The sequence below is a fragment of the Varroa jacobsoni genome, unplaced genomic scaffold (genome assembly GCF_002532875.2).
Source record: "Varroa jacobsoni isolate VJ856 unplaced genomic scaffold, vjacob_1.0 contig01762, whole genome shotgun sequence".
Taxonomy (NCBI): Eukaryota; Metazoa; Arthropoda; class Arachnida; order Mesostigmata; family Varroidae; genus Varroa; species Varroa jacobsoni.
The window spans coordinates 1-72,089 of record NW_019214686.1 but is presented as its reverse complement, the minus strand read 5'-3'; the positions used below and the strand labels follow the sequence as shown (position 1 = coordinate 72,089).

Below are 72,089 nucleotides of genomic sequence, written 5' to 3'. Positions count from 1 at the left end.
TATCTTTGTGTAAAATCTGCAAAAACCCTATTCGCTGTTGTCGTATCTATTGTTTATGTCACTGTGAAGTGAAAATACGTTTTAAGCTTAAGTTTAAGTTCCTTAAACGAATGTGTAATAGATGCCTAAAGTGATTTTCATGTTTCTCAGTGCATTTTCGAGGAGAAATGCCGAAAAATATCTATCATCAGTTTTGGTAATGTTCCAAACGTATATATTTCTCGGTTTAGCTTTGAAGAAAATGCCGAAATGTTAAAAAAAAATGTATGTAAATAGTTATTATTAAATAAATATTTGAACAAAGGGTAAAAAAATCACTAAATTCTAGAAACGTCCCAAAAAGCAAGGCATAGCGAATATTTTGTTTTTATTTACTATATAAAATATGCAACAATTTGAGAAATCTATAAGCCAGGCACTTAACTAATCAAATCCAACATATATCCATCCTCGTTTAGTAGAATACATAACTAATTACTATAAAAAAAAAAAAAAAAAAAACTTTAAGCCCGGTGACATCTTAGGAACAAAATCGATAACCGACCCGGAACCGACTCTATCAATCCCAACACATCTATTAAGAGTCTGCCGCCGCGTGCGTCTCAGAAACAGAGTCAATCAGTTAGCGCTACAAAACCCCGTAATTACATAAACATCGATCGTAGTTGTGCCAACGTACCACTACTGAAGCAAATCTAGAGTCGGCTGACCATTCTGGCGTATATATTAGAAGAGGTTACAAAAACCAACAGGTGGGGGTGAGGCAGAGTAGTTTCAACATAGTAGCTGTTTGTAATGTACGGCTCAGGTTAGATAAATTAATCAACAATAAAATAGGAGCAAATCAGTTTCCTGTTTGATCCAAAATGCCGGACTTAGGCCCATTTTTTTCCGAGTCGCTGAAATTTCTAGATGGGATACGGCAGAGGAAGTTAATTGGATGGATACTTTTTGTCAGGAAGGAGTTCCTTTTTCTTCTAGAGCATAATGCTAATTTGAGCAAATTTATATTTGAGAATTTTTTAAATATTTATATTTGAAAGCTGTTCGTCTTTAAGCTTGCATTTTGTGAAAGGTTTTTGATTTCCGCCATAAAAAGGTGTAATTATAATTTTTGCCCAAACGATTAAGAACTGATGAAGTACGTCAATTTTAAGATTGAGGGTGATATGAGTGAACTTGATTAGCTTATTGATAATAATTTTTCCATACTCTATAGACAGGATTTTGGGGTGCGATGTTGCCTCGCTTCAAAATATTAAAATTATATTATGTAGTTCAATTACATAGCAAACTGTATTGTTAATCATATTGTATTTTGCCTAAGTGGGTCATTTCAACAATTCTTTGTCTAAATGCAGATGTTCTAAACTGCACAGAATGTTCTTAGAACATGTGATATAGAACCCGTATTATACTGCCGATTTGCCCTATATAAAAAAGGGTCAACTTTCGAAACGGTATCCGAAGCCACACGTCGATCGTAAACTGTATGCCGAAGACTCGAACCCTTTATACAGGCGAGTCCCACGAAATAGGAGGTTTCGTAGGTTGTAAAGAGAGTCCAGCGCATAAAGTGCATGGAATTACATCACGATGGGTTATTTTATACAATGCTAAACTTCTGAAGACATTCTATTAGTATTTGAACGTTGAAATATGCTTATCGGTGGAATCGATCAAGTGTATCATAGTATATAGACTTAAAGGAAGTGACATGGCGATATTTAGGATGAACGAAATCAAGCAATACTTTAGCGATCAACAGATAGAGCCATATTGCACAAATGCCAAGTTTCCTGACCCATGAGCGATGCCCGTCGATCGAACAACTTTCCATAGGAAAAACACGTATTTTTTGAGGAAAGCACACGAGCGCAGTTAAAAAACCGTACGTATACGACATTTGTAGGTTTTTGTAACCACGATAAATTTCTTGTAGCTAGATTCTATACTCCGATCAATAGCGAGTGGAATAATAGGACAGAGAACTTAGAAATTCCTCTCAAATCTACTATATGCTACTTTTACTTCATAATATTTATAGATCTATCCGCTTTAACTCTACCTCGCGACACTAAAAAATTGTTTATGTTTACGCAGAAAATTACTGCTCGAATACCATCACGAGAAAACACAGCGGAAGACACTGAAGGAAATTCGAGGTTTAATCATGATCATGTTAACAATGGTAGAAGTTATTAACCCATCATACTTATAGAATGCTTTCAGAAGTGTAATGGCTCGAGAAGTAGGCAGTACTGAATAATTTTAAAGCGTTAACAATACCAAACAGAGAAAACTCTACAAAGATATTTGGCAAGGGCAATGGCTCGATGATCTTCGCCAACTCCAAGAAGAACTTACACTACCAACTTAATCCAAACCAACTTGTAATAGCATCCCTAGGATTCATGGTAACTTTCATGCCCAGAGGTCGAACTGCTCACTAATTTAAAATTTTTATTCTCATCAAGATTGTACGGCATATAACACATGGGCTATGCAAAAACAAAAAGCAAATCTATTTCATATGACAGCAGTTATCGTCTAGGATAAACGCGCCATGATTAAACGAGAACTCTTTGAAGTTACTGACCGAAATTCAGTTTTATATGAAATGAATATGAACCTTTTTCACTTGATACAACTTAACACAATAGCAACCTCCGCCAATTAGTGCCGGTAGTCAAGACGCCTGTATCAAGAAGTATCTATGGAGGCATTCAAATATATAGCTCCACCGTCAATAGGGGATTAAATGCTACTAACTATGAGTAGTCGCAGGTTTTGTTGTACATCAGTAAAAGCTGATTTTTGAAAAATGCAAATGATCAAATTATAGTGCCCGAAAGTATTGTGTTAAAACAAGAATACATTGAAAATCCGATGGAAACTTTCGACAGAAATGTATATTAGTTCTTGCTGAACTATCCTTTGGAAATCTCAGAGAAAGTCACTATTTCAATTAAGTAACGGACGATACCGACGCGATCATTTTTTCCCTAGAATTTTTAAGCATCTCATAACTCAAAAACAAACAAAAATTTATTTAAACCCACCTGAACTCTACAACGGGACAATGATGGTCGTTCATGGCCTATGCAATCACCTCTTTTACTCGAAAATTACTAGCGGTGCATTCAGAACGCCATGCGTTCAAGAAGAATTACTCTCGATCTTTTAGGAGGAAAATAAAATTCCGACCACAGTCACACCTTGCTATGGCAATTCATAAAGCATAAGAACAAGCAATAAAAGATGTTCTCATCTTTCCTGAAGACCTCGTGTTAGTCACGATTAACTATATGTTCCTCTCAGCCGCATGCGAAACTCCCAAAAAAATCAAGAACCTTTCAATAAGAGCTACGAAACAAAAAAATATCATTATTCACAGATTTCTGGAATGAAGTCTACCCGACAAGCCTGAGCAAAAAATTCGTTCATTCATAGATTACAAACACACTTTGAATAGCTTTTCGACATAATTTATAAATAAAATTAGCTCTTTAACTTTGTACCGATAGAAACAAATTTAACGAATATTTATAAAAATATTTAACCAAACAAGGAGAACTTGCGGATTTGTTCAGTCTATATAAATACTACTAAAACTCTCTGCTTGTTTTTTGTTAATTATTATACGAAGCAAATCGATCGCTTCAAGTGGTCGTAATTCTGGCGGTTTGCAAGAATTTCATCCCGGGAAGATCTGCGCGTAAGGTGAAGGCAATTAAATAAAGACTTTTCGTAGATTGGGGCTGTCAGGGGAGGGATTGTTCCATTCCATAAAAAAACTAATTTGTGCACATTGTTCGTTTTTGCCCCCTTTTATGATTTTTTTTTTTGCAAAAATTTCTTATGCGTGCATACTAGTAAGCTTTAGTGAGCTATATATTAACAGGATTTCGTCAAAATTTGTTTTCTAATTTTTGCCAAATTGAGGGTGATTCTTGATACCAATTGAAACCTCTCCCTGAGCAAAATCAGAGTGCGATACATGTTCTTGTTCCCAAAATTTCACATTGCAAAGACCCTCTAAGAATTAAAACTTAACACATGGAGCTTTTTGACGTTTAGATTTCGACGTTTAGACGACACTGTTGAGCCGTAATTTATGTCGTTATATCTAAAATGGACATTTCGCTGTGGAAATGGTCAAAAACCTATTACAAGGTTCATTTCGCGTCACTCTAGTAACGCACGTAACTGTCTAGAGAAGGTGCGTTTGGAGCTGCTTTTAAATATCTTTTGAGCGATTTTCTAATACATACTAATTGGAAAATTGTAGCGGATGATATAGCTAACATTTTCGTTGAATATTTTTTTCCAAAATATTCTTTAAAATATTGTTTGTAAGAAATGTGGAAAACGTTTTTCTACAAAAGATACAATATGCTAATTCACTATATGAATTAACTGATCTTGATGATCTGAGCAAAGGTGCAATACATTTTCCTATGACTAAAGTAGATATTTCGGCATGAAAAGGGTCAACAACTGAGCGTGGTAACTAGAATGTGGCTGAGAAAAAGAGATAAAAAATGCTACATTCGAGGAAGTTATAAATGATTTTTTTGAACAAATTTGTAATATCTGTTAGTTGGAAAATGGAAAGTGTCGATATAGCGAGTGCCTAATGAAGTTTTGCTTAAGATTAATCCTTCCGCGAAAGTAACTTCCGAATGCTGAACAGGAATGCCTTATTATGGTAGATGCTTAGTATCGAATTTGCTAAGTTTCATATGACCTAAAAGGTTAATGCTGATCGCCAAACAGGGGATTACGCGACCAGAAAATATCTCATACAATAAGGCCATTGTTTGGCGTGACGTTTGGTAAATAAAACCGTTCTATTGGAAACACATATCAGATAGGTTCATAGATCTCTTTGAGGCACAAACCGAGCTATCAGGCCTTCACACCGCTTGTTTGTTAGCCCTTCAACGAGAAACGGTGTAATGATGCCTCATATCTAAAATCCGCACCAAATAGTGACATGTTTAAGGTACACTCTTTTCTTATGGAACACACGTGGGTTTTCGTCATTATAAACGTGAAAATGTTATTTGTTTCCGAAGCCATCAGTATGAAATTAGGTCTGAATTATTTTGTTAGAAAGCGCCCTTATTATCTGTTGTTCTTTAACTACGCAACTAACGAACCCTTTTCGTTGTACATGTTCTGGACTCGCGGCCGTGGTCCAATGAGGGGCCGTAATGTTGCAATCTGACCGAACACGCATGGGTTTGTCTAGAAAATGTCAAACGCATTTGCCAATTGTGGCAGTCTAACATTTACAATATTTTAGTATCGAAGAATAAGAATACGTAACCATGTCGGAAGTAAAGTAATTCATTATTAATAATGGTCACATCGACTTGGTCAGAATCAAAGCACAGCTGCAGATATCGTGCCAAATAGAAATTTTCCTGTTTTTTTGGGATACCCTATGTACACTTTTTATCTCGTCTATGGTACGTATGTGAAATTAACACTTGTGTTCAATTTGCACTGAATGTTTAAAATTAGTCTATTTAATGAAGCCTGAGTGGATGGCCAACCAATCTGTTTTTAATTGTGGACATTGTGACACCAAGTGTCAATACAAATATGTTTATAATTAGTGAATCTGTCGCTCTTTCTAAGCCTAGCAAGTGTTTTGAAAACTCGAAATTCTGAGTGAGCAGTTTCCACATTTTTGTCGAACTCCTGTAGTTGTTCTGTTTTACTGTCGTTGGCTTGAGTCAAAAGACAGCCTATAGCTGTAAGCTCTTTTTTCTAAAGGAAACAAAGATTTCCCACTGTCTTTGTCACTACAGAGACAAGATGTTTGAAAGGGTAACTTCAAACGCACGCCTTTTCGTTCGCGGTAGCATCAAACGGTGACGGTACCAATCTGATCTGGCGCCACCTAAGTCAAACGCGTCTCTGGTGTCCCGTAGACATGACGCTTGTGTGGCTTTGTGATCGAACTCAAGGATCGTCGCAGATACATTCTCAGACTGTCGGTGGTACTTTGGCTACGCTTTCATACGTTTTATTAGTAGTCTCGTATACGAATGTATTGCAGATATGAAGTGTAGAGTCAAATAGAAACGGACCTTTTGACTGATGCTTTGGTTGAAAATAGTGTGTTCCTGCAAAATAAGAACTAGTATCGCTAACGCTCTGAGCTTATAAAAAACCTCGAATCATCTCAATCTATTCGAAGAAAAAATTTTTTACACCCTTCTGTAGGATCTATCAAAACGTCCTAAACGTACACTATTTTGTGGTATGTTCTACAGTTGTGGTTAGCCTTTATGATAAGACGTTATTTTTTGACCTTCCTATTCTCAATTCTTACCCGAGACTATATATTTCAGAGTACAATATGTATAAACATATATGAACTAACAACTAGTATACGTACGGTATTAGTATAAGCGTAACTTTGCACGTTTATATATCCTAACAAAAGTACTAGCTTTAGTTGTTATGAATTATGCGTACTTTTATGTACGGCAAATAGCGTAATTTTGACAGCCCAATTTAGGCTTGCGATAGTACCTTAATAAAGTACTTCATCGTTTTATGGTTTCATTTATTTCTATTAGATCAATTTTTAAAAAGTGATAGTAGCAATAGTGCGAGTTATAGTGCATATCGCTAACTGTTAACTTACCTTTTTCTCTAGTTTTAAGTTATGCTTGACCAGTTCCGGCATCTGAAGTATAAATGTGAATTTGGCATTTTCTTTTCGCATAGATATGCAATTCGACTTCATTCTTGTTAATAAAAAAAAATCATTCGAAGCCTATCTGTATGTCACAATAGGAACAAACAAAGGGTTTTCATGCAAAAGTAGCTAATAATATAGGAAATAGATGGGGAAGTTACATTGTGTTCGAAGGCACAAAGAGGACTCGGAACATACAGATTTTAAAAGAGGTTTCGCCCGTATTGCAAGAAAAGTCTAAGCATATTGACAGAAACAGTGATCCGTCCGGACAAACATAATCAAGATTCTTACATATTACCTCATGTGTTTTAAACAACTATACTTACAAGCCGTTACACGGGTACCATTTGGTAAACTCTATGAGGCAATAACCGGCCGCAGTGCTTAGACCGCCACGTATGTCTGAAGAACTTATTTATGAATTATTCACTTGCTATTTTTTTAGCGACATAAATATAAACGGCTTATTTAAAAGAAAGCAAAGGATAGATATTAAGAACCAACTTTTTATACAAGGAAGTAAATAAATCGCAGTTCTCACTAAAATTCCCAGTAGAAGCCCGCAGGATGTATGTTTCGTAATATAAGTTAAAAATGAAAACCAAACCAGTAGCATCGCAAAATTGCTTAGAATCTAGGAGCATGCAGCCGAGCTAGCAGAAAACGAGTCGGAACTGGCGACGACCCAGACCCACTTGAAGAAGCGATTGAAAATAATAGGCAAACGAAAACGGAAGTTAAGGTAAAATGTAAGAATAGCAAGAACAGGCTCCTAAGAAGGAAAGCGATACAAAAAGTATATTCAGCAAAAAGAAGAAGAAATGAAGATACTAAGGTCCTTATGCTTATCTCACCAGCCTTTGGATCGAGCTGAGTTCACAACCCGGACTTTGAGGAAGAGATTCTACTTGTTACGAGGGAAAAGGTATTGCAGTCAAGAGAATGGATCGAAACGGGTAAGGTGCCGGGCCTGGGCGGAATTATAGCCGTAATTACACTCTTCTCATGAACTTCTCTAACATGGTCGGTGTAATTGCCACGCAGATTCTCAAGTCAGGTTGTCTCCACTATAGAGGTGAGGCTGTGCATTACCTAGGTTTCTAGAGACCTATATGTGTACTAAAGACGGTAGTGAAGGGCACAAAAGGCATAATAGAGCAAAGGCTCAATAACTTCACAGAAAAAAAAAAGTTTTCTACCTGAGAGTCAATACAATGTTTGGAAATACAGATCGGTCCTGACGGTAATTGATAAGATTCTCAGGAGGGCCTAGAAAATAAAAGAAAGCTTGAATAAAACAAAAGACCTTGCTCTCAGGATCTTCTTGGACGTCAAAAATCCTTTTAGTAGCCTGCTATGAAGCAGAGTTCTTACATGTTCAGAGGAAAAAATTCTTTGTGTCCTATCTCTTTGATCTCAAACTTCCTGCAAAACAGATCGGTGGTAGATATAGAATCTATGTTTATTCCCATGACAGCAGAGGTTCCACAGGGGTCTATTTTAGGCCCCTCCTGTGGATCCTGGTATACAATGGAGTGCCAAAGTTAAGCAATTTTCATTTGGAAGTGAAAATTATTTTAGATGACCTCGCTGTTACAGTTTAAGCCCGAGCGACAACTCCAGATAAGAGTAAATCGCATTCTGAAAGAGATCTAGATGAAAGAACGCGTGCTATAATTGACTGCTGCGAGGTCAAAGCTGTTCCACCTATCGACAGGCACGAATGTCAGCCTCTCACACTAACCCTGGATAAGAGAAGAATAAATCTCGTAAAAACAGCGAAATGTTTGTTCAAGTCCATCACGCATTGAGGGGTATGCACCAAATAAAACGGGTCATCACAATAACGACTAAAGCTCACATGGGAATTGTCAAAATACTGCAAAGCATCTACTGACTCCAAAAAAGGAAGAGGATGCATTTCACGGCAGTAGCAGAGCCGATTTCCCTCTTCGAGCCATATGTCACATTACCGGAAGCGATGGCCGTCACAATCAAGAAGCTGCTTAAACGTGCGCAGCGGATTCTTGCGCTTAGACCATTCAAGTTTGCTGCACAGTTAGCACAAACACAGCCTGAGAAATGAGGGTCAAAGAAAGGCGTATTTTCTAACATGATTCGACGGATATTGCGAAAGGCAAACTTTTGAGAATGTGACTAGGAGGGTGGAAAATAATATCTAGTTTTGCTCCAGAAGAGAGTAATATTCATCATCTTTAGTATAGAGGTTTGAATCGCACGTCCAGGTAGCGGGCTTCCTTACTACCTCACGTAGATCTTCACGGGTCACGGAGTTCCCAAAAAAGCTATATTCACAAAATTGGTAAAGCCCCATTGAACATCTGTGTCCTTCGTATTGCGGGCCTGGAGGATACGGCACACCATATGCTGGCGACCTGTACGGCGCCTATCCACACTGGAGAAAAACACATGACAAAAGAAATGAGATTGTCCTTAGGAAACAGCATGAAGGGTTTATATCCTTTATCATCCGATTAGAAGAGTGCCTGGCAAGAGAGACCTTAAGGAAAAAGAAAGGCTTGCCATGTTGCCGCTGAGCCATATGACAAAGGATGCTTCATATGATTTAGAATGAGTCCCGTGAAGGGAGCCAGCTTGTTTAGAGAGGTGGAGAGCCTTTCCGATCCTGGCATTAAGATCCGATGGCTATAGCCATGCCCTCCTATCAACCTGCACTACTGTTAAATGTAGATCTGAACTTATTCAAAGTGGACCTTGAGGAAAAAGTTGAGAATTAGTGAGTAGTGGTACTGACCGGAATAAGACCAACCGAGGGGCTGAATTTTACACTTTCATATAGGATAGACTACATTATACTGTGGTGGTGCTCGCCGTGTGTAAACGATATTACTAAAACTCTCTAATAAAAAAAAGTTTTTAAAAATTCAAAAATTGATAAGTCTCGCGAATCTGACACGAAAGTATGCTGCTACTGTGATAAGTGCTGGTACTTCGAAAACATCTGATGCTGCAGTTTCAAATGCGACCTTTAACACAGCCGAGGCACTGAAGTCAAGAGCAGAGCGGCGTAATAAGATCAGAGGGAAAACGACAGACGGATTTCGCTAACAGCGAGACTAACCACCTATATACCGACCGCACAGGAATTGCTCAAGGAAGTCGAGCCACAGTGGTTACTTAGAGGACATGTAGTTCACTAGACGAGTAAACCGTCAATAAATGGATTAAGGGAGGACTGAATTAACATTAAAACAATGAATTCCGGTTAATTCAAGGTAAATGACAGGCTTGAATTCGTGTTTTCCCTATTTATACTGAAGTTAGAAAAGTTCACGGGTCGTTCATGTGGCATGATTCGCGTTGAAGTTTGAGAAAACCTAGTTACCGAATTTGAAATAAATAAAGTTAGTACAGACTTCGCTAATACACAAATAAAATCAACGTCCTCGGAAACGGGTTTCCCATATTGATCTCGAATCACAATAAGTGATCAGGCAAGTTAAGCAAGGATGCAGAGATGTGGTAAATAAATCGAAGAAACAAATACCTAGAAGATTTATTTACACTGGCTAATAGGAGATTAAATTGAAACAGGTGGAGAATTCGTGGGACTTAAGTCTTTCTAAAGTCACTAACAAGGAATGCCTTATTGTCTAATATACAATCACAAGGTTGCCAATTGTAGGAGTAGAAATAAAATTCTGAAGACGCTGCCCGATTGAAAGCTATTTGACACCAAATACTTGGGTTACAGTTAGTCTCGACCGTCTGTCAGTTAAGCCCGCCCCATTCTTCAGACAGCTTTAAATTCTCAGTTAGTAACGCACGCTCAAACGGTTAAAGCAGTGCACCGAGACGATGAAGACCAACTACCAATATTTACGCAAAAGCGTGAAAAATGTACAGTAGAGGCCGACTGCGATAAGAGTATTCTTCAACAACAACTAGCCAAGGTACTCTCAGACCGATAGAAGCAGACTATGTACAAGGTGTCTCTCAAAACGCAACGAGCATGTTTAATTGCTGCTATTACAAGAAAGAAGTCCGCCAGTAATTAATGATTTTTTCGAATACCTCTAAGCTTCTGGAATTCGATATTAACAAGGTTAGTCTTAAGGTCGAATTCCGTAAAAGGCTACTTGTTTGTATAGATAAACAATGTGTAGTATTTGCTTGTAACGATGACGGTAGCCGCAGATGCTGTACCGGCCCAGCTTAGCCAAAGGACAATAAGCAGTTTCTGTACGTCGGGAATTGCCTGGAATAGGAGCTTATGTCTATTAAGATGGTAAACGTGGGTATAAAGAAACTACTAAATGAATTCACGTTCCTCAAGTTATTGGTAAATGCAAGTGATCTGAATGCCAAACAACCAGATACGCTTCAACTCACAATCAGATAGTAGTACTTCCAGATTTACGTAAAAAGATTTCCCGTAATTTCGCAGAGCCTCACTTGAACATGGTAATGGTGAGCAATTAAATTATAAGCAAGTCGAACCGTTGAAATTACCATTACATACTTTGACCATGCTATCTGCACCTGTGATCTTGGGTTTTATCGCGTGTTGCCAAGACTTCGCACAGAAATCAAAATACAGAGATAATGCTTTTTAGTGGCATAGTACATGTCTTACTCTTAACGAGTGACATATCAACTTCTAGACAATTTTGTTTGACACAAGGTGGGTTTCATGTCTCGCAAGTGATATTGACAAGGCTAAGACAAAACAGGCATCGAATTATTAAGGTCAGCTGTAATGAAACGCGGGATCTTTAAAAAGATAATTCGTGTTTACGTGACCGGAAATTGCATCTGCAGTGTGCTGTAGTGCGGAGTCAGATTAACAAAAAGCTGAGATTAAATGAGAATTCCTTGGAAAGAGGTGTTTTTTTCGATGCTGATCATCATTTTATTGCCGATGTGACTAAAAGACCTTTAGAATGTTTAGCTTTGCAAAATAATTTGATAATGGAGCACTGTGAGTATAATTGGTTAGAAAAACAACCCAAGCGCCGCTTTATAAATGGAAAAGGTGGTGACGTTCATGAATGGAGATTAGTGAAGTAAGGCTTGAAAGTAGAACCCTGCAAAACAAAATGATTAATAGCAACAGAGGTCAGAAAGCCATCACAAAGCCCTATTGATCCGCTTTGTTCTGGAGGATACACGGCCTTGCGATTTAAAGGCATATTGTACGAGAACGTCCTAGATGGGTCAAGAAAAATGCACGGGAAGCTACACTAACAGCGAAGCAGTTAAATGATCCGCTATCTACTCGGGCGAGCTTGATGGCGAAGTATCGGATGTCGTACCAGATACCAAGAAATGGCTCGGTGGATCTGGCGACGAAATCGACTACTTCCTAACACAAAACCAAAGGCCTCAAGGACTTCCAGGCACACTAAAAAGACTAGCAAGGTTATGGATCCGAAGGTGACGCCGCACAGGTTCTGCTGATCTGCGCGAATTTATACGGCGCAGGTCTCTGATCCCTGGTGTGATAGTAGCGCATTTGCCTTAAATTTAGGAACATGTGAAGTGAATAGGTCTGAAAACCGGACGTAGACACAGGTCGTCTTTTTGGTAAAAGCCAGTCGTCTGAAACAATAGTGAGCGTGAACGCCGGACATAAAACTCGGAACATTTATTTCAGAAAAGCTCAACAGAGAGGTGATGAAAAAAGTTAGAAGCAGGAAAAGATCTGTTCGTATTATCTTACTAAAAGAGTTCGTCGACATTATTTGCAGCGCAACACGCGGATAGCAGATCGGCGTCCCAAAAGCTACTGAAGCCTTAAAGAAAAGAAGGATATTGGGAACTGGGCGTTCGATGATGCGGGAAACCTGGAAAGTGAGCCCAAACGATCTAGTGGTCACATCAGATATCCATAAAGGTCCGGACCGACAGAGAGCGAAAATTATCACTACTTTACGAGGTGTGAGGTTTACAGTATCAGTTCTACCTGGTCTGCGTAAGCCCTTTCGTAATTTTAACTTCGTTATAGAGTAATCCCTCATCAGGTATACTGTGTGACTAATTAAATAAAAGTAATTAATTTAATATTTTGTCGAAAAACTGAACTGAACAGCAGCTGTACGAATTGCTAGCAGTAAGCGAAGTGTCACAAGTTTATGGTCTATCCTTGGTGAACTTCGATGGTAAAGGCGATGCTACTCATAATCGCGTCAAAAAAGGACCTAAACTCTCACAGGTAACGTAGAGTGTACCATATCACAGGTGTAGAAAAATTTGCCATATGCAAAGTTCTGCAAATGGGAGTAAGCCAACGAGCTGTTATTATTGTGTGTGACTCACATGAGGCTCTGAACCCGCTGTTAGCTGCTGATCTTTCAGAATAGAATGCAAATATGACATAGGCAATAGTCTGCAATTAGCGCCTCATTAAGCGCCCTATACTACCGCAGTAGTAATCAGCTCGCATGAAAATCTCCGGAAATGGACAAACCGGTAGCTCTTTTAAAATGATTAATGGCTAAAGCTCTGAAAGATAAATCTTTTATTAATACCGTAACATGGTTCACGTCTAATATCATTTAGAAGTCAAAAATATAACCTTACTTTATTGACGTATATAGATATATAGAGGCGTTGGCAAGCCCGATGAGCTTTTTATGTACAAATACTATCCACTAGTTTGTGATTATCTATTAGCTAAAACCTTGCAAGGTAAAGCATAAAAAAATAAAACGTATTAATCGTATGAAAACAGTACGAAAGTATAACCTTCCTTCTTATACGATTGCGAACGTAAGTCAGAAATATTAAAAGTTTATTTTTTAAAATTAATGAATTTAAGAAAACATCATATTAATGGTAATGTTTTTGCAAATCAAAACTTTTAAGTTTAATGCATGTATGTCACAAGGTAAATTTTAAAACTGCGAAGGACAATAAGGTTTAATTTAAATACTAGCTAAATCTATGTCTGATACCCTGTCGCGGTAAGGAACTCTTAACCAATTGACATTGCAGCGACTGACGTGTGAGCGCGTTTTGTACTTTGATGTCTGACGTTATAATATATTCTTCTCACACACGATTTCCACACCACACCTCGGGAGGGAAGTTGTACAACTTACCTTCCAAGGAATACAGTTTTCAAGTTCCTGAACATGATGTTATTCCACAATGTGCGTTCGTACACCTGCGAAGTTCTACTTTCAGAGATACCGATGAACGTGAGACAAAGCTAAGCCTATATTTATTAATAGTAAGAATATAGTTAAGAACCATCAAATACTACAATAAAGTATCCAGCTAAATAAGACTTCGGCTCTGTTTGTTGATTCCATGTTCCATGATTGTCCGGTCATTTGGTCAAAAAAAGGAGACGATTTCTAGTGTAATCGTACAAAATTCACAGTTGTAGCAAAATACAGCATTGGGAGTTATTAGCTCAAGTTGCACACAAGCGACCATATTACGGTGCACGGATTAACGTAATTCATCTGCGGCTACTGCATTTATCGGAGTCGGCAAAAGTTATCAGTTTTAGAGGATACTTCTTAGCGCTTGAAGATGATCAAGCTTACATTTTTTGTAATTAAGTAGTTAAGCTCGCTCTAACTCCTATGCCTTGAGCTAAAGCCGGGAAGCACGTGGCATACAGACTAACTTAGGCTGTATAACTCGAACACAGTAAAAGCAACAAACAGCCGTGGACAGAGATCGACCGTGAAAAATCGAAATCTCACAGCAATCAAACAATAGACCTCTCATATTAACGGCTGTTCTTGTTTTCTCACACCTTACTACAGTTATTATAACGAAAATTCATATTTTAGTAGTTTGGCTTTTTTTTTTTTACTCACCTATTTTCCTTGATCTTGTCATTCTTTTGTCAAACGCCGCTACAGATAATGGGACATTAATATGGGAACGGCTACTTGATTGGGGGCAAATCAACATGGCGCCAGCAAAAATCAATCCAATATATTTACATGCATACATTGCTGCTTATTACATACTTCATACACTTAAAATTTTCCTTGAGTACAGCAACGATAAGGTGCACTCCCTTACCGTTGTTTATGACAGTTTTACCCTATTTTAACCATTTTTTCGTAGATCTGGCTCCATTTCTGTGTCCCCACCTGCTAATATAAGGAACACATTGCAATTTAGGTTCGAACCCGAGGAAAAACGCACTTTATTTCGTGCTGGGAGCCAGCCAGCCAGCCGCCTAGCGGTATGCCTAATGGCGGTGCCAGACTCGCAACACGAAGGCTCTATCTCTAAAATAACGGTTCGAATATCCTTTGCTTGTCTGCCGTTTGTAAAATATCGTAATAAACCTTGCTTTTAAAATTTCCAATAAAAAAATTTGAGATTTGGGGGCGGGGGCGCTCGTTCAAAGTCAGCGTGCCTGCATATCAGCTATTCAGCGAAGTTTTTTAGTAACGTAATCAAGTTCGTAGTGAAGAGATGTACCAGTCTGTCAAAACCACATGTTTTGTAAACAAAGATCTGGCGAAGAAGAGATCACTTTCTAGGGAACTAAGCTTATATTTTCATCGAAAAAAAGAAGCCAATAATACCTCTGACCCACAAGTTGCGACGTACGATGTTTGTTTGTAATATAAAAATAAACGTGAATTTTTGGTGAACGACAACCTACGGATAGTGGACTAATTAAAAAAATATCCGTACCGCTGTATTAAAGATGGGATCCGTTAAGGTGGTCTAAAACTCCATTATTAATGTTGTATTTAAATAAAATCTTAAATATATAAAGTTTATAATCAACGAAGTTAAATTAAGATGAAGATTTAATCATAGTCTGGTGTTTATTGTTAACGTGACTCTAAAGTTGCTCTCGATTAAATGGCTGTCTTTGAACTAGACTGGAAAACCCACTGGGCTTGATTAAGAAATTAGTCCTTCTTTAATTCTAGCTTTGCTATTGACAAAAAAATACTAGTAAATGCCTATCATGCAATAACTGTTGTCTGTAATACCCATCAGATTTATCAGCATACATCTAATAAAATTACATTTCACAGTTAAAGAGCACAGTCACAGCAGCATGTAACATTTACAGTACGGTATTTATCGTGATCATCAATATTACACTTGTTAATTAATTAAATAAATTATTGGGGAGTAACGATTATCAGAAGCAAAAAAGTTATAACAGAGGCATTTCGGACTGTAGAAGCGGTCGATTACTGGGGTAGAGTTCCCCATCTGGGGCCCGTGAGCTCGTGGACAAGAAACGACCGGACCAGCTGGTGTCACAGCAGAGCAGCCGCTTAAGCCCCACGACGCTTTAACTCCTTTCCATCCTTGGTCGCGATATGCTTACTCTTTTTCTTCCCCCGTTACTGTGAGCTCCCCTTTTTAGTTGGTCGTTTACAGACACATAGAGGACAGCTCACAAAGTGGCGGACCGTATCACTCATTGCCGGAGCGAAAACTCATTGACGAGTCACTTACTCAACCCCTTAGCATCAGCATTGGGTGGAATATCAAAACGGCGCTAGTTGGACCCTATGTCTCAATACTGACACCCCGATATCTATGACAGATAACCCGCACACTAAATGCCCTAGCTTGTATAGAGTTAAATTCATCCCTACTCCAGGTAGCGATGAAGGGAACGGAGCCAGGTGAGCACAATGACCCCACTGAATTCGTACCTAAGCAATAGAGCACTTGAGATTCTCATAGCTTGAATCAATCGCCGGTTAGGCTCGACCCTCATTTGCTCTTCCATTTATGCACACCAATATAATGGCTACAGAAAAGCTTTCCGTAGTAAAAGCTGTGTAGATAGACTAAGGAACCGTCCAATAAGAAAATATTGTTTAGCTTCTATACTGTCAACGGCTTAAAAAGAGCAAGTGCACCTAGGATATGGTATGTTAATAAAAAATATAAATACAGTAGGGTGTGCATGCGAATAAGCAGTTGTGGACATTGCATGGCTACTGTGACTCAAATCGCACAACGACCGAAGATTAAAGTATTGTGTTGCGTTTGTGAAAGATTGATAGGGGTCCACTTGCACTTAGGAAGTGACAAACAGAGATATTAGAGGCTAATACTAATCCAAACTACAACTCTTGCTCGAAGCCTTCATGCTTGAGACCTATTGTAGCCTTTAGTGCAAAACGGTATGCAAAATAAATAGGGTCAAGGTGTTTTTGGTGCAACATGAACTGTGTGCGAAAAAAGTACGTGTAGATTCTACAAAGATTCGCTAAAATATTATGCTATAATAACACAGAATATCTGCGCATATGCTTAAATATGTTTGCATTTTTTGCTATGGGATCTTGGCCGAAAAGGAAGCTGTTTATGTGGCCAGATTTCTTGAACTTCTGAAAAACGTCATGCGTGTGGCGCTGCAATCGATAGCACACAATATGATTATTCGACGACAATGTACCGACTATATCGTTACGCTTCAGTTACAGTCTAGATAGAAGAAAATAGAATCGAGCGATGGGGTCAGTAGTAATATTCAGTAAACTGAAATTCGTATGATTTCAATAGGTTCGATCTCTTAAAAATGACGATAAGTAATGTAGCTTATACCTATATACTTGACACTCGATTGTTCTTAGCTTATTAGGTAGAGATTACAGTATGGAAACGCAATTACCAGTATACAGCTCCTGGAAACCCAGCTTAATATGTAAACAATCGGAGATGTACCACTAATATATACTAAAAAATCATTGTTTTGCTTGATATAGGTTGAAATGTGAGGTTTTAGACTCTTAAAACAGTTCTGGGCAATTTAATAGTTAGGAACAATAGAGACTGTAGTTACATAAACTTTTCTTGCCATAGACAGGGATCGAAAAAAACGCGTAACAGAAAGATAAAATCCGGTGAAGCTTATTTTGTGTAGGTTACTACTTCATGGTTTTACTTCATCGAATCTTTGAAACTAGAGGTGACGACTTCAAAAAGAGGCAAAGTCCGGCAAAAGAAGTATTTTTCCAATAAGGTCACAAGAAGCTGTGGCATAATTTGACTTGTGCAAAATAACTGAATATTTAAGAATTACTAGGAAAACCTATGATTGGAAAAATTAAGATAGGTAAACTTATAAATTTGCTTGTGAATATCCATTTCAAGTGGATTAACTGGAAATAATAAACATGTCAAATGTCGTGTTAAGTATTACTTTTGAATAGATATTATTTGCTTATTTAGCGTTAGAGCAGAGCAAAAATACTGTGTTTATTAAGTTGACCAGAAATCTGTGCACATCTATAAGCTTAGAATGTGGGTGTTTCATGGTCCAAACGCCAATGAGGCTAATGGAATATACAACCAAACCTTGAAGTATTGCGACACATCTTTTTTGAAAGAGCAGAATTTAGAAATAGATAGTTAACGATTCTCACATAATGACAAAATCTCCTAAATTTCGTGCATTTTACCACTTTTAACGATCTTGGCGGTCAATGAAAATGTATGCATTGGCATTTCCAAGCATTAATGGAAGAAGTATTGCCGAGAGTAAAGTTACACCCATAAAACCAGCATGTGCTCCTAATCTTGGGTAGCTTTATTTATTATAAAATATTAAAAAAAAAATAAGATCAGTCATTCTCGCACCAGCATTCTAAAACTTGTCGCTTGACAAAGATACCTTCTCCTGTCCTAAAATACCTATTTTGTTCGCTAAACGTCAAGAAACAAAATAAATAAGTTGAGTAAAAACAAAGACGAAATATGAGCACGCACCGTCTTCTAACAGTTTATAAATTAAGTTTAATCAACGCTTACCATAAAAAAATGAAAACATCAAGCTATTAAAAATGCTTTTTTCACCATCCTCGTTTTGAGATTTGTAGAATCTGTAAATCGAAATGGCAGCTTGTGTTAAACCAGAACAAACGCTTTATGCCTAACGCTGCTACGGTGCTTATTGTCACGGCCAAAATTAATACCTAGGCGCTAGTTCAGACAAGGCTACAGCTAAGCCCCTTGTTGACATATCAAACTCTGACCAACGGCCCAATCCTTCACAATGATGGTAGCTGCAAAGCTCACGGTCGATCAAATTTGTGGAAGGAACCGAACCACGCAACCCGGAAACTAGTCAGTACGTGTTCATTTATCCACTCGATTTCTGTTCGATCCTGGAAAGCGATGATGGGAGCGCAGAAGCTATCGGTCAGCAAGAAGCAGGCTATCTCAAAGTAACTCTTTAATGTCGTTACCAGTATTCAGTCGTGGTTCACGTAATCACCGGCACGAAGGCGACGAGTAAAAAGGGATATCGATAGAGAAGGATTAGTATTTGCTGGAAGAAACTTAGAGGAACGAGAAAAATCACACAAAGGTTGTATGTGGGCACAGACACTCATATACCGTACAAAGTCGGCACATCCGAACCGTAAGGATTTCGGACAAGAAAGGCACTACGAACATGCTACGACGATGAATTGCAGCACGAGAGAGTAGAGACTATTGGAAAACCAGCGCGCAGCCGTGAGGACGGTGGTTGTCGGAAGGCGTCGCGGGTAGAACGCGAAATAGTTAACAGTAAAGTGCGAAATATGTAGTCGCACTGCAGACAGTGGGTGCTACGTGGAGGCACGATGGCTGATAGCTACAAGGGAGTGTCACGGTGGGGAAAATAAATAATAAACAGCTCTTAGTTTGGAAGCGATTACGGTATAAAACAAAAAGCCCTAGCCGTTTTTTTAAATCACCGAGTTTCTTGTATTTAACATAAAGGGTAATGAGAGCAATTGAATTTGCGATGGCTGGTATTTTTTGGCTATGAGACGAGTAGGTATATATATATATATAGATATTGCAAGGCTCCGATTTTAGCTTTGTTTTAATACAGCAATATTAGCTTTCTTGAGCTCTACGCCACGCCCTAAATACTTATTAAAAAAAATACTTATTGTAATACTAAATATCCATATTAGTCCCATGTTGGCTCCACATGGCCAATGCTACCAAGTGGTCTTTCTTGATACCACTGCCGCGGCTTCACGCCTATGCTGTACTGCGCTTCCGTATAGTTCCTGAAGCAATCTGTTTGAACGTTTGTCGGGTTGACGCCTCGGCATAAATCTGATAAACGGTTTAAGCTATTGTCATAAGCCTTATGCCGAACTGGATGAAACTGACACGTGCCTTTCGGATGGTTTAGACAGCCTCCCGTATTTCAGACACAACCTGGGCAAAGTATCTTTATATATTGGGGCTCACCTGTCGCAGTCGTCGGCGGCTGATTCCACAGTTTTCCACAAGTGAGTGCCGCAATTGCTAAAGTATTCCTGAGCTCAAATTTTTCTTTTTATGCGATACTGCACTTTTAACTTGCGAATAGCCTGAGACGCGCTTAGAAGAGCTTTACGAAAGCTTGAGGACACCAACGTTTCAACCCGCCGTGAAAGCACCGGACACAGCACCTGCGCTTCCAAATGATAAAGCGTGTGCTTCACAAGGATGGACCAATCCACCTTCCAGCCTGCCATGAACGCATACGTTACTGGCGACTTGCAATTCGATGTGTCGTTACCGTAGGAACGAGGGTACTGTTCCTACAAAAATTTCAGGTTTGAGCATACCTACATCTTGTAGCCTGGCTGTGCTGCGACAATGCGAGGCACGAATCCTGGTCAACGTTGGCACACGGAAATCGCTTTCGAGAGCACGTTATAATGACCCGTCCTTGATACCTGCCTTACGTTTTTACCAGGCCCTGTGAGAAACCTCTTTAATGTCTCTCCGGCAGGTACTCTTGAATTAACAAGGCAACTCTGCATACGAATGTACCTAACCTATATACAGAAAATGGGACAAATATTGCCGCGAGTCGTTTATTGTCTAGAGAGATTTTAAGATCGAACTTTAAGTCCAATTTGTAAACCTACGCATCGGTGTTTATCGCCACACAGTCGTACTATTCCAACACCATTCTCCTGAGGCACTTCGTGGCACTCCGCAGTATTTAACCCCAGGCCACTGTTCTTGAGCTATGAATTCCGATGTTCTGTCTTCGGTTCGCTCTTTCGGTTTGCTACCGTGAAACTCGAGGCTCTCCGTACAGCTGGACAGCCTTCATTAAGCTCCGTATGATTTCCTTCATGTCAACAGGTCGAGTAGAGATCCGACTTTGATTAGGCAATACTGACGCTTTCAAGTTCTAGCCTAGGCTTCGGGTACCTAGTCTATTTCAATATATATCGAATGCGGTACCTGAATTAGGACGGACTTTGGTGGCTGTTCGTCGTAGCGTGCAGGCGTTCAATCGGTGTTTTTAGTACGAAAGGAAAACTAGTTTTGTTTTTCAGAACAGGGCAGCAAACTCATCATGACGTAGAAGAGTGCATAATTTCTGCATTTTAAGCGAAGGCCAGCTTTTCGAGTTTTTTTATCCAGTCTTTCCATGCTAAATATACCCTCACCAAGATTCAAGACACTATTTTAAATTCGTAATCGATACTCTACATTATTGCGTTTTTTTGAAGCTTTTGAAAGGTTTGAAGGAGATGTCCATGAAGGAAACCGGAAGATCCTGAAACAAGTCTTGATTTAAGCAGTTCAAAAGGCTCAAAATACTATTTTCGGTGCGTTTGTTTTTTACACAGAAATTAACCACTATTGAAGAGATGTCAATTCCCCAGATCTATTTTGTCATTTTTGAAGTTTGGCTTGAAAACAATTCGTCCTTAGACCGCTGTTGCTTACTTGGGTATATAAACATTGCTCTTTTGAATCTTACGTATGTATCAAAGAACATTCGTTATTTAATTGTTGATTGCTGTCGGGATTATCAAAATGGACTGAAGGTACAAACAACCGCTCGTGTTTAACCGCCTAATGTGGTACAATGGTTCTATTCCATAGCCGCTTTTAAAAGCATGCGATTTAACTTGTTGAACTCAGGCTGGAAATCAAATGCACAGCCTTTACAAGAACGAACGTGGCTTGCTTTTAATGCAAAGGTCCGTCTTTAGCGTGTTTCTGTATAATCGCTATTCAGTTATTATCTCTGGCTTGTATCTGTTGACGTTTTGTTCACGCCGGTGAAATATGTACAGCATCATTTTTTACGATCCCAATACGTTGCACCTTCTCCGCTGAAAATGGGTGACTCCCAATACAAGCTAGCTATGTGATTTACAACTATTTTTACTAAGAGAAAAATATTAACGGTGCTGAGTTTAAAAGCAGCATTTTATATAATAATATTTAATTTATATAAAATAAGTTTGCGTAACGAATTTTCAGGTGGTCTACTGCTGGTGAATTACGGTTCAAGCAGGTGCTTCATTTATTCATCATAGCTATTACTGCAATCGCAGTACCCACCGTAATTGCCACGGTATTTGCGGAAGTTTCCTTTGAATTCCGGGTTCTCTTTTTTGGATTATCTTTGGTTAAAACCGTAAAATTATGGTATTTGCATAGTTGTTCCGAGACACCGTCGATGGTGTTTACTCGTCACATAATTTGTTTCACTTTTAGTTTTTTTACACTTCATTTGGCACGGGTGCTTTCTTTTTCATAATACCTACCTGATGGCCCACTCCAAAAAAATTAACACTAAGTATTGGTTAGATAGAAAGGAATGATGAGGTGTATCATCATTCTTGGGCTGGCGTCATCAGAGTTGGCGTCTCCCGTTATTAGACTAAAACTAAAAGAGGCATACTTGTGTGCCTGCTCCTTACTATCGCTCATGTCTCTTCATCTGTACATGTGCATGTATGCATGCTAATGTTCACACTTTCATAAAACGCATTTTAAGGTGCTTTGTCATAGTCGAAATCGATGACACCTGTAAAAGTAAACGTAGTGGTAGCAAGCACCCCGATTTCGAGATTTCAAATGAGAACAAAAAGTAAAGCTACAAACTAAAGGTGATTAAAAGTAATTTAAAGCATTAAACATATAATCACATTGGACTTTTGAATACAAAGTGCTTGCAGCTAGTCTGCCGAGAGCTAGCCTGGTGCAGAAATAATAGCGTTTCGTTTACGAGGGCTACAAAAAGGAATCCTAGTCTTATCCCTACACATCTAAAGTCGACAACGATTTGAATATACATCTGCGAAGTTAACGAAATAAAGCTATGCATGTTCGATCTCTTGGACAAGTCAGAAGAAACACTACTTTAAATATTTTCACGTTGTCATTGCATGTTCTTAGCTGGGTATAGTCAGCTGCATTCGTAAAATAGTATGTCTAAAAACAAGCAACCGATATGCTACGGAATTAACACGCCTTTCGCTTGCTTTTAAAAACGATCGTTTGCACAAAGCCTTTCTGTTCCCCTACATCTAAATTTGATGTCAATTGAAAAGTAAAGAAAAATTGTTAGTAGCTTACGTGACTAAAAACGTTTTCTTTAATGGTTTCCTTATATATTACACTGGCCAAGGCTCTCGATGCCATCAATGAGATGCTGAGAATGGGAAGATATATATTTTCGATATGTAAGCAAGTACATGGCTTGTGGAATACGACACGATATTACCTCATTGTCGTTCCTTTAGCAGCTGGGCATGACTAGGAAGCGTCTGCTTTGTTTCTGTTTAAGTGTGGCCGTGCAGCGGCCACACTTGAGCAGCGGTGTCACCTGAGCCGACGAAGAACAGACTCGTTTGGGAGACTGTGGGGTTTACCTAATTCAATAATTGGTGCCTGAGGAACAGAAGCTACACCGGGACCGAATGTAACAGACCAAGCAGCATTCAATCCGGTCAGGTACCTGAGAGAGCCAGTCGGTGCCTCTCTTGCACCACTTGGCACGATGAGCACAGCATAGTCCAAAGGAACACTTCAGCTATGACCCGACTGTACACAGCAAAATGCGTTCATGCTGTGGTAGAAGAGAGAATGGGTCCGCTTTTCTTATTTAACAGAGACCAGCGCTAGACGAGTTAACGTTTATAAAAGCCTCTGGTTCTCTGGGAAGTGATTCTCGAAATCTTGAATAATATGATCATACACTTCTTTTACTCGGCATTAATGAATTTTGATGCGTTACCCTGAAGACTAGTGGATGTGAATAACATCGTAAAGGCTCTCTCCTTTCCTCGTGCACGGCCGCTGAGTGTCGCCACCAACGCCGCTGATCTGGTTGAGGCGGGTCGCTGCATCTGCGGAAGGTGACGGAGGTCTGGCCCTGCACTTTGGCTATCTTGATTGCATCAGCCGACTAGCAGATGTATTCTGTAGCATGTGGATTTCTAAGGAAGCAGACGCCCAATGCATATCGCTCACTGTGATCTTGTTGGAATAGCGTATAAATGTAAGGCGACACATCTAGATAAAAAGGGGCATACGTATATTGCCTCACATTTACGAAACAGTCAAGCGGCTATATGACTTGTGAATGTATTAAAAATATACCACCTAAATACCATTTATTAGCTATCTAAAGCAACATTTCTGGTTTCATATTGTGCTCTTCAAATACACGTTAGCACGTAAAGTGTTTCCGCGCTCAAATTTAATTTCCCTTTCTCTCGCTTATTTTTTGAAGCCCGGAAACTCAAGTGCAACTAAGGTTGACTTGGCATTTTAGCCGAAAGATGAATCGTTATCGAAGCTGATATTTGTCCAAAATAGCTTCAAAGGTAAATTTATTTAAAGGAATTCGCATAGAAACTTTGCGCGCGTAATTTTAATGTTATTTTCGGTACACGTGAAACAAGTTGCAGTTATAAAGGAGCACTAGTTTTTGGAGTAGAAAGGTTGTTTTTTTGGTATGTACCTCTTATAAGAGCATCTACCGAAAGCATTCCAAAAGCACTTATTCAACCGGTGCGCGGACCATTATTACATTATTATACTGTGTCTGAATACACCGTAAAACCTCGACGACGCCTAAAACATCCTCGTGGTCACTCGTTTATCCTAATCAATCAACTGTGAAATTGCTGGTATAGCGGTGTCGTCTAAGATTATTTTTATAAACCACGCATAAGCATTTTTGAAAAAATGGTTTCGTAATAAATAGTATATATCCTTACTTAATCGCACTCGAAAGTGCAGAAAAGTGTCTTGCTTGATACAAAAAGCTATAGGGCAGGCTTAGTAGGAAAAGGTAAAAGATGTCAATAGTTCAACGTGGTTCGGAAGTGGTTCAGCTGCGCACGGCCTCATGAACGGAAGTATTAAGGATGGTATCAGATCGATAATTCTCCGCCTGTGACAAAAGTATCCTCGAACAGTGGATGCAAATCGCATTACTTAGCCTGTCGTATCCTATCGAGAATATCATAAAGCATTCCATTATTATTATTTTGTTGAATACTTGGAATACATTTATTGTGGTGAGTAGGTATTCTCATCTGAGCGAAAATGTTATTATAATATATATATATATATATAAAAATAATACAGTGAAAAAATATCAAAAGTAATATTACAAATGACAGAAAACCCCACACAGGCTGCAGTGGGCCACCTAATTATTACAGTTTTCTGTTACCGATTTACGTTTTGAAAAGTGAGATCCTTGATGGCACGATCGTTGGACTTATTTTGAACGGAGGCAGAAGGAAAAACACGAATCTCGGATAAAACATAAAGTTATAGTTCGAAAGAGATAGGTTAACAATTTAAAAAAAAATATAAGCATGCAGTACGATTATGCTACATTTTGCGTAACTGAAAACCCATTTTTTTTTTTGTATACTATGACATTGTATACTATATGAAGCATAAAAAGTAAACTGCACACTGGAGTGCAACTGAAACACAAGCAATCGAGAGTGCATTATCGTGATTTCTGCCGTTTGATAAAATACCTAATGGCGGTACTGGACGTAAAATTCAAAAGATTCAGCACCCTAGTAATCTCTTAAGCCCTTAGAACCTGTCCAGGAATGGTCATAGTGAAGTATAAATTAAAAAGTAAACTGTATCAGTTCTACATTTTGCCACAGTTTACCGGATCGGGGAGTAAAGACAGATGGTTCCTCTACGCTACAATATCTATGCATTAAAGAAGCTTAAGTCACTGGTCTATTTTTATTGAAATAAATTAGACTGATATTTGCACGTTTAGTTTCAGTGGTATCCTAAACAAGTTTTTTCTTTTCTTTTCTTTGAATGGGCTTTGGTTGTCAATGGCAAAGGAACTTTTTAGTTCGTCTATCCGTCTGTCAGTCCGATATACGATGTCCGGCTGTGTGTCTGTTCATTGAGAACAGACGCCATCGAGGTAGCGAAAGAGCCAAGAGCAATAGCAGTAAAAGTGGAACCACCATTGCGAAAAGCCGAGAAAGAAAGGGTCCACCTCCACGGCAAAATTCTGATCTGACTTGCTTGTTCTCCGACTGGCCCCTGATGCTGTAACTGTCGTTGTCGCTATTATTATTATTGCTGTTGTTATTCGTGTGATAGTGGCGGTAGTAGTACTATCCTCACTACCACTAGCAGTCAACAACTGCAGCATACGCCGTACGATTGTTGTCGTCGTTGTTGTTTGTAGTTATTCGCTGGCCGTTGTTCACATGTAGACGACTTCGCGACCACGTTGTTGTCATAGAGCGGTTCGTTGTCGCTGCTTCTATTGGTGCGGCTGCTTCTGCCATGTCCACAGAATAAAACAACGAGCGAAGTCGCATCGGTCTCACGCGTACACGACAATAGCTGCGGCGACGTAGAGGAACGGCGAAATTAATGACAAATGCGTAATCGCCACCATTTATATTACGAAGAAAGAAAGAAAGAAAGGAAGAAAAAGTACTTTACCACGCGCACTGTGATAGAGGAATGGCAAGCGACGAGGGGAAATGAACAAGCGGAACGATATTTTCGATATATTTGACGCAAGACAGAAGTACAACGTTAGCTGGACACTCGAATCGTGGGTAATGACGCAACGCGTCCATCTAGTGATCCACCTCCAAAAGCAGCATTGACAATGACGGCACTGGGTGCGGTACTGACTCGCGCTTCGCGAAGTGCCGATCTGCTGGACGGTCCAGCCCTTTAGACACAGTGAGGTTTCCATCGTCGAGTCAAGCTAACGCCACTCCTCAAAAGCTCACCATCGGCAGAATAAACCAAAACCCTATTGTATCTACATGAACCTACATGTTGGGGGCAAGCAATACAATATACAGCACTAATTCGATTTTTTAATGTACAATTATGTTCTTAGTAAAATGCAAAGAACGAATAGCAACTCTATTCATCTGGCAGATATATGAAAGGAGTCCAGCTCTGGGCGTGCTTTTCCGGGCCATGGTCCTTATATAATAATCATCTCGTAGCCGCTAAAGGTGAACCAGAAGAGCTATCAGTGATCATTTAAACAAATCTCAATTATGGTCACTAGTGGTTAGAGTCCCATTAAAGTAGAGCCAGTAGAAGAGTACGGAGTCAAGTAAACATTCATCACCTACCATCGTTGAAATTACGATAAAGTCAATGTCCATCTATAAAGGTACCTATATATTTAATAGGGCTCGTAGTTTCTAGTAAACAATCCTGGTCTAGAAAATGTGTGAGATATGCAACTTATATGCCTTGATTGCTATTGAAGGATTGGTAGCAATAAAATGCATTTATTTACCGATTACGAGCGAATAATACGCAACTAGCTGGGAAAGATTGAAAGCAAAGTGGGCAGGACACGAAAGTGCTAACTGTTTTTAATATTTTGAAGCTGTCTCTTTGAAAATTTCGCTATTGCAATAACATTTACAATAAGATCTACGTAATATGATTAAAATTTAATCTAGTCACATATTATACCATACAGTAGTCTTTAGAAAATCGTTATTTGTACGATGCATGATAGTTCTCGGGATATTTCAGTATTATGCGGTCTGCATTGTTAGCTTCACCGAGTTTCCCCACGGGGGCTTTTTAGACAAGTGTTTCTTGCCTTACTTATTAATAGTATATCGGGGCTTAGTGATAAGAACCATTAATTTATATATATATATATATATAATAATGACAATCTTAATTTTAAGTATTTGAAGTCGGCGTTTCAGACAAACTTGTTCCTTGGGCGAAACGAGTTTCAAAATGAGTAATTTGAAAACAAGTTTCTTTCAGGCAAGTAAATGTGGGCTGGGTTCTCAGTCACATCGACAGCGCTCTGTCTGATAGATATCTGAGGCAGAGTCATTCTTCTCTACGACAACACCACGTCGCACATCGCAAAGATTGTGAAAGCCTCCCTGCAAGCTTGAGTAAGAGGTCTTTTTGTACCCGTCATATTTTCCAGACATCGCGTATACGAGTTACTACCTTTTCCGATTACTAGGAAATAAGTAACCGAACACCTGAAAGCAAAAAAAGTTTGAAAGTCCAGCTGGACCTGTTCTTCAAGAAGATCCTTGACGAGAAACAACATATTGGTTGCGAGACTGCAGAATGTCGTTGCGAGTGACGAATAGTACATAATTAAGTTCTTGGTGGAATTCGAGTGAAACGCTATAATATTTATTAAGGCAAAAGAAAACTGTTCTTTATGTACCAAAGCGGATATATTAGGCTGTTAGTAGCGAATCCAGTGGACCTCGCAATTGAGTAGCTCGTGAACTACGCGTCGCTAGCAAACGAAATTTGACCGGTAAATATCCCTATAAACTCTACTCCAGGAGAAATTAATTCAAAAGAAGAAAAACATCTAGTTTAGAAGGTCAACGTTCAGTAATTAAATTTTCGTTCCTCGAAAATTAATGCGGTGCCGACATTCATCGAGAGTTGGTCAAAACATTAGGAAAGGGAGCCATAAGAGAAACCACATTACATAACCTGTGCAAGCGTTTCAGAAGTTGGACTGTTGCGTGACATTAGCGAGAAGGTGCTAAAATGTCATGTCAAAGACACACTGCTGCAGATGAAAAGGCTGTTTCAAAAACAAAGCTCGTAGTCAAAAGGCTCTGTCGCCCAACACTAGCATTTCATATATAAGGTGTTACACAACTCTAACCCAAATACCAAAGATTCTGAAGCTAAGTAACAGAAGTGTCTTTTCGTAAATTGACTCCGGGTTAGTTAAAAATGCACGTGATGTATCCCACGTGCAACACGTGTAACTTGTAGCAATAAAAAAACTGTTTGGAGCACACGGTCGTCATGGGCGAGATCTTATTCGATCCGTACCGCCACCAAGATAGGTAACAGACTAGAGAACGGCATCATCCCGAAGAGAACTTGTGTTTGGTAGCAGCGTTGAGTGGGTTCGGACTTATGGTAATGGTAGCACTTTCAGCAGACATCTGCTACTATGAAATACTTGCCGAAAATAAAACAATGAATGCAGCTCGCTGTCGTACTCACAGACCATTGGTACGGAAATGAACGCAACCCGCTTGCTAGATGACAACGCCAGGTCTAATCGCCATGTTTGCAATACCTTTTCAATGAGCAAAGGAATATCCACTGCTGGCTTCAAGCCGTATTTTCATAGACGGAAGCTAAATACGAAACGCGAATGGTGTGTGGCTGTCTAGAAGCTGGCAAAGTGTTGAGAACATTCAATAAAGCTAAAGGAAAATACCTTCAACAGTAATAAATGATAATTCGTCTTTTTACCCGTCACATTAGAGCGGTCACCGCAATCAAGTTTGCAGGATGATATTTGAGTTTATAGATGAACTAACTAATTTGGATTGGACAAATAGTTTAAAAAGGGTATTGGGGAAAATGATCGAATTAATAATATGATCGCCTTGAGAATCGTTGCACAGCTGAAAAAACATGTTGTGATCTGTGGATATTGCTTCTAACACACACATATCAATTAACTTCCTCTGTTGTTGACTTAACTTTGCTTTTAATCTCCCTTTTTCATGCTACATAGATTTACCGATTTTAATTCACTGTTGTAAGCACTTATTGATAATGGTTCTATAGTATTTGTATAATAATAGACGTAGATGATATTAAACACTTTATAATAATCGAATTAGGTTATGTTGGAAACGCATTACATTTCCAGCTGATCTCACAGCTTCATGATGAATGAGAAACGTGTAAAAAAAACTCTCGTCCTTTGCGCTTATACAATTTTGGCATCACATCTAAATCGGAGGCTATTTAGGTTATGACGTAGTACAAGGCTATTTGCTTCATTGACACTGAGGCGTTCATTCAGAAGCTCAGCTTGCCCGATCTCGGTAGCCTGCGCGTATTTAGTTTTAAAGCTATAATTCAGTCGTACAGTTGCCCCACGTCGAAGCCTATTGTGGTATGAATTGTGCTGTCTTTTTACTTCTGAAAATCTTACTTATTTTAAAAAAAATATGGTCAGTAAGTTATGTAAAGTGTCGTCCGTATTTGAAATTCCTGAACTATCGGCAAGCGTATGCTAGTGCAAGTGCCTTACTTTCCATTTTTTTCTGCAGCAGTTAAGCAGAGGCTCGACGCCCTATTTTAGTGAACTTGTTAGTTATTACCATTTATGGAGCAATTTATAGTCCAATATATTTATTGTTTCATTCCAACTTATCTCTAGCATGGCGGTCCTTTTGATTGAACGGTATTGTAAATATCTCTGCAATCTAAGGAGGACGGTTTATTGTCCCCTTATGCTTGTCAAAAGTCGTTGTGGTAGTGGTCCTATACGAAAAATAAAGAGGGAAAAAATATAAGCAAAAAGACCTCTGACAATAGCTAAAGATATGTTATATGAAAGATTGGCGGGTTTCAAATGCGAGGTGTAACAAGAAGTGGTTGAATGAAAAAGCGTCTAACTTGCTTACAATCAGGCTCGTCTTCGCAGCGTGACCTAAAGTGCGCATTAGCAAGTTACTGGCCAAAATCATCCCATAGGTTCAGTGTACGCCAAACTTGGCAGGCGGGAGGACAGCTTATCCATAATCCGCTCCGGACGAGATTCTGGAATCTTTTGTTTGTACAATCTCAATAGTTGGTTTGCCTTCCAGAATAAACTTATAATTCTGTTTTTTTTTTAAATCGATTTCTCTTCATTATATCCTGATGTGTTTCGAGGGCTACCTTGAGCTTTGGGTTTGTTTTTGGCGTAGATTGTTTAAAATTTCGTCGCTAGCTCCCCATAACGTGAAGTAAGACTTCGTTATGGTTCTGGCTTAGACAATCAGTGGATTTTACGCCCTCTGCAATCACTCATTCATCTTCTTCAACCATTCAATTATTTTCAGTTTCCATAAATCGCTCCACGTCTAAACGTCCGGTTGCCACAGGGATCGTGACAAGTCAGCCGCAACCAGCACTTAGGACAGTCGCTGAATACACTCGGGTACTCCGAACCACACCTTGTAGCATTACTGATTATTCAATTCATTAATAATGCAGTTCGCTAAAACTTAGCTTAAAAACAGGCTGTGGAACCAACAAATTATTTCTCAAGCTGTTATAAACAGGCCACAGGGTCATTGCATTTTTTCTAGCAAGACAGCTTTGATTGCATATAGCTGTTTCGAATTTCTCAGGTGCACACGGGCCACGCATCTAGTAGAATTCGCGTGGCTGGTCTTCTTGCCCGATTTCAAATTGTGGGATTATATGGAACAGCTAAGTGTTTTTTCACACTTCATCGAGTCTTTGTTAAACGATAAAATCGAAATCATCAGCTAGTTTTTGCGGTTGCAATAGCACCTGCCCCAAAGCTACATTTCAAGGCCAAACCTCAGGCAGGTTAGCTTTGTGAAAATAATTACATTGAACTATATTATATGATCATTATGGGGGCTATATTGGCCAAGATAAGGAGAAGCGTCATTCTACCGAGAAATTAAAAAAGAACTGCGTGGTCTCAAAATGTTAAATGTGGTTGCTTTCCGGAAAAATGTAGAGATTTCATGGGCATAATGCATTATTCGGAAAAATGATAGTGTCGATATAATTACGAGCATGAATCAAGACTTACCATAGGCAATAATTAAGACCACAATCATGTAGAGGCCCACAAAATTAACGATGCAATTGTTTTCGATTTATATTTTCTCGAAAATGAATTGACTCTAGTATGTCCATTAACGCCATACAGTAGAGGAGTGTTTAACAAATATACGGGAATAATTTTTCTCTCTTTTCTGGTGCAGATCGCTTTCAACGATAGCTTTAAGGCCCGTATGGCCCCGCCCTTTTCCTAGTGAGAATCTAAATTTTAATTTTTAACTAGTTAACATGTGGACGTGAGTGAAATTGTTCAGTGGGTGACTATCAACAAATCCTAAAATAAAACGGTCCACGTTTTTTTTATAGTCCACAATATATCCACAATTTTTTTTCTAATAAAGTTAAGAAACGAATTTTTATCATACTTAGATATTGTCGGCTCGAAATCAAGTTTATGATTTAGTAAAATTCAGCAAATAGAACTTATCGTTCCAAATACAGCCAGTTATACAAATTCTTGCTTTCTCTCGACAAATCTATCCTAATCGGTCTGTAGATACGAGATAGGGCATAAGATTTACATACAGTAAAAAACCAAACGTGTACAATTATTCATCTTCACAATTAACGCGACATGTTATATCCATGCTAATTTTATTCCATCTACGGAGACAGATGATGGAACCTCATTCTCGTATGACATTCTTTAAGTTCTAAGAAATGTAAGTATTATATATTAACTTAATATTATTTCTAAGTAAATTACTTGCAGAGTTCGCTGAATTCAGTGTCCATTTCGTTTCCACTGATCTACAATAAAAATAGATAAATGAGCGACCTAATTAGTGCGAAATAGTTGAAGCAGGACAAATAAGAAGTCATCGGTTCCTGATATATCACCCTGATTCCAATGTCTGCGTCAATAGCAAGCCGCCAATGCAAATAAGACACTTTTCAAAAAAAGGGGCTTTACCATAGAAATTAGTGAGCCGATCGAGCTCATTCTCCAACGACTGTTTATTGGCGTGACCCTTACTATGGCAGCGCGGACTGTGGAAAGAGTGCGTAGCATCTTCCAAGACTTTCGTAGGGAAGCTTTAAGCTCTGCGGGGAAAAAAATCGCTAACCCAATAACTCAGCACATATTGGGTAAAGTAAATCTCTTGCCGTTAGTAACAATAAATCTGTCATATGGTACTATTTGACGTGTGCCGTAAAGCGACTTCGGTGTTCGGTCCTATAAAACCCAGTCAACTAAGAGGGCCAATCCTACAGACTACACAAAACCTCACGGTCACTCAATTTATCTTCACTAACTAAATATTAAATCATGCAGCACGAAACGCGACATACCAAATAACTTTTCGGACTTTTTATGAGCTTTTATTAATATTTAATTAAGATATTTAATGAAGTTGAGATTCCATCTAAAAATCCATCGAAACGCTTCAAAATACTGTATTTTTTATGCAAAAATGAGCGGCTATTTTTGAAAGGCGAGTATCTGTCGCCGATTTAATCATTGAGGTAAACTAAAATAGTCAGTCTTTTTCATTGCAGGTATTAATGTGATCTAAGTATTTTTGCGTTTCTTTGCACCTTCCGGGTTCATTTATTATTTTAAACCTTTTGCTTTTTATCAAACCGAGATGTAATCCCGCTAGATTTTTTTGTATGGAACACATTTAAGCGACTTTTTTTTTTTGTCGACTAAGTCTATATAGTTGCCATTTACTTATTATAGTTGCGTTGGAAATTAAAATTATTTGTTTGTTTTAGGAAATAGTAAACTTAGGCCTCTCAAACTTTTCCGCAAGCACAGTTCATTTGTTTTCAATCATAAGTATCATCCATGACCTTCTGCTGTTTTGATAGTAATCTATTTTTTATTACAGTGCTGTTAAAATCTGGAGTACGAGAGTCTATGAGTTCTTGAAAGGCACCTTGGACACCATTTTGAAATTTGAATAACACCGCGATCCTTGCAGTATGACGTCGAGCGTTTTCATGCAGTGCGAGTAGTTTACCTCTGTTCATGAGTTTTGGCTGCTTTAAGTGAAGCTTTTCATCATCGCCTCTAATTACAGTTTAGTCGTAACCATCAAACCAGTACTCACAAAGCTATACTGATTAGTACCTACATTAGACCACCGTAAGCTTTTAAGGAAGATATTCCACCAGGTCAGTTGCATCCACCCACCAATGCGACGGTCTGAGATTCAGTGCAAAAATGGGTCATTGTTGCAACGTGAGGAGAAGCAAATCTCTCTGTCTTTGAGCTTAGATCATGTGGCACCCATATGTCAAAGTCTTTACCCTACAAACCTAACCGAGATGAAAAAGTATGGCGTATCTACATACACCAAACCTGGATATTAATATTTGTGTACAATGAAATGTGTCAGCTTCCACCACAGCTCTCAGTTTTTCATTAGCCGTCTTTGTACGAGACAAATGTTCGTTTTTTTGTAAACTATATATATTACATTTTTGGAAATTTTTTAACCAACTGCTCACTGGTTTCTTGCAGAATGATCTTCACCAAACACAAGGTTTACATCGCAAGCAATCTTCGCATTACGATTCCAAGGCGAAACGCAAAAACTAAATTTCCTAATTTTCCATAGCTCATCACAACTCGCCTGCTAGAAATCTGAGCAGATGGTCTCTGAACTCCGAACCGAAGTACAGGTGAATTCTGAAGCAAAAAAAAAAGTGTCTCGAAATATGACATTATTTTTTGTCTCATTTCGTACTTAACGACCTAAAATATACGTATCGAGTTGACACTGATAATCTAGAATATTTTAGGAAACAGATATTGTTTGGTTTGAAGTAACTATTGATTGTGCAAAGTAGACAATGAAAATTATGCACTATGTATCAAGCTCTAACGTAACGGTTTGTTCTAGGTTCATCTATGGTTTTCGTACTGAAAAACTCGGAGCTATCAGCGGCTATTTTTTTTTGAAGATTTAATGAGCCCATTCCTACCTTTAGGTGGAGAAATTCAGTGCCGTTTTTAACGAAAAGCGTTCTAGATTTTTAACCGATGTGGCAAGCCGGAACGCTGTGCGTGCTCTCTCCTTTGTGTATGCTCCACGCAATTCCATGTTTGAAGTTAATGTGACTAATTATAGTATGAGAATTTGTTTACATATTTCAAAGTTCGGCCATTAAGGGGAAATCACAGCGAACATCGAATTGGGTTAACCAACCGACATGCGTAAATTTTACAGTTGTGGTCTTTCGTGTCTTAATATCCAGGTCAATATTTATGACGCAGAAGACCAGAATCGGTAATGCGTGTAACAGAAAAATTAGCTACCATTATATAGCACAAGACAGTGCTCGTGCATTCATTGATGAATGCCTGCTTGTTATTTGTTTTGGGAAGTCTGCGATTAGTAACGCGCATAACCATGGGTTATCTTGTCCCTTTGGGCAACAGTGTTCGTCTGGGTAATAGATTGGTCTGCAATAACTCTATGATCTGATATACTGCTATCGTGTTGTACTGTGTTCTTGAAAAGATGAACTCTGTGATACGATAATTTTGCGAGCATTTGAGGTCGCGAATCACAATTAAGGCCATCTTGTAGCCTACAAGTACATTCATTACATTTTTTAAGAGTGCTTTTTAAATTAAATATGTTGATTCAGCCATGGTCCATGCTACTCGCCCAGCAATCCTTTTTGTAAGCAAACTAAGCATTTGGGTAGCATTTAGGAGAGACATTATAAAGGGTATAATAACAGCAGATGATGCGATCTAAATTTTGTATCGAAAACTTTCTTCTTGGCTAAAGCGAATTTCTGTAACTGCTGAACACAGGCGTACGAAAATTCTTACGCCGTGTACAAATAATCACTCTATCAGGTTAAAATAACCGTATGCTGCGCACTCTGGGCAGAAGGTGTCATTATAATGTTTTTTGTTGCTCATTTACAATGTAATGCTATTGCCTGCCAAGCACCCGGGCCTACTAGTACAACCGGACATGTTCCTTAAAATTTTCGGGAAAGCAAAGTCAGTTAAATTAGGCTCTCTATTGTTTGGATGTGCTGGCAATTTCGGCTAATTTATAGAAAACAAAGCAAGCATTATGTGTGTCGCTTTAAGTTTGTCCGAATCTAGTCTCCTGGGCAGTGCAAGAATTAAATTATAAGAGCTGGTATTACCATTCCTAATATGAACTTCATACTGTGTACAATCGAGAAACTGGTAACGTCTCTTGCAGTTCGAAATTAAAACATCGGGAATGGATGACTCTATAATAGAGGTGTCCTGAAGTTACATGTATTAGCACATATATGTCTATCTAGTCTAGCGGAATATTTCTATACTTCATGTGTTGTAGTATGAGACATAATAGTATGCAAAAATGCCACAATGTTTCAAAAACATTGCGGAATTGAGGACACTCGTCTTAGTGATACTATGTTACGCCTAGAATAGAAGTGGAAGGGGGCAAAAGAAATAAGAGCACAGCACCAGCAGAGGGGTGATTGGTGGGTGGGTAAGATTTGAGACGGCTCTGAGATTTCTTTAAGCCAGTAGAAGTAACAGTGGTAAAAAGTCCAAAAAGCAGCACAACCTGGATAGGGAATACTGAGTGGCCCGTCTTATCAGTATTTGGCAGATGCTCGTAACCGTACCAGAGGTGACACCAACAGTGTGCCAAACTTCATTCTCCTTTGGGAACAAAAAAGCGAAACGTGTCCAGGGACATGATGACAAGCTGCCTTCGACTCGGGTCGCATAGAGTGCACAGCAAGTGTCGATATACACGTATGAAATATAATCTATAGTATTTCAGACGAATGTTAGTTGTGATAGCTTGCTTGACATTAAAATAGAGAGAAAACGAGAGCTGTTAGCAGGACCAACGATATACTTTACATTAGTCGCTATTTAACGAACTCGCGAAATTGACGTCATAGAACGGTCAGGAGCCACGGAACAGTGATATATTCAGTTTTTCACTACATTATCCTGTTAACTGTGACTAACTCTACCAGTCGGAAGTTTGTTGGGTTTCAACGTTATATCATAAAGCAGGAAAGTAAGGACTGAATGTTATTTTTGCAAGGAACTTTTCAAGTTTCTAGCTCCTGCAACTTAAACAATACTAAGGAGGTCCACTCTTTGCAGTTACCGGCCTTATTTCAAGTAATGGTACTAGTCGAGAATAAACAATCGGCCCGCATATGTTTTACCTATTTAACAATACGCAGTACAGAGCCGTCTCTTACAAAATGGTAAAAGGTCGCTTTGATCTTCGAAGGCGAGTTACTTCCCAAAAACCACAACTAATTCCAGCACTTGTAGGTATGTTGGTTGGGCACCATATACTTTACCATACTATAAGGCTTATGATCATCGAATACTACCCTAGGCTTACCAGTCTGTGCTCAGAATTTTTGTGCAGATATACTATGCCCAAAGTCCTGTATGTCGGAACTACTGATTGCTGATAAACAACTAATTATTCTCTAAACTAACTGCGTATATGCGCTGAAACACTGGCTTTCTTACTGCTATTTCAAGGCACGAGGACGCTTGATTTATATTTACATGCGTCCACTCACGAACTTTCTAATCTAGTCAACCGACTAAGCGTTGCCAGGGCAAGTTCACTACATTAAAATTACACCGGTTACTAGTCAGCTCTCCTTACAATAACGTGCCAACAATAAACACTACATTTCATTAGCACAATACTGTCACATAGCCTGTAATGTTTTGAGCATTCTTTTGCGCTAAAGATACCCAATAAATGGCCTTAGGACCCCTATGGACTCTTTTTTTTAGCTAGCCATTACTACAAACTACACTCCGCACGTCTACTTAACAGGCTTACATATATCTTGACATATGAATTTCTGGCGAGCAAACCAATCAGATTTCATTAGTCATAAGTACGGTTGAAACCATTGGTTCCAGAATTTATAGATAGGTAAACAACAGTAAATTTGCTTGCTTGCTTGCAGAACCTGCGCGGCAGGCTCCCGTAAATCGTAATAATCAGTGATCGTTTGATACCAGATCGAGTTCTGTTACAGCTACTACTTGTGGGGATAGATAGCTCTCTAGAGTAGGACCAATAAAAATCTTCTTAATTGACTACTAGAAGGAATGTATTGTTTCTTGGTGTGTAGACAGCTTTACATTAACTTCGTACCTTCATCTGTCTTTAATTTTAGGGGTCAGTACACGCTTGAATACTAATGGACCTCGATACCTTCAACGCAGAGCTAGAAGGTTCGATTCAAAATCACCTTTGTTCCGCCAAGAGAAGGTGATTTTTAGTAGGTTCATAGCTTCCCAGCAGTTGATATAATTTCCGAGATTGACCAATCACAGCACCTGGATTTATGCAAAATAAAAGCTTCATGGAATCCATGAAAAAAACTTAGATCATTATTGTATGAACGCTTTATATATTTTGTCCCACTTCGAATAGCACAGATGTGTCAACTGGATGCTCCAGTAGTACAGAAGGTCATTCCACGCACAGGCATATTAACACGTATCTATAGTATTCATGATTAGAACTCGACTCCATCTACAAAATTCTTTCCACTCTAGCGTCAAATTTGGTTTTTGAGTAGCCCAATAGGGTTGCATTGTGCAACTATACATTAATGTTCAATAATTTTCTAAAAAACATGATTAAAGAATACGTATTTATGCGTTATGATTTCTCTTGATCAAACTCAGCAGCTGCTGTAATTTCCGGGGTTGCCTATGAACAGTGCTGCAAGAACTTGCACCTAGAGTAGATTGCCCCAACTTTTGCTTGGGATGGCCTGACAGGCTTGTGTTAGCTTTCTACAGCAGTGTTTGCCTTAGAGTTATGGTTACGCCATGCTTCCATTTTTCACATGCTTTCGAAATTTTTGGCGTCACTGCCATAAGAATTGCCACATGTTGGTTAAGCTCCGTAGGGTACTCTCATGCTGCATATGAAATGCTGAGCACAGAAAAGTTGTATGTTTATAAAGCAACTAAGAACACATATGGTTTTTATCGGCTTAACATATAAAGCACCAGACTGACATTTTGCTGATACTCCTGTCTAGGATCTTTGTAAAGATAGGAGAGATTATTGATATGAGATATAATTTAGTGATTTTTCATAGGAATACGGTGTATATACTGTAAAGTTTGACAGTCTCCACCGCAGTAGTCGAATTTACAAATGCGGCTGAAAGGTATTTTTTACGAAAGCAAGGAGGTAACACCCGGGGGATGCGCCCCAATGTAACCTTATAACTCTGCAACAAAATAGCGTTTTTAAATCAAATAGAAAATCAATCTCCAAGGCTACAAAAGCTGAAATTATATGCTTGAAATGAAAGCAAAACAAAAATATGGTTCCATAAGGTTTTTCTCTTAAAGGTTTTAAAAAGTTATTCAAGACCTTATAATTGTTGTTCCCATCATCCAGATTCCCATCATCCCTGCGATCATTACTACTTTGTGCTTCAGGGCATTATATTAGAGAAACGTGCTGTTTGTTCTTTTTTTTACTATTATTTATTATTAGCTTTTGTATTAATAAAGCGCCTTAGATGACAACCAGTACGGATTTATCAAAACACCGACTAATAGTTACAGAACTATCCACAGTGGCTCAGAATTGCACGATGAATAGTCATGATTAGTCAAGCTGACATCGATCGTAAATGCATATTTTGATTCGGTAAAGCCAAACTCACATTACTTTTTCGCCATATTGGCTCTTCGCCATATCACTGGGTTATCCGATAAGAAAAAGTTCTGCTCTTTAGGTGTTTCAGTATCCTATAGCATGTTTTTCCGATATTATAATTCCCCAAATGTCCTAAAATCTTGGATTTCGAAGCACAGATTTTATGGTAACAGTGTTGAACTATATGACTATATACAGTATAAAAAATACACCAGGTGTAAGATGTTTTTACAGAAATACTTGTTCTGTATCAAGATTACGCGCGGGAAATAAGATCCGTTTCTAAGTACGATTTACATTAATCAATAAATGTTTATATTTCCTGCTAGCTAAATAGAAAACTAACTTTCCTAGCGGAATGTATGCGTGACCTCGAACTTGTTAAAGTTGCGAAGCCATAATTTTACGACTCATCGTAGCGATAATATACAATTAACTAACCAAATACATTGAGTGATGTACTTCTCCGTTATTTCCTAATGAAGCGTTTCGGTCTTTAATATATTAAAAAAAATCTCATTTTAGCCAAATGCTTATGTCGCTAAAAGAAGCTAGCAGTGTATCTAACCATGTAGATGTAACTGAAAACTTTCAAATTATATTTTTACGTGAGGTTGCAGTACGACGTAATATGAATAGAGAATGTTTTAAAGAAAAATCTTATGTCGGTGTATATAAGGAGTGCACGTAGTTCACAAAGGAGGACCTTCTGGCTAATGCGCCGAAGTTCGTAATCACAGCCGTTAGTGATTCTAGTCATAAGCATTGCAACGAGGCTAACGGTGCATCTTCTGTCATGGAGGTAATCAGCATGGTTAACTTCTACAAAGAATTGTTTCGACGAGGATGTTACTTCTGTAGAAGACTAACCGATATGAAAAATGCAATAGAAAAAAAGACTTAGTTTAACAGCAACATCCACCGCAAGTTGGACCTTCGTTCAATTTAAAGCAAAAGCTAACCCAGCTCTTTTAGATAATGGTAACGTATAAAATAGCAGTCCCCAGAGGCTTACGTCCGGATTAATAAACCAGAGTGTGCTATGGTAAATTCAAGGAAACGCTAACGGAGTTCGGATTCAAGATAGTTACCTATCGGGAAATACCCATATTTTAGGTCCGACACGACAGACTTGTCAACAGCTGACATGAACATGTTTACAAGAGAAGCGCAATGTAAAGGCGGAAACCACGGCCGCAGGGAAACTGGATAAATTCATGCCTGCAAGTATGTGTTTTAGAAATTAGAATCAATAAAACTATGCATTTCTTCTACAGCACCGGACCAAGTAGAAGTCGTGCAAATATTCAGATACCATAAACTCGGAAACCAATGCAACGCGAAGAGATCGACCATAGATCACGGTAAGCACGAAAGAAGAGTAGAAGAATGGCGTCAGACCCACAGTTCACGGAGGCGTAAACGGAAAAACCCCGCTCCTACAAAACGCTTAGATAAGTCTAAAATATGTGAGGGCAGAAACAGGAGCGAAAACTAATTGAAGAAGCTATGCACTCCCTGCACGTATAGGAACGTATAGGTCTTATAACTCATTAGAATAAGGTATGATGAAATAATAATAGTAATGAAAGCCCGTTTGGAAAGCATTTCATTCTCAATAGACACTATTCTCCAAGATATTCCACATTACAGCAGCAGGAAGCAAAAGAATATCGTATTGTCATATCGGATAAAATTTTACAAAAGGAGGTACACTTTAGCAAAAATGTATAATGCGCGGATGTGCGTGCCATCTAGAACCTCGCGTAGACCAGAAGGATTAGACAACGATTGTTTAAAACAGACCATGATGTTTGTTCTCCGACGGGTCTTACTTACCAAAGCCTACCAAAGTAAGGTCATATTCCCAGTACTCACAACGAAGACGTTGTGCATCATCGAAATGCTAAAAAACGGAAGATATATGTCTTTTGAAACTACTTTCTAGAGTAGAGCCAACAAAAAAAGAGTTAATATGTGAGGTAGCCCACGAAAAGGAGCTTTATTGCGTTGATAGTCATAGCAGACATTCGCTTATTTACTATTCTAAGGAAACCAGCTTTTCTTCTAAAACAAAGACACAAATTCATCATCGAAAAAGATAGTGCGAAGGTTTTGGCCAAAGTCAGTTATTGTCGAATCTTCTTCAGCTAGGAAGAATTTTCACTAAAATATAAACTTCCTCATTTCCTTGAGTCGACGGCCTACAATATTTTCAGTTGCTGTACGACTTCTAAAAATGTCCAAAAAAGATCATAAGACAATGAAGAAGATTCACAATAGGGTTTAGATTTGAACAGCTAAAAGTCCATTAAGAAGTCGATTTTATTAATCCTGGATTATTGATGCAGAGATTGGCTGTTATTTTCAATTGGATCATCCAGGTAACCGCCAACGGCTAGTTTTTCAGAACTTTTTGCCTTTTTGCACCTCTAGGATTTTTTCGTGAATCCTTCAATTTTTGATCCTTTGGTTTTCTATGAGCTCAAAAATGTAATCCCGCCAAACTTTTTTTGTACGAGGCATATTTAAGCGCCTTTTTAATTCATCTAAATAACATCCCTTCGGAGGAGAAGCACAAATTTAGTAACAGTAGAGTTACAATAATGATTATTTTTTTATGGGTATGTCTGCCTTGTTATTATTAAAATCGTTTACATGCATTGGGTCGCTCTATATGAATTCAAGTATTGTGAACTTCACTCTTTTGAATTATCCTACAAGCAAAGTTTTTTTTATTTTTAATCAAAGAATGCACCAATATCATCTATGGTTTTCCGCCATTTAAATGCTACCTTGTCTGTTCAGCTGTGGCAGATACCTGGGGCGCGAAGGCCAATAAAATTTTAAAAATCAATATTGTCATCATATGAAGATTTTTGTGCATTTTTTGTAATCTTTAAATCTTGAAAGAAATTATTATTTTTGAATGCAATGTATCCACCCACAAAGGTGGCCGTTTGCAGTCATCGTAGAAAATCTATTTTTCTCACAAGTTACCGCTTGATGCAAGAATGGTGTAGCGAAGAGAAACAAGCGTCTCTGTGTCTCCACTTTTGATCCTTACTCAAATCATACAGTATCTACTTGTCAATCTTTTTTATCGAATTAATTTGACCGAAGTAAACAAATATTGGATTATTACATACTAAGCCCAAGTACTTTGAAATGGGCCTGTTTACAGCACAGCACTTTGTTGCTAGACTCTGCATGCGGGTCTCCACGAAACCAATTTTCAAGTTCGAAATTTCCTTTCCGGAAGTTTTCGAAGCAGCGGCTCAAGGTGATTCCATTAGTAAATCTTTCACCAGATACAATTTTTATGCGGCAAACTGTTTCCGCCTTAACAGAATTCGTATCCATAGACCACTCGAGTTTTCTGATTTTGTGGTTCGCAGCAACTAGTCTGTCTGCTTAAAAGCCTGAGTTGAAAATACCCCCGAGGACGATTTCAAATTTCATAAAAACAAAAATACTGTTTCGAAATGTCATGCCATTATAAAATAGCGTCTTCTGAATTATAGGATCAGCGTTCCGCGTACTTTATAATGAATGGCCTAATATTTATATACATTTGACATTTAAACCTGTTACTGCTATTACGATAGAGCAAAACCAGCCTAACCTTTTTTCCCGTTTGGGGTATATAAACAAGCTAATCTTGAAATACTGAATTGGCATAGATAGTCCAACTAACCTGCCAACTTATTCGATATGACGACTGGTAACTTGACAAGTATACGTTCCATCCAATCATCTAAAACTACGAAAATAAATAGTGGGTATTTACATGGAGAGTTGTTGGAAAGCCGTCAAGACAAGGTGCACTCAGGATACTTCAGAACTTAGCACAGAAAACGAAGACGATAGCTTCTATCTCTTGACGGTACGATGGCTTACGTGCACGCAATTACGTGATAATTATGTTTCAATTGAAAACCCTACAAGCGACCTTGCGCTTACTTTCGATGTCCATATAAAACCCTCTGCTGAGTAAAGGTCATCAGTAGTAGCGGGTTCAAGAGTAATAGTTCCCGTAATAGCTTAGTGGGTAATGCATTTGTATACAAGGATATCTTGTACACAAGAGATGAAAATATCAAACACCTATTGGATTTTTTCAACTGCGGCAAAAAATCTAGGCTTTTCATTTGGGGCTATCATAGCAGGCTTGCAACCTTCTTCGACTTATCCACCAGCTCTCGACGTCCAAGTGTGCACTTATTTCAGCATAGGACTGTGCTGGCATAAACTCATGCTGCTTAGAATATTTTAAGCAAAAACGATAAGTAAATCCGGCAAAGCTTTCTTAAAAAAAAACGATAACCTGTACTTTCATTACGAAAAGGTAACGGGTATTTAGGAGATAGCTGCTGTATACCCTTGTCGAAGTGTTGACGGCGATACGATCCTGGCGTAAGTGATATAGATTTTTATAGGCCCACAAATGCTAGTTTAGTTTCATCGACAAAGATAGTAAGTTCAGTAAATCGGACCGGGCTTAACCCCACTATAAGAAGCAACGACGGAATCAATGCTCCGCGAATAATTAGTTGTCATCATATTTTGAACTTGCTAATAACGGTAGACAATGACGTTTCTTACTTAAATATCCTCGAGATTCTGGCGGTACTTTCAACATTGACACTCGCTGGGCTTCCTCCAACCGACCATCCTCCCGAGAAGCTGATCCTATTTCTGGATGTGCAATTCGCGGTTTCGTTAGTAGTCCGGAGTCAAGCTTACTGTTGCGCAAGGAGCCTGTTCCATAAAACTGATAATGTTTGTGCTGGTACACACGACAATTCGGCACCTTTTTATCAGAAAATTTTATCGCATGAGTTCGTTGTACGGCACCCGCATTACAGTTCACAGCACCGTACATGTGTTCGGTGCACATCTACCTTCTCAGTATTTCCGAACCGCTCCATCGCGTATAAACACAATGGAATCGCTAGCATGTCTAAAAATCTATTTTTCGCCCTAGTATATCAAAAGTTGTCTGAAAGCATCTTCGGAAACCTAACTCACTTTATCACAAGTATAAGTCGAAGCAGTAGTTATTACTCAGTCACTTTATATAGAGTCATACGCTTCTGATTTATCAACTTTGTTCAAAAGCTTGCGCTTCACCCAAGTCATGGACAAGTTATTGTTTACAAGATACGGCATTGAATACCGTTATATCATGGATTGGAGTAGCAACATTGAACACATCGACCTTTTCTACAGTGGTTGCTCGAAGGCCCAGTGTCTATGATAGGATTGCGCGGTAGGCATGCTGCGCCGGTTAAGATTCTTTTGCAATGTCTTGTGCAAAGGTTGAAAATCGCTGGCGCTGTATCTGACGGAATGCCTAAACAAAACAAGTTGCCAATGCAATAGCTAAAGGCAATCTATAGAATCTGGGTATCACAATTTCTCGCCGAATAATTGGGCCTGTATTAAAACATTGCCTGGTCTGCGATTCCTACATTATTTTATTAATCCGGTAACATATTATTTGAAACAAAACAGCAAGCGTTGCGGTTTCTAATATGATGTTGAGATTATGCATATTCGACAATCTGGCATCATTAACAACCGTTGGGAGGAATTAATCGGAAATGCATGACTTTCCGTAATTGCCACTCTCGCCAACAAAAATGTCAAGTTTAGCGTTGAAATGAATATGCGCGCCTCACTGCGGGCTTGTTTCCCCTACTGGGTCAATCATCTCTTCTATAGTTGACCGTCAGTTTTAAAATATCCTGAATAACTAACGTGTAATGCGTGTTAGTCATACCTTATGATAATTACACTCTGTCACTTATCTTAAATAGCTGTCGATTTGCACACACTTCCAAGGTGTTTTATATTGCAGCCTCTTTACGAGCTCACATGCTTTATACTTCGCTATTTTCTAGTTTGCAAATACGTGATCGTTGTTTTTGCACCCATATACATAATTATTTTTTGACGTTTAGCAATCATTTTACCAATCATATCAAGCATTCCAAATATATAACCTTATAATGTCATGTCAGCTCAGTCATAACACGAAGACTATGTTAAACAAACATATTTTTATAATACAAACACATTTAATATAATAATCAATATAGGCGCACAAATATATTGCAAGGCCCCTACCTCGGATGCTTCGACATTTGAGTCCTGAAACATTGAACCGTTTATTATACGGATGTACTTGCAATGATTAAAAATAAAGATTACAATTAAGTTTCAAAAGTATCATTTAAGGCACTATGTGCCGTTTACATTTTAAATGCATTTTAAATGGATTGGATCTCCGACCGCTTTAAAATTAAAAATATTGCTTGATAAACATTCAGTTCAAGAGCAAGAACATCTTGATCGTTTAAAAGTGACTTTATAGAGAGTTTCAAATCCTCTGCATGCTATCGAGCACGTCGAGGAGCTAAAACGTGGTACTGCGCCTCACTCTCCTTATTAAGTCGTTAAAAAACACTCTCTGTACTAAATCTTTCCTACAAAAAAATGTAGTACAAATTCTGAACGTAAAATATTAAGTATATCCAGGACAAGCGAGATAATCACGTTATGAAAATTATGCGTCCCTGACTGAAGATGAAGAAGTGCTGCATTGTGTCTGTTCTGAATACCCATGAAACGGACCTAATAATAACTGAGTGGAAAAAATGAGCGGAGAGAACTCTGTTATGAAGAAAAAGTCATTAACAGGTCCAGGAAATCCCAAAGCAATTTTATTTAATCATACTATTTGTCCACAAAAAGGTCTAAAGGTAGAATAAGCCGACTTGGCTTCTTCAGGGTACCACCTATTTACAACGATAAAAAATCGTTGGCCAAAAAACCCTTTTTTGTAATTTTGGAAACTCACAAAATGGGTCTCCGATTATTTGGACACTAAGACTTAAGAGTTCTACCATAAAGGAGTCTTCGCAATGCTTACAAATTTCCAAAAGACTTCAAATCCTAATGGCAATCACTTTGGTGAAAAGGCTTCTAATACTATTGATTGAATGAAAAAATTGAGGTAGATCAATGATCAAAAAGCCGAAAATGCTTTTGTAGACCGAAAACAAATAAGCCTCATAATATCTTTAAAAAACATCACCTGGAGAGGTGATGTTTATAGCTCTAACGTAGTGTCATCTTAACCTGATTTTAATTCGTATATAACGAGTTGGGTGCATTCGGCATCGATGTTCAAGGACGTAGATTTTAGAAATTTATATTATTAAACAGCTTGACTTTGACCTTTAGCCCTTTTTTTATTTTTCCTACAACTATCTAATTGTTCTTATATATGACGATTGTACTAAAAGAAAATACTGATTTCATAAATCGTTTATACATTGGATTCATGAAACGTGTATACCGAGAAGGTAATACTAAATGGGAGCAAATAGAACTAAAACATACATCGAGGATTTACGATGAAACAGATTTCTAAATGCTAGGAAGAATGTTTTGCACCACTGGAGTTTGCAGGAATGAATAGGATGAATAGCACATTTCTTTGAAGAGTCGTCGGACAGCTTTGGGTAAAATCAAATCTCGGACTGTGTATACATACCTCTTAACCTGATTTATACCACAAGTGTTATTATTTATTAGTTCTTTAGAGCACTCAAATAAGGATATGAAACTAATCACACGAATCCAAAACTGTAATAAGGAATAGTTATGCCTTGTACCATTGCACTAGCTATGGACAAAATGTGACATGAGTGCTAGGGGCCCCTTCGTCAATAGGAGTGGCACAAATCTTTTAAAATTCTTCCTGTAATGAAATACGTGAAATTACTTAAAACATTGATTGATGAAATGTAATGAAAAATAAAAGAAATCTTGGCTTAACTGAAAACGTATTTGATTGACAAATCTGTTCTAGTCTGCTTCTAGTTTTTATATCACGTTTCCGAAAAGTTTAAGCGTTTAATGGAGAGCACGACTTTTAGACTTGAATACATACGTGAACTATTTCGGTTTATTGAAAAATAACAAATCATAAAAAGGAATGAAGAACAGACCGCTCGATAATAACATAATAAATATATAACTATATTTGGCCAGTTACAGAAAGAAACGCGTGAGAACAATAGAGTACATTCCGATCTTAGCTAACATGAGGTAACAAAATTATTACTGGCCTCTTACAAGTGAATTCAATGGACTTCGAACTTTAGTAATTTTGAGCTAACTGGGCTGGAATTTTTTGAAGTATATATTAAAGGCACTCTCTTTCATTTCTTACACATTTGTTTCATTTTTTACACTCGGAAGTTAGAAATGCTTGCTCATCATTCGCCTCTTTTAGGGCACGAAAAACCTCGTAATCACATGAATGCAGATCGGGAGAATGAGCAGACTAAAGACGATATTCGATATTTTGTTACTTAATCTAGGAAATAACTAAGGCATAGCGATGAGGTCCGGCATTGTGATTAAGTTGCCAGCCCGCCTGCTTTCGATCACCGCATTAATAGCAAATGAGTCTCTTCAGGAACTCGAGATACTGGATTGCATTCATTGCTTCATTATCAACGAATATCTTATAAGAGCTGGTAGCGCTGATGCCCGCGGCAACTACTCCCATCTTTTACGTTCGAGCCTACTTGATATTTTTACCGAGCTTATTTTTCCTCCAGCGCGGCGTTTTACTTTCGCCTATTCCCTCTCCAACTAGCGGTATAAACTGAACCATCCAGGCAGATTTTTCGTTGATTAAGGTCGCAAAATTGCACATGGAATACATCAGTCGCATTGCCAATCTATTTTTATCTAGTTTCCGCATCTTCAGTACTTCAATTATAATCCTGTGACATGTCACCCGTGAAACGCCAGTTTTAGATGATAGCGCCCTTAGACTCCTAGCTCTCCTTTCTTGTAAGGCCTTTTTGGTTGTAGCAATGCGTTTTTACCCTCCGAGTCCTGACATCTGGCCAGCTCTTCGCTGGCCTTTAGTTTTTTTTATTAAAACGTTCGCCCCATACACATTTTGTGCTTTCGCTTAAGGCCCCTATGTATAATGTTTTCACCAACCTTTGACGAATTTTCACAGCGCTGTGGTCTTTGAAAAGGGAAAACTTGACCACCGGGGATTAATATTCTGGACTAAGTATGTTTTTCTTTCCGATCATATTTTCCCTGGAGTAAACTCAATCATTTCGCTTACGGTTTGCAACAACTTTAGCGTATTTAGTAGCTAATTTTCGCCTGCTAGCGGCGCTTAACTTAAAGATTCAATTCCAAAGCCGGCCGGATCTACTAGTCACAAGACAACCAACACAGAGGGTACGTATGTACATCCTTTAACACAATTATTTATATTAAAAAACGTGAATCATGAAAGCAACCCTACTATTCGCCATCCAAATGTGCATGACAGTATCACGTGATAAAAAGTCTGGTTAAGGAAGACTCGGCTGGTAAGTATAAAGATACATTGAATTTATTATATATGTTTTCAAAATTGTACATATCTACAAAGGTTGTTAGCTATTTTCAAGACTAAGGGATTAGAACTACTTATGTGCAATATAAAAAAGTGGTCCTCTTTTTAAATGTGCTTTTAATTGGGAGTCAAGGGAGACAAACCAATTACTTCAGATATATTACGATACGACCAGTTGCAGCGCTGTAACGACTTATCCATAGCTACAAATTTACCGGAAGTAATATCGATCTTTATCAAAGGCACCGTATGTCCGGCGGCTTGATCTTCTGTCACTTTTCATAAATACATTGCAGTTTAGTTCTAGCCGCTCACAGTTTAAGCACGATGCATTCAAAGCACATCTGTTGTTAATATTCGGTATAACCCGACCCTCTGAAGTAACTGACTCAGATCAGCTGGAGGCATCCGTATCCTCTATAGCTTCTTCGTAATTGGACTCCCTTTTTTGCTTGACAGTACCTTTGTCAAGTTCCTGATGAAATCCCTCCCGTCTAATCATGTAGTTGATATGACTTAGTATCAGCGCATGCCTGTGCCAAACAGCGATCAAAGATGTTATCATAGTAAATTATCATTACAGATTTCTACACAGTTACAGTTATAACCTCTTGTAGATCACCTACAAAAAAAAGCAAATTTCGTATTTTTTTATACATATTCTACGTATACGAACCTTTTCGCTTGAGCAGATGTAATTTTCGACATTAGTTTTTCCTCCTGTTCCTGGAATCGTTCATCGCGTCCTTTCCGACCTGCAAAAAGAAGAATTATAATGTGTCTTAATATGAATGGATATTATTCTTTAAATTTACTTTTGTATTGGAAAAAAATTACACCGACTTCCATTTTACTATTTAGAAAAGGTATAAATCCATAAAATGGCTTGCTTAAGAAAATATGATTTAGGAACGTGTATGCGTTTGATGGGTGAAGGCCGAACAGGAAAGGCTTCAGAAAGATGAATTAACATTTTTTATGCGTTCTTGTTTCAACTTATGAATTACTTAGAAGTGCGAAAACGAATGTACGTATTTTCGTATTTGCAAGAAGACTGCAGTAATAGTAGCAGTACTGACGATCCTTTTCCCATGGTGATTTAGTAGTAACATATTTACTTGCCAGACTGCAAATCAGGTGAGGTGGTCTAAGCTAAGCCGTTTGAAGGTTGCTTAACGGCACTGTGTGACGTAAAACTATAATGATTCCTCTGGTACTGCAGGCACCAATTTTCTTCGCAGATAATATAAGGTGAACAGTATGAGACGCACGCGTTAATAGTAAAAGTAAGTATTTAAATAGATACTACTATTTAACTTTAGATTTCAAAGAAAAGTTCTCATTAAAAAAAATAAAGTTATCAAATTACCTTTAATTAGACAAATCAGCCAATTAAATACTGAAATAAATATTATGTTCTGCATTAATAGGAAGGAAGAGCTCTTAACTATCGCACTATTGACGGATATAAGTAAAACACGTCTACTTGAGATACTAAGGGAAGGTAGTCTTTGATACATGTTCTGCAACAGAAGGAATGTTGTTGTTATCAGATCTACAATCTATAAGAAAGCTCTCCGTACTGCTCTATGAAATATAGCTACTCCCCATATTTGTAAGGCTTTAGTAAACTGTAGAAGAGCTAAGTAATGAAAGTCTAACAAAGACTTTGTTTCTCCAAAGAAATTGAGGATTTTTGCGTTTGGAGTGAAACGAATTAAGCTGAGATTATTTAATATTTTTGTCAAAACTGCCATTCATCTATAACATACTGCAGCTGGGAAATTTATATTTGACCGGCCAAGTCAAATTAATCATTTATGATTTAAACCATGCATTATTTAGAATGTAAGAAATGTAGAATAGAAATAGATACGAACCTCGACTACCTTCTGGGAGAAGAAAATTGAGATCCTCTTTTTTTCCATTTTCATTTTGGCCTTCCCTCTGTGTGTATTTATATGTATAAGTACATAAATTAGATTACACGAAAGACTTGATATTGCATTCTTTGTAGTAAAAAGAAACTGAAGTGTTCACAATTCGTATCTAAAGCATACCTAAAGATACATATGGTACAAATCCGGTTGTATTTTTAGCAGCATGTCTAGTCTTAATCATGATTTCCAAATTTAAAATTAATATTCGAAGAGAATAGGCGTTTGACTTTTGTAAACGTAAAAATTGAAAGCTAAAATTTATTAGTACAAATAGGGTCACTGTGAGATTCATGTAAGTTTTCTCTGTATATGTCATGTGTAGTATTAATTTTTTAAGTGCTGTTCGGTAAGAGAAGTTTAGTTTTAACACACACCTCGTTTGCGTTTGGCTCCTTCTTCGGAGTTTGTATCTTCGTCTTGGGCTGCTGCTGCGGCCGCTGCCGGAGAGTCCTTTCCCCCGGTTGTTCCGCGTCGCTTTTTCGACCCACCGCTACTCGATGCCACGACCCCTTCAAGGCATAGACAAAACATTAATAGACAGATCAGAAGATTAATCGAAGTAATACACAAAAAAAAGCATTCTCTTGCATACACCGGTGTTGTGTACTACTCTGCGCGATCGTAAAAGTTCCGTGTAATTCGAGCCAAGTTCTATTTATTCCGTACTACTGAAATAAGAGAGTGAAATAGAAACTTTGCTCTAATTGAAAAGTATAACAGCAAAAACTAGCATTCCATGCAATCGAAAAATGCATATTAAGCGTATTAAGCCAAAGAATATTATGAAATCGGGTCTACATACCTTTAGGAGAACGAATTTTTGTATCAAGCGTTGCACTAGGCACAGTCGTTCCATACGTTTGAGTCTCCTTCCTCACACGTACGCCGCGTCTCCGCGCCCCCTCAGAGCCGCCTGTTGTTGCTGTCCGTGTAGTAATCTCAGTTACCTCTTCTGATGCACGTGATGACTTCCGTTTTTCGAAAAAACTAAATCCACATGGACAAAGTTTGGTCGCTGTCGCCACCTATAATATACATCCAGTTGTTACTATCTAAGCAATCGCCGGCACCGGGTGTGACCTGCCAGTTGACACGCCCGTTCACCTCTCAGCTTACAGTTAATCGTTCCGAGGTGTCTTGGAAAATGACATTTTGACTATTCAAATACGTTTGCTTGCCACCATGTAATACAAATAATGCTGCACGTACCTTACAGGTCTTCGGAAAAATCTTTTATATTTTCAAACAAGGAGCAGAAACGTTAGTTTTTAGATATGGGGTTTCCTAATGTGCTGTTTTCTTGTCAGCTAAAGCATACTTGCAAATAGCGATCTACGTAGCGAACATATACTAATGGTAAAAAAAATTTAATTTTTCGACATTAAGACCAATCATGCTCTAACAGAATTTCCCTTTGTACTTAAATTTTTTGCACTTCTGATAAATGTTTGGCCGTAATTACAGGGTGGTGCGTCTAAATTGAGAATCTTACTCAGCTTTTGTTTCTAAAATTGTCTCTAAATAAAAACAGAAAATTCAATTATTTTTTTTTATACGTGATAGAAGTGTTATTATTGATGGTCCTGTTCTTTCAATATAAGCATTATTTACCGCGATTACAGCTCGGTTTCAGAACCTAATCTACTAATTAGTCCATCTCAAACTATTTATTCTTAAACAGCAAGTAAATTATTACTAGTCCTCGTGCGTCAAGCGATATTAGTAAATGTAAACTGGCTAAAGTGTCGCTTAGATATATTACATACGAAAAATTAACTTCAATACAACGGAATCGAATTTTGGGCCAATTGCAGACCAAACGTCCCAATATAAAAGGGCTAAGAATAGTCAAAAAGCTTAAAAGGTAGTAAAAAGCACAAAAAAAGATTGATCATTGGAATTTGTTCCGATGATTAAATTGGCGATTATATTCTTTTCTTTAACACGGCCGTTGATTTGTGAGTCAAAGACCTAGAAATATCCAAAATAGCTTTCTAAGCCACTTTGATGAATTTTTAAACGTCTTAAATCTAAATTTTTTTTTAAGGACCTCCACTCTTCTTATGAAAGTTTTTCTTAAGCTTTTCAGAAATCGTCTGAAAACTGGCACTAGTCCTGACGTATTTTCGGAAATAAAGAAAATCTTTATCTCATTAGGGGACTCGTCTGTCGCGGGAATATTAGATAATCACTGACCTTCGCAAATTCCGAAAACAACGCACTGCTTTTCGCCATGACAAGTTTATCTATTCGCTTAGCAGATAAATCCATGCCCGTTACGAGAACTACCTCGCCTAAATTTTTCCCAATCTGAACGCAACGGCCTGTATATATAAAGCTTTATATATATATATATATATATAAAGCCGTAGAGCTTTTACATAGCATCCTTCAGCCTTTAGTACGTTTAAGGAAAAAATAATACATATTAAAATGTCAAGCGATGCTGTTCGGCCAGACTCACGAGTATTACTGTCAGCTTATGGCAATACAACTATGCCTAGAGAAAACCACATCCCTTGATGTGCTTCACGCGCCACTAGTTTGACAGTATTTTATGGCAATAAAAGAGACGCTGAAACCCACAAAAAGCTTCTACAAGAACCTAAAAAACCGTTGTTATGCTCTAAAAGCGAGGAAACGCATTCCAACAATGCAAGTTGAAGACTAAATGCGTATTAGATAAATTCAAATAGTTACCCTGCATTCTTGACACGGTGTACTTCCTGCCACTTATAATATATATATATATATATATATATATATATACACGTTGTGCCACAAGTAGGTTTTAGAGACAAATAGCTCCATACCAGAATAACATTATACTGATACACTACTGGAAGGCGCTCGCAAGCTAAATTGTTAGCTTAAACTACTTACGGAAATTATAATACTATAATAAGCAAAATAAACTACATTACTTATGTGAGTTAAGTTCTTCGGCCTTATCCCTTAATTTTTGTATCTACACCTCGAGGTAATTTAACTCTTTCCTGATTTCGACTGCTCGTATGTATTCTGCCACTATAATCGAACTAATTAGATTACAAAGCTTATTTGGAGGGTATAGCTTGATAACGCATTTTGTAATGAATGTACAAATACACTCTCCCTCCGCAAATATGTAGAAATGTATCCTATTCTTACCTCATTTTCGCACTGAGGACACTTTTTAATCATGGTTTTATTTTTGGCCATTGGGTTTGTACTCTCTAGTCGTGTACCACCTAGTGAACAGATCAAACAGACATTTTATAATTAACGTTTAGTATTGGTATAAGTTGTCCTGGCGTTCTATAATAAAAGAAAGTTACTCCACGCGGTTCTGATTAATCGAGTAGTATATTTATGTTCTTTACCAATGCACAAAAATATTACAAAATGAATAACCTATTATTGTTAAGAATAAAGCCTTTCACTATGCATACTCCTGAAATGACATATATGCATACGTTTATCTACTGTACGTAAATTTAACAGTTGTTAACTTGTATATTGCAAAATTTGGGTAACATCTGTATGGCGTGTATACAAAGGAGAGCAGAAATATCTAAAACAATCTCGACATTTATTTACCATTTACAACTTCGACATGCTAAAAAGGTTGCTTAATTACTCGTCTTGGTATCGATGTTCACTGTTTTAATGTTTAAGCTTGCACAGTTTGGTCTCTAAAATGATTACAATTCCACTATACGCAACTAGCAATCTTGTGAAATATTTATTGTCGGGTAGGTAAGTGTATTGAGCGCCGGTCTATGAATCTCAGGAAACAAATTTGGGCAGCAGTTCTTACGTTCGCTAAATTATGTATGTTGTCAAATTCAAATGCATTTAATTAAGGGTCTCCAGCGCTTTTCTCCACACTCAAAATGCCACACTTCGGCTGCTAGTAGCTAAGTTCTAATACAACCGTCATAAACGAAACTTTTCGATTAAGCGACATAACTGCCCATAACAGCAGTTGGTTGTTCTATGCTTTAGAAGATGAGCTTCCAAACGTTCTATTCAAGTACCTGGTGAGGCGAATTATTTTTTTAAAGACATTGTTTTATTAGTGGAATCACAGTAATTGCATTAGGAGATACAAAACACCTTTATATATATTTTAATAGCAAGCCTTATGCAACTAAGTCCTTTATTTTAAGGAGTAAGCAGTCGAGAGAATTATCATTAATGGAAATGATATTCTGTAAATAATTCTGCATTACTCTGCCTCATGCTACAGGGCAAATTTTATTGCGGAATACATTTGGACACGCGTGAGGGAACATGTACCAAAATAGCACCTTAATGCGGGCTGCGATGGGAGTTATATGAATGATGAGCACAAATGATGAATTGTTAATTGCGGGAAGCTTCTACCACGATCTCACATATCTGCACAATTAATTGGGATAACGAGAGAGAATTTAAGGATTTGAGTAATTTGCTTTACTTCAACTCAAAAGTTCAATTCGAACAATCTGTTTGTATACACACAGAGTTCACGTCGTGCGGTAGCTCGAATTAAATTCCAATATATTTAATCAAATTTATTGCTCTCAAAGGGTGTTATATAGCGTTCAAACATTTTTAGGGATTGCTCAAAGCTACTAGAAGTAAACCTTCGGCTGCGCCTTCGCCAGGTGATAATAAGACTCTTATGCCGGTGATGTAAAGTTGGTTCGATTCGAAGCACTGCCGCGTCTAGAGCTGCCGCTGCAGATACAACAAGATGGCATCGATCGACGAGCAACTCCGCAAACGCGGATGGTAAGAAATATGCTTTTTTCTAATGTTTCTTTGTCACTAACATCTTGCTTAGTATCATTGAGGACGTATCAAAGTCTTTCGTGATGAATCTAAGTGTTGAAACAATAAGAAACGTTAAGGAATTCAACATACCGGCACGGCCAATCAGGAATATTGACAATTTGAGTTTGAGTCGATGGTCGCTCTGTATTCTTGCAGCTTGACTCACTTTGGAACAGAAAGAATGGATAAGCTGCTTATTTTTTACCGTACAATGAACATTCAATTACAATTAGAATGAGATTTAATTTTTTGTTCGGAAGGTTTACTGTGGACAGACGTATGCCGTAAAGGTACCGGTGAATATGATATTTCGGCCTATAAAAAAATTTTATTAAGAATTTTTTCTTTGTAGCATATTCTTAGAGAAATTCTGGGCCACCAATAGTTCATAGAGCATTTGTAAAATCAGCGAAGTTGAAAACGTGTTGTTTGCTAACTTTTTATTCTTTGTTACAAAGATTGTGAAAGATTCTGTGGTCGAAAGGTTTGTACTTGAAACCATAAATACGTTGTTTTTTTAAGATATGAAAACGCCAATAGCACGTAAACACGCCCGTACAATCGGACGAACAAAGAGCATTGATGTATTTGCCTCGCATGCGCCAAAACTGATATGGAGTAATATATAGCACGATAATGACATCGGATGGTATAATGAGACTCAGTTTTAACATACGTATTTCTTTATAACTTACTTAAAACTTACTAGTTCCGGGTGGATAATTAAAAAATACAAACGCTATTGTGAATTACAAAAATAGGGCAGCGTTATTGAATTGGATTAAAACACGCAAGTTTTTCAATTTCTTCGTGCAGCCTGTTTATTTTCAAATAGTAGAGCCGCGTGAGTTAAAACAGCAATGTCATTGATATATACTTATGTAGTGCATACTGAACACAGGCGCAAGATAGTTTCCTTTTATTATAGGCGCAAGATAGTTTCCTTTTATTATATTTGAACGTACTCACAGAGTTGCTAGTAACTGAATTGCCGTCACAACGTCAGCTTGGCGATCTGATAGCAATGTGGTTTTCACTGTTTTGTCCTGTAAGAAGTAGGCATTTGATAGCAGAAAATTTTTACTTAAAAGAAATTGATATAATTTGGTGATAATACTTTGCCCTCTTGTAATGGACATTTTATGGAATACAGAAACTATTAGCATATTTACTGAGCTTTATCATTGATATAGCGGTAACTCTTTAGTGTTTCTTCGAACAGGTAGGCATATTCTATTTTTAAAAAAAATGAATAGGTAAACTTCTTAAACTTACTCTCATCAGCATTATAGCGGATTACAGCAGTTTCAGTTTCGCTTTAATCAAGGCGAAAAGCGTGAAACCGATAACCAAGTTCAACCCATGTGCAATGGAACATGTTTATGGGTTGCACGTTTTGAGTTTGTGACTGTAGCACAAATAAGCCCTAATTAATAATTTTCCTGTTATAGGTATATGTATGTAAACATATATCAATAATGACTTAAATAAATATAAATTGTTCAAAAATATAATTTACAGGTTTCTTCTGAAAGAAGCGATTGCAGATTTGACTGATGGCGTAGAAAACTGCTCGGCAGACGACGTCATCCGCAGAGCTCTTCACGTAAGTCAGCAGTATATTGAGGGCTTCATATACGTTAATGGATATAATAATTTCATAGTTAATTGATACTTTCATTAATAATTAGTTATAATAATTAGTATATAATTAGTTAATAATGCTCTCATTAATGCACTATTTTTTTAACAGTGATGAGGTAAATGGTTTCATTTATTTGACTTGTAGACGGATTTGTGTGAGATGGGTTCTGGATGCATCCCGGAAGATTTGGCTCGTAATTTCCGCAACGTGGAAAAAGTGTCCGGTCCAGCGGTCTGGCAAATACAACGCATTCGCAACACAGCAGCGCCAAAAGCTGATCCTGACAACGATCATGGGAATAAATTCTTGAGGTAACTGTAGCCAACATGTGATCCATTTGGTAGAATCCGTGAAAACATATCCCCTTTAGGCGCGATTATATGAGTATCTTGTTTGTAATGGCGCCTGAGAACTATAACACATCTATACAATATTGTCGCCTGCTTCCCAAAAAACTTTCGTCCCGAGTCCATGGATCCTTCATTAAGTCTTCGTACTCTCCAGCGATAGGTAAGGGCAAGAAGTAGATGAGACAGTAGATGAGGTTTATAAAACTTGAAAAATCTTGCTTTAAGACGATTCTGGTTACTTAGTTTTCTACCACAAAGGGCAATTCTTGAAGTTCGAACATAATCAAGATCGAAACGAATACAGCTGCCACATTTTGCTCGCTTATGCAGCCGAACTGCCTTTCTACATCTGTCGGAAACGTGCGCAGTGAAACTTCTGCCATTGACAGAAATAAGTGACCGTAAGTACGGGAACCGGTTAACATAAGCAAGAGGTAACCCGATGAGGCACAAGGTGTTAGCGGCCATTGTCCTGCTTCCTCTTCTGAACTTCGTCGTCTTCGTCTTGCACAGGTTTACTACCAATTTTAGTTGCTCCATGGAGCTGAGCTAGAATTTGCTGCATCTGGAACCTGTTCAATCTGTATAAAACTAAATTATTTGCATACAGGATTACTTCGACGAATTTCTTTGGCCCTTTTATTTTATCAGAGAGGCTCGTCGGCAAGATGGAGAATAAGATGGATTTTTAAGTTGTCACCCTAAACCAAGCCAGTTGTGTATGTTAAAGGAGAAAGTCAGGCTTCGTCGTCAATGGTTATCCTGTTCTCGTGTAGAATCGCAACGAGAAGATCAAACATGTCCATAGAGACAGTTACCTTGACCAGCATGAGCACAGCCTTGATATTGAGCCGGAGGTCAAAGGCTACGTTGAAACCTATAAACATCACGTGCAGCAAACTGCGCGGCGTAACTAGTGTTCTCTTCACGTCGGTCATCAATATTGCACGCCATTTCTGCGGAGCGTTGCTCTTAAAGCCTCGGTTATTCCATCGGTATGGCATGTACGCTTTTTTAGTAGACGTTCAGTTTTTTAATAAACAGGCCAAAAAGCAGTTTACAACGGTTTTCTTCATAATTCCCCGCCATGGTGACGGCCATAATGGATCGCATTTCTCCCTAGAAACTGCTAATAAGGTAGCGTCTCTTCACTGCGCTAGGAGTGTACCAGCACCTAGACCGTTAAGGACCTGCTGTATCTTTTAATAGGCGTTATTCCTCAGCAGGACATGCATGGAGAGACATATAGAGTGACCACGAAATCATTATTCGTGGGAGTGTTTGGTACATTTATAATACTTTTCACTCTGTATGGCTGGATTACTGTTTGTTGTAAATTATCAGAATACTCCTGGAAACCAGATCTTTAGCACATAAAACCAAGTCAGATAAGTCGCATGTTTCGATTTTCAGAATCCTAATTCTTATAAAAGTGGGATTTATCCATTGGACGAATAAAATGTATGTCTGCAGAGGCTCTATTTTTTTTGTAGCTATTTATTTTGGATACGTAAGAAATAAGGACATATAGACATTTGTAAGTAAGGTTAAATAAAAGTTGTTTATCCTCAATGATAATTATGAAGCTGTGTCATTTATTTAAAAATCGAAAGAAATTATTACCCCTTATAGTTAATTCTTTTAGATTCTACATATATATCGAAGTGTTTTGCAACTAATGCTTAGTGTGTCTTGAGCTTTCGGGAAGTATTTCGATCTGTAAAGGTGAAATATTAGATAAAAAATATGTCGAGTTTATGGGAGGCTTTTCCCTGTAAATATACGCAACGGAACGGTTATTAGAAATGGAATTAGCGAAGTCAGCTGAAAAGGTGAATGTAGGACTGGGCACCGCGTTGTTCCACCATTGCATCGTGAACGGGATTTTTGTCTTGAACACAGACATATATGTTAGCCGAGGGGCAGCCAATCGAATTTTTATGTCGATTTATAATTGCGAAATTTCTCGCTGTTTAATTAATTTTTATATTATATATATTTTTTTTTATTTAATTTAAATGATTAATAAAAGAGTCAATTAAAAACTGGATGTTTCTGTAAAGCTTGCAAGATTGTAGAATATGACGAAAAGTCAAAAATTCACCGAAAAATACATATTTAGGTTTTATAAAAAAAAAAACGTAATGTAATTTTCGTCTACTAGCTTTCCAACGGTAGTCCTATCTGAAGCTGCGATAAACCGCAGGTTCTTTTTTAGATGCAGAAACACGATCTATACACACAAATGCTGAGACATATGCTGTGCAGGCGTACTTAAATTTAGAACCAATAGTAGACCGAAAGTCCGAAAATCCGACGGTCCAAGAAAATCAAGAGCTCGAAAAGGTATCAAAAGTCTAAGAGTTAACTGTCAGATTTATGTAGATGACTGAGTGGCAATATATATTCTATCTTTCAAAACCTCCTAAAACAGGCGCTAATTTCTGCATTGTAAGTCCGAGATTCCCGAGATCGTTTCATTTCGAGAAATTTTCGAATTTTCCCAGTCTAATCCCTGTTGTCGCCTGGCTTCTTGGAAATAATTTTCGGATTTTTATCGAGAACGTTAGATTGGCAGGAACTTACACTGCAGACTTTCCTCAGTGAAAAATTGTACGGATAAGAGACCTTGCACAATAACCTATTTTCTGAACGTGATCCTCCTGTCTGTGCCATAGTAAATTTGTAATTTTGTTGTAGAAAAAACTGATTCTATGAGTGCAGAGAATAGCAGATGAAAATGTGCTCCAATTCATCCCTAAGGATCTATACAACTATGTTTTTAAAAAGTTTTTCTTACTTCCCGAATACGTAAAAATAATATTGAGTGGTGTTTTGCACTTACAACATTCTAAGAATTTTAACGGACGTACTGTAAACCTCTAGGCGTGAACATACCCAAACTCAAAAAACTACCTTGATTCAAATGGCTATTGCAAATGCCTATTCCTCAAAGTATAGTAAACAAGCGTACGTGTATTTGGCTTATTTTTCTGGTTAAAGGCTACATCTGACAGATGGGGTTACGTCGTTTTCTGCCGTTTTGGGGGGCAAGTGCGGGCTCAGTGTACAGGATACGCCTCCAGGCACCAAGCTGCTGCTGAACCCACAGTCAGTGCCCGTCTGCAACGGATTCGTTCTTCTCTCTGAAAGGTAAATACCCATAGAATAATTGTTGTTTCTCGTCCCTCTTAATCGGCTTTGTTAACCGCAAGGTTGATGCGATAGTTTTGTTGTACATTAGCGTGATGAATCATTCTTTAACCAACTGGATACTGTTGTAGATGAAGGACAATTCTTCAGGCGACTCAGGTTTCATTTTTAAGAAACTAAGGAGTAAATCTCGTTTACGAAGACCGGGCTTCACGTCTAGGAATTTCGTACGGAAGTGTGAAAGCTTAGTCAGCATTTCCTTTTAACCGCAGTAATCACTGAATACATACGTTCTTCTGTCCTTAAATTACATACGAAATTTTTTTAGAACCTTTAGCCCGTAAACACGAATCATTTTAAATATGTGATTTTTATTTCTAGTGTTTTGCGCTAAGCCTACTCATGAAGAATACTCAAATCCTTTTCATAGATTTCAAGATTATTCTATTCCACAATTTGTTCCCCGTTCCTACTCATCTGTTAATATACAGAGTGAGGCATTTAAACACAGGCTTTTTCTTCTGAGTTATTGCGACTGTATCCAAGGAAAACTTTTAACGATTTTTAGCATGTGTTAAAAACGTAATTCCTGACTGTCATATTTATTTAGCGTAACCACCATCTATTGGGACTGGAGGATCGACTTGGAATGTAAATTTTTCACAGATTTATTTTAAATATTCGCTTTGCCAATGTACGAATGTCTCTTGCATTGCACAAGTGAGCGTGTCGAAACTTGTAGAAGCCTTGCTCAATAACGCTCCATACATAGTAAACCAGTAAGCTCAAATCCGCGCTGTTCGGCGGCCATGCGCTGATCCCAGTATGCTTGTATTCTCAAACAGTCAACCCCTTACAAGTTGCCTACCATAAGCTGCGTCAAGTTTATTTACTAACACCGCGACTGAAACATAGAAAATGCATTTTTAAACAGTATTGATTAACTTTCGAGCCTGTACTGCTGTCTGTCGTAAATTTTTTGTTGTGCTATATTAAAACATGCTTATTATGCAGCTGCAAACATATTTGCGATGTCATGACTATACAATTTGGAGTAACCCAAAATGTTTTTTCTTGGTGGAAGTTCCTCCAACGTGAAGTAATAGCATGATAGCTGATCTTCGCTGAAATCCCGAAAATAAAGTACTGTTTTTCGCCATGACCACTTTGGTATTTCGTTACAAAGGAGACCGGCTTTCTTCTAACGCCAAAAATAGCAAGTGAACGCATTTCGACTACAATAAATAGCTCGCTAAAAGTTTGCCCGAACCTTAATGCCCAGTTCTATGCATATATATATATATATATAGTAAACGAGTGCCTTGCAACTTGTGGACCAATCCTTGTTAGCAGTGCCCAAATCATTTAGTCCAGTTCTTTAACAATAATATGTACCATATGTTCGCGGCGTATTAGGAAGTTTTAATAGGAGATACAGGTGTTTTCGCCTATTATCATTGCCATGAGATAAGAATTAGTCTTTACATACAATATTAGCACATCCTCATCTTGAGTATTTCAATCACGACTATGAACTTATTTAATTCAATAAGCCAACTTTTTTGCATATTCCTCGCGCGCTCTTATGTGGAGATGTTGTACAATGAATATCTTTAATGTATAAAAAAACACAAGCATTTTTGACAGCACGTAAGATCATTGACTGAAATCTCTACAGTACAATCTGAAGTAGCAATTAGCGTATGTTTCGTTTAAAACTATCATATTGCCTACGCTTCTGTTAGTGATAGACTTACATTTGTAGATATTGTCTTGCTTCACGTATGTTTGGTTTGACTTAAGCCTGAAATTCCGCAATTTCGATATTTTTGGCGGACTAAATGCAACATGATTTAACATGGCAAAATCTTTCTTTTGCTAAAGTGAAGGCTTATAAACCAGAGTCATACAAGGAATTTATTGGCCATTTTTGAGTTAAGTTCGTCATTTATATCCTCTTCTTCTTCGATACCCTAATTTGCAAGCTTGCGATGCTGATAGTTGAAACTAAATGTCGTAAATCCTTGATGTGCCGATGTCATTAACATATTATAAAATTATAGTTAATATAAAGTGGCTTACGTAATCCAGAAACATGGTTAAATGTATCCGGAGACTCAGGAAAGTAAAAATTACTATAAAATTATATCTGTAAAATGTTTATTAATTTTTGCATGGATATTTAAATGCTATTTGCCCAGTTTTCTCATAGTCTCATATCTAAATCAAACTAGCACACAACAAAGGTAAACAGGTGATGTTATGTGAACAGGTTGCCCGTTTCATTAATCAACCTCATCGACGCAGATGTGTTTGATTCTATTTCACTATAGGATTCAAAATCAATACGTTTTCTTTACATTAAAATGAGTCCTTTTAAAATGTTACGATTTCTATGCTTTACAGGGATTTTAAAATTTTGGGTGGTACCGTGCAGCACTTGGTGGATAAGTGGAAACTGGCAAAAGACCTATCGCAGCATAAACGAACATCGGGAGAAGCCGGGCCGCCGCCCTGGGTGCCCTTTGGGGGCCAAATAGATAAAGATCTTCTCAAGCAATTAAGAACGGGCGGGCCCTTCAAAGCTATGGACAGGGTTAGTTTATCAATTAATGGCAACCGATAAAATACATATACTGTACAAAAACTAAAAAAAAAACTGAGTAGAACAATACTTATGAGAAATCTCGAATACTATTAACATTTTTTTTATTTTAGATTTTTTTTATTTTTTTTTAATTTTATTTTTTTTATTTTTTTTTATATTTTTTTAGATTTAACATTGTATTTCTTTCCTAATTGTTGTCTCAATTACTCTTACAACTTAAACAAACGATTCTCGAACAAACATCGTGAAATATATACCCTTCACTACCATATTTAGGTGAATGCTTATATTAAGTAGTAGACTAAATATAACATTGCTAAATTTTTTAGGCCGGTGCATCAAAAGGAGCTCCAAATGAAGCATTTGAACGACATCGTACTTCTACGATCGAAGAGGCAACGACTCAAGGCGGAGGTAAACGCAAGGTCTTCGGTGGAGGCGCTCGTGAAATGCACGATAACGATATAGCAATTATATGTGAGCGGGGCTACTCGACTGAAACAGCTAGCTCCGCTTTGAGAAACAACAATTACAACGTTGCTGCTGCGCTGAAGGTGAGCATTTATTAACTACGATCCCCTGGTGACAATCGGCGTGTAAATAAGGTAGCTTGAACCCATCCACATTCAGATTATTTCAGTCTACATCTACACAAACCACAATATTATCGATTTTAGTTTTTTATTTGCAGTTCGCTCCGACGTGGCGGTTAAGGAAATCCTTGTACTTGTGCTTTGCCTCATATCTTAATCTAGCGATGCCTATTCAATCTATATTATAATTAGTTTCGCCTCGTTGCCGAGATTTTGCAATGCGTGTTTATAATGGCATTGTCAATATAAGCGCAGTCATAGACAAAGCCAATAAGATCAAAGAAGAGGTCACACCACGCTCCGTGCCATGAACTGTGAACCTTTCAAATGATTATTTATAGTAAAAGGCTTTAGTTTTGAAAAATATTGACGGTGTTCCATACGCAGTCCCTTTTTAATCTTCGGACAGATTCCACTTTTGCAATAACTTGTCGCCTCTAATAATTGTAATATTTTACTACGTATCGCAAGTATTTTTTGTTCATCAAAATTCTTACTAATTTGGCTCGATCGCCGGCGAGAAGCGACGCCATGAACGACAGTACAAGGTGTAATACGGCATTTTTCTGGAAATAAAAGAACTTTAAACTGGGGGTGACAATTTTCCCAAAACTCGTGCTTGCATTCTTCATATTTGCCTTACCATGCACAGTTTAGTGAGATTGCCATTAGATGTAATAGTGTACAACCTAAGTTCGGGAAACTGATGTGCGTTGTATTTTCAGTCATTGTCCCTTCGGGGTGAACGAGGCAATCGAGACAGGCCATCCCGTGGGGGTATAGATGGAGGACGAGAGGGCAACCGATTGATGGAGGGCACTCGGGACGACAGTGGAGACCATCGGGGAGACCACGGCATGAAAGGAATACGGAAAGGGCTTCGTGGACGCGAGGACCGCGACACGGCGGGAGGTCCAAAAAGCGGCGGCGGCAGCATCAATTCGAGTGGCTCCGAGCCGTTAATTAGCTGTAAGGCGCAGTCATCTGCTCCTACTACATTGTTCGACATGATCTCAACGCAAGTCAATTTACCCGAACAACAGCAGCAGCTGCACACACAAATACGCGCTCGTGGTGGTGACGATAATCGTACGCCGCACAATAGCTCACATCAACAGCATGGGCACAACGGATTTGCACCATTTAGTGACCAATATTCAAACTATGAAAATAATGGGGCACAGCGCGGAAATCGTACCTGGTTTCAGGGGAACACCGGGGTAACCAACTTACATTCTAGCGCACAAGGCAATTTCCGTGGACAAGATGGACCCAGGGGAGGAATAGGCAACAGGGGTGAAAGACAGTCGCTCAGTCGAGGCACGGCGAGAGAAGACCTAAATCGCCGCTTTTCTGAGCGCTCTTACGATCATCGCAATCGAGATAGTCGCGAAAGCCAAGGTTATCGAGACGGAACGTACCGTCGTTCCGGTCACGACAATATTGTTGCCTCTAGTAATCGGGGGACACAACGTGGACAGCAGCGTACTGATAATAATTATGTAGCCGAATTTCCGACATTACCAAACCAGTCAGGTTCGAATTTATCTCGTCTTGCCGAAGGGCAAGAAGTCGGACGAGCTTCACCAATAGCGACGACGACAACGGTAGACAATCAAGGACCCCAAACACGAAACGTGTCAGGAAGTCACGGTTCTAGCGGAAGTGGCCCTTATCAGGCAGACCGGAATGCTACTACAGCTACTGGAGGCCCTCTCCGTTCAGTGCGAAACTGCGGCGGTGGAACCGCTGTCCAATATCATCACAGCACTCATAAGTTGAAAACGGGACAACGCGTGTACGCAAAATATTGGGAAGATGAGAGCATGTACCGAGCTGTCGTGCACGAAATGGCTGCAAGCGGACGAACGTGCGTGGTGTATTTTGTCGAGTATGGCAACTATGAGGAGGTGAGTTCTTTTTTTCTTTACTCAAGTCATCATCACAATACGAAATGGAGTGGTTATGTATATGCTCGCTAAACTTAGAGGCATGTAACATGGTTCAGGTTCGAAACAAAGCTTAAACAAAACTTAATTTTGTAATGGGACTGAGCCGTCTAAATCAATGTTTAACGGCGGAACAAGAAAAATTCGAAATATTTGTAAATACAATTTTAAAAAAGTTGGCGTACATAAGACGTTCAAAGCTTATCCAGAATAGTTTATATGACGTTTGCTACTATATTACAGATATTTAGTGCCATCTAAGGTAATATTTGACAAATGTTATGGGTTATTTTTAGGTATTGGTACAAGATATTGAACCTACATTCTGGGAGGAAGAAAGAGATTCTAGTTCTCAGCAACTGGATCAACGCGGAGGCCCTGGCGGAGGAACGTACAGCACAGGAACAGGAAATGCAAAAGATCGCAACAAGACTACCGCGACTAGTTTTCGGGATGGTGGGGGTCACAGGGATTATCGTGGGGGTTATAGCGGCAGCGGTAGCAACCGTAGAACAGGTGGTGGCCATCGAGGCGGCTATCGAGGAGGAGGCGCCTACAGGGCTGTGCCTAGAAGACAGCAGATGCACTAATGATATGTCAGACGTCATGTATCTTAGCTATGTTCATTGCTATCACGCAGTGCACCCACCACCTTGATTTTAATCGCTATACGGAAAAGGCATGCCAGTAGTTTCGTCGAGGACACTAATAGCAGGCCATTCCATTAACCGGTGAAACATGAATAGCGTAGTCATACATAGTTGGCGTGACAAATAGTTTCACTCACAAAGAAAAGACACAACCTGCTCCGCTCTGATCTAGCGAACTGTTTTACGGAACGGTCACATCGAAAATACTTACACACCTGCCAGGCGTTAAATGAGGAGGCATCCTTTAACAAAATTTGATGTCTCAAATATGGACCTTGGATACACGTACTCGAGATGGTCTGTCTCAGGAAAACACCTGCATAAAAAATATTCTTGTTTTTGAAAGAACCATTGCAGTTAAAATTGGCATCGCCAAAGGAATGTTTGTAGCTTTTCAGATGGATTCTTTCGAGTTTGTCTTCCAAATAAGTCCCAATACGAATATACCTCTATGCCAAACTTTTGAATATAATAAAAATAACGAAACAAGTGAGCAGATAAAAACGTTGCTTCTATTTGTTGGCCTCATTTCGGTTTTTTAGATTCGAAATTACTTAGAACAGTTTCAGAATAACTTCTGAAATGCCGATTTAAATTAACGCGGCTTAGTTAACGGTTTTTGGGATAAGGTTTCTTGTAATCGTTTTCAAAAACTACACAATTTGAAACATATCCAGAGATTGTACGTAGATTATTAATTGGAGCTGGCGCAGCTTTTTGCTAAATTAAGTAAATCACCATAATTGACCGTACCGACGAAAATAGCGAAATCAAGCCCCGCAAGCGGTGTCGCCTCTTTGTTGGAACATTACATCCTTTGGCTGTTTCATTATCAGAACTCTTCTTCCAGTTGTTATTACTTCATATGGGAGACAAGCCCAGCACAATATTAAAAAATCGAAATGAGAGCGAGGATTGTTTTTGGTTCCAGCTTGTACCTGCGGCCTATTTGGCCGTCCAAATGCACACATAACAAATTATGAAAGAACGAAAGTTTAAGCTCCTCTACTCAATGTATTAGAAGTAGCCTGGCGGCTCAATTTAAGGCAACATTACCAGGCAAAATATGTCGATCCGCCAGTCTTTATATAAACACACAATTATGTGCGTGGTATAGTACTAGTGGTTATCCAGATGTAGTCCTCTGGATGAAGTGTAAGTGCAAAGGATGAGACTAAAGAAAAAACCGAATGACTTGATTGTGAAAGGAGAGAATAACTGAAAACTTATTTTCCAGTTGCTTTAAATAGGTCTTAGGGATAAAGCGTAAGCAAAAAATAGCAACTAACATTTATTTATCAGGTTATTCAGCATTTTTGCTTATTTAGCTTACTTAGCAAACTCGTGTTTGCCGCATCGTTTGTTCACATTGCATACTAAGGATTATACCATTTTTGCAGTGATATCAATAAATAAAACTATTTGTTCACCTAACGAGGAGTTGCGTTTCACTTATGAGAGTGGCATCCTAGAATAAGGATCTGTATAGTTATAGACTACGTATTTTTAATGAGCTTCGACTTTTTCAGTGGCAGCTGATCATAAACGCAATGACAGGAAAGAAAGCCTCCCCGTACCTTTAAAGGCTGCTCATATTTTATCTTGTTAACAGGATCGTCATTCACATATCAAAGGAATTTACCATAACTGCATTGCTGGCTCAAGTGACTCGACCTCAGCCATGGAATATGGTCTATGATTGTGTTTGGAGTTTTTCAGACGCGGGCGAGGGCAAACGACTGCACATGCGAATGGCATAGAGTGTGTAGTCATAAAAAGTTTACAAAGTGTACCAAAATATTAGACCAAAGCGTAAAATTGCTTTAGAAAAAATAATCGAATAAAGGGGGGCAAACGGCCGCAACTGGTGTTGAATACAAGTCGGATGATATGGCTAATCAAAAACAAAACTCATAGGCCCATCTTGTTCTCATTTAATGAAGTAGAAATACAGATCAATGAGTTCATCTGCCGTCTAAGCGTTATGGTAAAAAAAGATATGGTATGGGAAGGCCCCAAATCAATCAAGTAGCTTAAAAAGTAGCGAAGCTGAAAAAAATTGCCTGCAAAGGTCCTGCCAAGAGCATAAAAGGTTGCGTAGGGAAGACAGAGGCTCTTACTGACGATATGTGATTAATGCAGAGACCGCCTGATGAGACTAAAGAAAAACAAAGCGAATTTCTTGACCCTAAAAAGGCTCCTGTCGATAAGAACCGCCATTCCATATGATACCTTGGAGACGTACGCCGTAAGCGCCCTGACAGAGCTCATATATATCAAATAAAACCAAGTAGAACAACAGACCAGCACAAGGACTAAATAATAAAGACATATAATAATTTCATTTGTTAACCAATGTTGCATGTGCCTAACTAAATTAAATCCGGAGAATTTCTGACTCTAAGTCCTCGAAGCTACCGGCTGCGCCAACCCCTAAAAACAAAGACAAAGAACGATGAGAGAATGGAAGCAAGTACCTTACCAGAATACTTCTGGAAAGGTAGAGTTCCTGAGCCCTTACCTCGAATAGCCTGATGGAAGTTGTTCCTAAGTTACCATGTGGTACTTGACACATGTCTTGAGTGAGATTGGAAGTACCTGCACACAACAGACAAGACTGAGAGCGTCACATGCATTATATGTGATACAGCCGTAGCCGACCATACGTCATAGATTATCTTCCAGAACTCAAAGAAAGACTTAACACTTTAAGGATGACGTACAAATCAATGGCGAAACTGATCATACGATCCAGAGCAAAAATATATGGGCGCAAGCGAAGATCGATGATTAATCAGCTGTGGAACGAGAAAACATTGAAAGAGGAAGATGGTCCGGGACTTCGATCGATTTAACGAAAAGGAAAACAATCGCTAACGGTCTCAAAGTAATTGAACATGAATTGAATAACTCACAGCTCACAATGACATTCTTTCTGGCCTATCGAGTAACTCTGTGTACTTTGGGTGAGAATGGAAAGAGAGATTCGAGGGAAATATCTATCTGGCCCATGAAGCCTGGAGTTAATTCGAAAGATATTTACACTTAGTTATTTATAAAAATGTATTACTACTACTATTATTTAATGTATGATTATGAGTTTGTAGATGTTGCGCAAAAAACAGTGAGAAACTGCTAGTAATAGCAGGTGTCTGAACTGTCCCGCTGCTGCTTAATAACTTTTGAAAATGCTTTGTATCTTTTCCTAAATGGTTGGTATTGAGATTGGATTCAACTTTTCTGCGTAGTGTAGACATTGGAGCTGCCCAGTAAACCTTACACAGCTCCTTCTTGTAGTAGGTATTTTCTTTGAGGTCAGAATCGCTATGCGCTCTCATTCTCCTATCTGGTGCCAACATACTTGGCTTAGGTATTTCTGCCCTATGCAGTGCCCTCCAAAAAGAGCATCTGCAAATACCTCCTCCATAATACCGGGCAGAACAACTTTAAAAAATATCGACCGATATAAGTGGCACAGACGACGTCGTGTTCGGTTGAGCTATATGTTCGATTCTAGCAAAAATCATGCATCGAAGACGATACATAGCTATCATATAGAAGCGTTGGCTACCTGCCGTGTTTTTTTTTTGCTAAATCGTGATTGTCGGTGGGGCCGATCGTTTTTAAACTAAGACTAAACTAACGTATCAAGAGGATTGTTATTACAAAGCGGTAGCCAATCATAACTAGTCAAATAATAATTGCTTCCAATACACAATTATTGTAATGTAACTTACAAACACGATAATAAGGAGACCACACACATTCATATAGCTTCTGGTAAGCAGCAGGGGATTCAAAGAAAACACCAATAACCGACAATATCTTTATGAGCATGTACGAGTCACAAATTCGAACCTCTGACTGAGGATCAGTGAGGCAAAGAAGTTGACTCAAAAATCTTTAAAGATATTTATCTTGTACAAAGTCGTGTTCCTCAAGCGAAAACTTTGTCTGCAATCACGCCATTTTTATGAACCAAAAGTAGCCGGTAAACCAATGCAATGTATCGAGAGCATGGTGCAAAGTCTGCATAATTTTCATTGCATTTAATAAGCAGTATTAGCTTCATATGATGGGCAGAAACATTGCGGTTGACCGGCTGTCCAGGATGATTTGCACAAAGTCAATAAAGAGAAGAAACAGAATACTACCTAAAACAGTCTTTGAGGGCACCCGGCGTATGCATAGTCAGCCTGGGTAACGAGCCATTGCGAAGAAACAGAGATTAACGATACCGATAAGGGGTAACACAGACAGAATCGCTTCAGAACGTGGCATCGTTTAGAAACACTTGAAATCCGTGTAGGACATCAACTAAAATCTTCTTGCTGACAGTTGAAGCGGTTCTTCTAAGAAGCGGCCTCTAAAATACGCGAATTGATGTGTAAGACGACGAAACAATACGAAATCATGCGGTTCATAATTTTACAATTGAGGCAGTCAAGTCACTTAAGTCTCTTTTTACCACTCTTATGTGTTGATACGAGCCATGGCGATCGACACAGCGTGCGGGCTTACCCTTTCCTGAGAACGAGAGAAATGATGTAATATGAATATGACGTTCTTAATGAAGAATTTGTTGAAACTTGCTAATTGTCAAGGTATATACCGTTAAAGGGATCTTTCCTTGGCTTATAAGATTGTATTCGTCGTTTTGGTTTGATCACCAGATTCGTTTTGAGTTCAAACTCTACCCGCGAATGACAAAAATACCATGTGACAGTGTCGGAAAAACGTGAGTGGTAACTACGTTTAACAATCATTAAGAAAAGCAGGAAAATTAATAGGGCAAATTGAAAAGTAAAATGTGAACGCGATTTATGTTATTGTAGTGACGTCACGGTACGATCCGGAAGATTGAACGAAAAGCTTATGCATGTGCACAGAGAATATGTAACGTGTCGGAAATCAATTGCGGCAAGGGCTGCATAGCCCTCAAACTAAATAAGCAGGAACGATGGTAATCATGCTATAACACAAACGATAATGGCGAAAGGGTGAACAGAGTAACAAACGATTATTACTAACTCACTGAACTGAATAAATATAACCAGATGCTGCCGCCTCTACTAATTTCTCCTGTCCAATGATTGGCATACAATTACTGCCTTACAGAGGACGACCTGTGACGCCACAAATATATAATAAAACAGTATTTGATTGACCAAGTATGTAGTCGTATGATGTTTTTTGACTGTATGTGCATATTATTTTTGCTTCGACGCTAACTTTTTCATTTTTTCAAGTTTTCATATGCAACTCATTAAAACAACTCACACATCTACTGAAACAACGTAAAGAACAAAAAATAAAGTATCTTTTCAAATATATAGTAACTCGTATCCCGTGGCGGTAAACGCTGCAACTTTATCGCAAAAATATATTACGCTGTCGGAATACGTATAAAAAATAATTTAATGAAAAGCACCATGATGAACATTACGTACTTCGAAAATTTAAATAAATAAGTACTTCAAATTTCTCTGGCACGGAGTATAATCAAAATAACAAGAACTGAGCAATTAACTTCAGGTGTGACAGCCGTGAAACTTAGACGATGTTCGTGAAACATCGTTTGATTTATAGTCTCAGCTTGAATAGTCTCAGCTTTCCCTGTGAACATTTATCATCAATTCGTCCTAGTAATAAGTGCATAAGTAATAAGTGAATAATAAAATTAGTAAAATGAAATTCTTAATGAAATCATTATTTTTAG

General features: G+C 38.3%; 2 protein-coding genes and 3 long non-coding RNA genes across 9 annotated transcripts; 1 reads left to right on the top strand and 4 right to left on the bottom strand.

Annotated features, from left to right (window-relative positions):
* Positions 1-20,518: 20,518 nt before the first annotated feature.
* Positions 20,519-24,016, bottom strand: LOC111272192 (uncharacterized). 2 transcript variants are annotated; one of them, XR_002687370.2, is made up of 2 exons: positions 23,048-24,016; positions 20,519-22,496 (listed from the first exon to the last, which is right to left on the bottom strand). It is a non-coding gene; the product is annotated as an uncharacterized LOC111272192 (long non-coding RNA). The 2 variants fall into 2 exon arrangements; XR_002687371.2 differs by having other exon boundaries at positions 23,196-24,016.
* Positions 24,017-25,685: 1,669 nt separating this feature from the next.
* Positions 25,686-44,413, bottom strand: LOC147751892 (uncharacterized). The gene is made up of 2 exons (XR_015315622.1): positions 43,843-44,413; positions 25,686-26,323 (listed from the first exon to the last, which is right to left on the bottom strand). It is a non-coding gene; the product is annotated as an uncharacterized LOC147751892 (long non-coding RNA).
* Positions 44,414-48,657: 4,244 nt separating this feature from the next.
* LOC111272190 (uncharacterized) lies at positions 48,658-55,112 on the bottom strand. Of its 4 annotated transcripts, none has more exons than XM_022853488.2 (6): positions 54,904-55,112; positions 53,773-53,852; positions 51,425-51,647; positions 50,997-51,131; positions 49,359-49,437; positions 48,658-49,215 (listed from the first exon to the last, which is right to left on the bottom strand). In XM_022853488.2, exons 2-6 carry the CDS (start codon positions 53,821-53,823, stop codon positions 49,077-49,079), a joined length of 627 nt encoding a protein of 208 aa, XP_022709223.1. In that variant the 5' UTR covers positions 53,824-53,852; positions 54,904-55,112; the 3' UTR covers positions 48,658-49,076. The 4 variants fall into 4 exon arrangements, with proteins under 4 accessions (XP_022709223.1, XP_022709222.1, XP_022709225.1 ...); XM_022853487.2 differs by having other exon boundaries at positions 54,915-55,112; XM_022853490.2 differs by lacking the exon at positions 54,904-55,112 and adding an exon at positions 54,202-54,811.
* A 210-nt stretch (positions 55,113-55,322) lies between these two features.
* Positions 55,323-67,804, top strand: LOC111272189 (tudor domain-containing protein 3). Its single transcript, XM_022853486.2, has 8 exons — positions 55,323-55,380; positions 56,944-57,028; positions 57,212-57,378; positions 60,421-60,570; positions 62,977-63,166; positions 63,508-63,732; positions 64,497-65,681; positions 66,017-67,804. Exons 1-8 carry the CDS (start codon positions 55,343-55,345, stop codon positions 66,308-66,310), a joined length of 2,334 nt encoding a protein of 777 aa, XP_022709221.1. The 5' UTR covers positions 55,323-55,342; the 3' UTR covers positions 66,311-67,804.
* Positions 66,493-72,031, bottom strand: LOC111272191 (uncharacterized). Its single transcript, XR_002687369.2, has 3 exons — positions 70,525-72,031; positions 68,892-68,968; positions 66,493-66,686 (listed from the first exon to the last, which is right to left on the bottom strand). It is a non-coding gene; the product is annotated as an uncharacterized LOC111272191 (long non-coding RNA).
* Positions 72,032-72,089: the final 58 nt, after the last annotated feature.

Excerpts from the sequence above, each read along its gene's own strand:
- LOC111272190 (XM_022853488.2), bottom strand. The coding sequence starts at position 53,823 with ATGGCCAAAAATAAAACCATGATTAAAAAGTGTCCTCAGTGCGAAAAT. Across the intron at positions 51,648-53,772 it reads GTCCTCAGTGCGAAAATGAG|GTGGCGACAGCGACCAAACT; the intron begins GTAAGAATAGGA and ends TGTATATTATAG. Across the intron at positions 49,438-50,996 it reads AGGAGCCAAACGCAAACGAG|GTCGGAAAGGACGCGATGAA; the intron begins GTGTGTGTTAAA and ends TTCTTTTTGCAG.
- LOC111272189 (XM_022853486.2), top strand. The coding sequence starts at position 55,343 with ATGGCATCGATCGACGAGCAACTCCGCAAACGCGGATG. Across the intron at positions 63,167-63,507 it reads CCTTCAAAGCTATGGACAGG|GCCGGTGCATCAAAAGGAGC; the intron begins GTTAGTTTATCA and ends TAAATTTTTTAG. Across the intron at positions 65,682-66,016 it reads AGTATGGCAACTATGAGGAG|GTATTGGTACAAGATATTGA; the intron begins GTGAGTTCTTTT and ends GGTTATTTTTAG.